Source organism: Salvelinus alpinus, chromosome 2 (assembly GCF_045679555.1).
Source record: "Salvelinus alpinus chromosome 2, SLU_Salpinus.1, whole genome shotgun sequence".
Lineage (NCBI taxonomy): Eukaryota > Metazoa > Chordata > Actinopteri > Salmoniformes > Salmonidae > Salvelinus > Salvelinus alpinus.
Genome location: NC_092087.1, coordinates 608,159 through 680,247, shown reverse-complemented (window position 1 = coordinate 680,247; position 72,089 = coordinate 608,159). Strand labels below are relative to the sequence as shown.

The 72,089-nt window shown below is 45.5% G+C and overlaps 1 protein-coding gene across 2 annotated transcripts; it reads right to left on the bottom strand.

Moving 5' to 3' along the window:
* Positions 1-42,853: 42,853 nt before the first annotated feature.
* On the bottom strand, positions 42,854-71,505 carry LOC139552618 (mimecan-like). 2 transcript variants are annotated; one of them, XM_071364508.1, is made up of 6 exons: positions 70,835-71,500; positions 55,868-55,952; positions 49,513-49,677; positions 48,340-48,542; positions 45,351-45,443; positions 42,854-44,467 (listed from the first exon to the last, which is right to left on the bottom strand). In XM_071364508.1, the coding sequence occupies exons 1-6, from the start codon at positions 70,985-70,987 to the stop codon at positions 44,297-44,299; spliced, it is 870 nt and encodes a 289-aa protein (XP_071220609.1). In that variant the 5' UTR covers positions 70,988-71,500; the 3' UTR covers positions 42,854-44,296. The 2 variants fall into 2 exon arrangements, with proteins under 2 accessions (XP_071220609.1, XP_071220617.1); XM_071364516.1 differs by lacking the exon at positions 45,351-45,443 and having other exon boundaries at positions 70,835-71,505.
* Between the last annotated feature and the right edge of the window lie 584 nt (positions 71,506-72,089).

Here is a 72,089-nt window from a genome sequence, read left to right as displayed (position 1 = left end):
CAAATGGACTATAAACAGTGACCCCCCCCCCCCCCCCCCCCCACACTGCTGCTACTTGCTGATTATTATCTATATGTAGCGTGGTTCGTTCTGCGTTGTGTACTTTTAATTAGGACGCTGCCACAACTGACGGTCTGCTAGTTGAAATCCTTTTTATTTGCCCTGCACACAAAGAGACAACACACATTATGTTAACCCTTGGCAGTCCTAGCTCTCAGGCTCCTTGCTAGCCGAAAGTCAGGCAAAAGAGCGCCAAAAGGAAATAACAGGTGCTGCGTGCACACATTCAATGCACAACAGCACACCATACATTACAAGTAAAATGATACAGAACATAATTCGGACAAAATAAAATACATACCTGCACACGAAGAGACAACACACATTATGTTAACCGCAGTCCTAGCTCTCAGGCACCTGCGCGAGCACATGGACACTCACTCAAACACTGTCCCAAGTACTCACAAGTTACAATAGATACCCTAGTTAGCGAACTTTGTGAAACTTGTTAACATAAATATTTATATTATCCACATTATAACAAACTTATGGTTGCAAAACAGTACATTGTGTAACATTATGACGGTTTTATATTAAACAATTTCGGAGCCAAGGACAACATACCTCGCTAGCCGAAGGTCAGGCAAAAGAGAACAATACGGAAATACAGATAACCCGCGATGGGCCAAACCAAAATATACAAAACTTTTACAATCACATGTATGTACAATATTGGTATGAAAAAGTGTTTGTACACCAAATAAAAACATTAGCTATGCAGCTGTAATTAAATAAAAAAATACACTGAATTATTATTATTATTATCAAATTATTAACATCCCCTCTTGACCTGGCCTATTTGAATTAGTCCTTGTGTGCAATTTGGTGCGTAATCTAGGGGAACAACATCACACTGCTACATATGCATAGTCACTTTACCCCTACCTACTCGACTAACCTGTACCCCCGCACACTGACTCTGTACCGGTACCCCCTGTATATAGCCTCGTTATTGTTATTTTATTGTGCTACTTTTTATTATTATTTACTTTAGTTTATTTGGTAAATATTTTCTTAACTCTTTCTTGAACTGCGGTTGTATTCAGCACGTGACAAATAAAGTTTGATTTGATTTTAAAGGCTGAGACAATAAGAAGACACAGTGGCAGAATGAATTCAACCACAGTTTTGTTTCATTACAAAACCGGAGAGCAACATCTGTCTGGTGAAGTCCACTAAGCATATTACATGTAACAAACAGTTACGGAAACAAGTTAATGTTTTCTGATATTTTCGGGCCACTAATCAACTATTGATTTAGAACCAGAGAATTACCACAAGCTGCAAAGAAAACAGGATCTTCCTCCACTATATGACGTGGATGTCCATGGTTCTGATTTCTGTGTGTGTCTGCGTGCACGTTTGTGCAAGTAGAAAAACATATTGACTCTCTACTGGTAGAAAAACACCTCTGTTGCAATGAAGCACCAGTTCCTCAACGGTCTGTGAAACACGCTGACTGTCTTATTGACCGGGGTAAGGGGTTAGGGGTCGGTGATAGGGGAGCACGCAGAGGACACAGGCTGTGTTCCAAATGGCACACTACTGCCTATATAGTGCTACTACTTTTGACTTAGAGCCCTATGGTAGTGCGCTATAAAGGTGGTGCCGTTTGGGATGCAGACAATCACATTCTGCTGACCAACAACTCTTCGTGTTTTAACGTGTTTTACTGACGGTGGTTCCTGGTAGAGTAAAGTGCAGGCTCAATTCCTTCCTGTGATCAAAATGAAGAATGACATGAGCATGTGTCCCAAAATGGAGTGTAGTGCACTACTTTGGAAAAGGGGCTGATTCCCACTACAAATGCCTCCAGGAAGTATTCAGTCCCCTTGACTTATTCAACAAAAAAAATGTTTTACAGCCTGAATTCAAAATCAATAAAATGTAGTTTTTTTCTCATCCATCTACAGGCAATAGTACCTCATAATGACAAAGTGAAAACTTATTTTATACATTTTTGCAAATTTATCTGAAATGAAATACAGAAATATATCCTTTACATAAGTATTCACACCCCTCAGTCAATACTTTGTAGAAGCTCCTTTGGCAGCAATTACAGCTGTGAGTCATTCTGGGTAAGTCTCTAAGAGCTTTCCACACATGGATTGTGTAACGTTTGCTCATTGTTTATTCAAGCTCTGTCAAATTGGTTGTTGATCAATTGGTAGACAACCATTTTCAGGTGTTGCCATAGATTTTCAAGTAGATTTAAGTCAAAACTGTAACCCAGTCACTAAGGAACATTCACTGTCTTGTTGGTAAGCAACTCCAGTGTAGATTTGGCCTTGTACTTTTAGGTTAATGTCCCGCTGAAAGATGAATTAATCTCCCAGTGTATGTTGGAAAGCAGACTGAACCAGGTTTTCCTCTTGGATTTTGCCTGTGCTTAGCTCCATTCCGTTTATTTTTTATCCTGAAAAACTCCCCAGTCCTTAACGATTACAAGCATACTCATAACATGATGCAGCCACCACTATGCTTGAAAATATGAAGAGTGGTACTCAGTAATGTGTCGTATTGGATTTGCTCCTAACATAAGACTTTGTTTTCAGGACCAAAAGTTAATTGCTTTGCCATGTTTTTAGCAGTATTACTTTAGTGTCTTGTTGCAAACAGGATGCATGGTTTGGAATATTGTTATTCTGCTGTTGATCCATCCATAGTTTCCTCCTATCACATGTATTAAACTCATGGTGAAATCAAAGGAACTTCAATCTGTTGTCTTTTGGCACACAGACACAATCCATGTCTCAACTGTCTCAAGGCTGAACAATCTTTAACCTGTCTCCTCCCCTTCATCTACAGTGATCGAATTGGATTTAACAGGTTACATCAATAAGGGACCATATCTTTCACCTGGATTCACCTGGATTCACCTGGTCAGTCTGTGTCATGGAGAGAGCAGGTGTTCATAATGTTCTGTATACTCAGCGTATACCTTAGTTGATTTGATGAGGTTTAAATGTTTCAGTGTAAATGGTGCAGGAATAGCGGAGGCAGGGCTCCTGTTGTCTTTGTGCTTTGTTGCTGTGGTTCTAAATCACTAGTTGTTTAGTAAACTGTTGGAAATATGAACTTGTTTGACCCTGCTGCAGGTCATGTAACTGTTTGTTACATGTAATATGCTTAGTGGACTTCACCAGACAGATGTTGCTCTCCAGGTTTTCTGATGAAACAAACATATGTGTAGTTGAATTTCTTCCGACACTGTGTGATTGTTGTCAAGGCCTTATTGTACATCACAGTGGCGTATGAACGAATGAGTTACAGAGGAAACACAATTATCACAGCATACAGTAGGTTTTACTGGCTTGGCTTCCCCAGTGAATTTATCCACCGCTACTGGTCTCGGTGTGAGGCCTCCTTCTCCACCTCCCCCTCTTACCTGGTCAGGGAGACCAAGCAGCCCTCCTCTCCCTCTCTTCCACCTCCCATACCCAGACCCATCTCAAAGTATCCATTTCCAGAAGGGACTGGGTCTGCCCATGTGTTTCCCCTCATGGCTGGGAGAGCCTCCTTCCTAGTCCTCCTCTCACAGGGCAGACAGCAGGGAGGTGAAGGCTGGACGGGAGGTGCAGGGGAAGCACGGTGGTCCCAGGCTACTGTTGGTTCACGTCTCTGTCCTCTACACAGCAGCGGCAGGGAAACACATCTTGCCATCTTTATGTAATACATGTCTCACTAGCCACTTTAAACTATGCCACTTTTATGTTTACATACCCTACATTACTCATCTCAGATGTATATACTGTACCCGATACCATCTACTGCATCTTGCCTATGCCGTTCTGTACCATCACTCATTCATATATCTTTATGTACATATTCTTTATCCCTTTACACTTGTGTGTATAAGGTAGTAGTTGTGGAATTGTCAGGTTAGATTACTTGTTAGATATTACTGCATTGTCGGAACTAGAAGCACAAGCATTTCGCTACACTCGCATTAACATCTGCTAACCATGTGTATGTGACGAATACAATTTGATTTTATTGTATTTGACACCTGACCTTTGTTCAACACCATCCAGAGTGATTCACGGTGAAACACACAGAAGCAGGAAGCTGTTAGTGAACACTGAAAAGACTGAGAAGTGTATTTGGAGGAAAAAAAGTAATGCAAATTGATTTATTCATTTGGCTGGTTGGATGTTCATTAAAGACTGCTTAAGTAATAGTGAGTCTGTGGATCCTGTCACCGTGTTGACCTTACTGAACTGACTACATAGACCACTGGGAGGGTTTAGCGCCTCCTGCTGACAAGTCTGGATATATCACTGGCCATATTTTACGTCACTTAAAAGGGAAGGGAATAGTAGGAAGGATGTGTTCAGTTATAAACACACGCTTGAGTGAGTGAGTAATCAAATCACATGTTGTTAGTCACATACACAGTTTACAGAAGGTATAACAGGTTCAGATAAATGCTTGTGTACTAGTTCTCTCAACATTACAGTAAAATAATCAACATTACAGTAAAATAATCAACATTACAGTACAATAATCAAAATTACAGTAGAATAATCAACATTACAGTACAATAATCAACATTACAGTACAATAATCAACATTACAGTAAAATAATCAACATTACAGTACAATAATCAACATAACGGCACAATAATCAATATTAAAAAGTAAACTAAAAACTAAAAAGAAACAGAAGAGGTAGTAGGCCCTGTATGATCCAACCTATAGAACCTGCATGATCCAACCTATAGGCCCTACATGATCCAACCTATAGGCCCTGTATGATCCAACCTATAGGCCCTGCATGATCCAACCTATAGAACCTGCATGATCCAACCTATAGGCCCTGTATGATCCAACCTATAGGCCCTACATGATCCAACCTATAGAACCTGCATGATCCAAACTATAGGCCCTGCATGATCCAACCTATAGAACCTGCATGATCCAACCTATAGAACCTGCATGATCCAACCTATAGGCCCTGCATGATCCAACCTATAGAACCTGCATGATCCAACCTATAGGCCCTGCATGATCCAACCTATAGAACCTGCATGATCCAACCTATAGAACCTGCATGATCCAACCTATAGGCCCTAATGATCCAACCTATAGAACCTGCATGATCCAACCTATAGGCCCTGCATGATCCAACCTATAGAACCTGCATGATCCAACCTATAGGCCCTGCATGATCCAACCTATAGAACCTACATGATCCAACCTATAGGCCCTGTATGATCCAACCTATAGGCCCTACATGATCCAACCTATAGAACCTGCATGATCCAACCTATAGGCCCTGCATGATCCAACCTATAGGCCCTGTATGATCCAACCTATAGAACCTGCATGATCCAACCTATAGGCCCTGTATGATCCAACCTATAGGCCCTGCATGATCCAACCTATAGGCCCTGCATGATCCAACCTATAGGCCCTGTATGATCCAACCTATAGGCCCTGCATGATCCAACCTATAGGCCCTGCATGATCCAACCTATAGGCCCTACATGATCCAACCTATAGGCCCTATATGATCCAACCTATAGGCCCTGCATGATCCAACCTATAGGCCCTACATGATCCAACCTATAGGCCCTGCATGATCCAACCTATAGGCCCTATATGATCCAACCTATAGGCCCTGCATGATCCAACCTATAGGCCCTGTATGATCCAACCTATAGGCCCTATATGATCCAACCTATAGGCCCTGCATGATCCAACCTATAGGCCCTGTATGATCCAACCTATAGGCCCTATATGATCCAACCTATAGGCCCTGCATGATCCAACCTATAGGCCCTGCATGATCCAACCTATAGGCCCTGCATGATCCAACATATAGGCCCTGCATGATCCAACCTATAGGCCCTGCATTATCCAACCTATAGGCCCTATATGATCCAACCTATAGGGCCTCCTATAGGCCCTGCATGATCCAACCTATAGGCCCTGCATGATCCAACCTATAGGCCCTGCATTACCCAACCTATAGGCCCCTGCATGATCCAACCTATAGGCCCTGCATGATCCAAACTATAAGCCCTGTATTATCCAACCTATAGTCCCTATATGATCCAACCTATAGGCCCTCCTATAGGCCCTGCATGATCCAACCTATAGGCCCTGCATGATCCAACCTATAGGCCCTACATGATCCAACCTATAGGCCCTGCATGATCCAACCTATAGGCCCTATATGATCCAACCTATAGGCCCTGCATGATCCAACCTATAGGCCCTGCATGATCCAACCTATAGGCCCTGTATGATCCAACCTATAGGCCCTGCATTACCCAACCTATAGGCCCTCCTATAGGCCCTGCATGATCCAACCTATAGGCCCTGCATTATCCAACCTATAGGCCCTATATGATCCAACCTAAAGGCCCTCCTATAGGCCCTGCATGATCCAACCTATAGGCCCTGCATGATCCAACCTATAGGCCCTACATGATCCAACCTATAGGCTCTGCATGATCCAACCTATAAGCCCTGCATGATCCAACCTATAGGCCCTGCATGATCCAACCTATAGGCCCTACATGATCCAACCTATAGGCCCTATATGATCCAACCTATAGGCCCTGCATGATCCAACCTATAGGCCCTACATGATCCAACCTATAGGCCCTGCATGATCCAACCTATAGGCCCTATATAATCCAACCTATAGGCCCTGCATGATCCAACCTACAGTGAGGGAAAAAAGTATTTGATCCCCTGCTGATTTTGTACGTTTGCCCACTGACAAAGAAATTATCAGTCTATAATTTTAATGGTAGGTTTATTTGAACAGTGAGAGACAGAATAACAACAAAAATATCCAGAAAAATGCATGTCAAAAATGTTATAAATTGATTTGCATTTTAATGAGGGAAATAAGTATTTGACCCCTTCTCAATCAAAAAGATTTCTGGCTCCCAGGTGTCTTTCATACAGGTAACGAACGGAGATTAGGAGCACACTCTTAAAGGGAGTGCGCCTAATCTCAGTTTCTTACCTGTATAAAAGATACCTGTCCACAGAAGCAATCAATCAATCAGATTCCAAACTCTCCACTATGGCCAAGACCAAAGAGCTCTCCAAGGATGTCAAGGACAAGATTGTAGACCTACACAAGGCTGGAATGGGCTACAAGACCATCGCCAAGCAGCTTGGTGAGAAGGTGACAACAGTTTCTGTGATTATTCGCAAATGGAAGAAACACAAAAGAACTGTCAATCTCCCTCAGCCTGGGGCTCCATGCAAGATCTCACCTCGTGGAGTTGCAATGATCATGAGAACGGTGAGGAATCAGCCCAGAACTACACAGGAGGATCTTGTCAATGATCTCAAGGCAGCTGGGACCATAGTCATCAAGAAAACAATTGGTAACACACTATGCCGTGAAGGACTGAAATCCTGCAGCGCCCGCAAGGTCCCCCTGCTCAAGAAAGCACATATACATGCCCGTCTGAAGTTTGCCAATGAACATCTGAATGATTCAGAGGACAACTGGGTGAACGTGTTGTGGTCAGATGAGACCAAAATGGAGTTCTTTGGCATCAACCCAACTTGCCGTGTTTGGAGGAGGAGGAATGCTGCCTATGACCCCAAGAAACCATCCCCACCGTCAAACATGGAGGTGGAAACATTATGCTTTGGGGGTGTTTTTCTGCTAAAGGGACAGGACAACTTCACCGCATCAAAGGGACGATGGACGGGGCCATGTACCATCAAATCTTGGGTGAAAACCTCCTTCCCTCAGCCAGGGTATTGAAAATGGGTCGTGGATGGGTATTCCAGCATGACAATGACCCAAAACACACGGCCAAGGCAACAAAGGAGTGGCTCAAGAAGAAGCACATTAAGGTCCTGGAGTGGCCTAGCCAGTCTCCAGACCTTAATCCCATAGAAAATCTGTGGAGGGAGTTGAAGGTTCGAGTTGCCAAACGTCAGCCTCGAAACCTTAATGACTTGAAGAAGATCTGCAAAGAGGAGTGGGACAAAATCCCTCCTGAGATGTGTGCAAACCTGGTGGCCAACTACAAGAAACGTCTGACCTCTGTGATTGCCAACAAGGGTTTTGCCACCAAGTACTAAGTCATGTTTTGCAGAGGGGTCAAATACTTATTTCCCTCATTAAAATGCAAATCAATTCATAACATTTTTGACATGCGTTTTTCTGGATTTTTTTGTTGATATTCTGTCTCTCACTGTTCAAATAAACCTACCATTAAAATTATAGACTGATCATTTCTTTGTCAGTGGGCAAACGTACAAAATCAGCAGGGGATCAAATACTTTTTTCCCTCACTGTATAGGCCCCTGCATGATCCAACCTATAGGCCCTGTATGATCCAAACTATAGGCCCTGCATGATCCAACCTATAGGCCCCTACATGATCCAACCTATAGGCCCTGCATTACCCAACCTATAGGCCCCTGCATGATCCAACCTATAGGCCCTGTATGATCCAAACTATAGGCCCTGCATGATCCAACCTATAGGCCCCTACATGATCCAACCTATAGGCCCCTACATGATCCATCCTATAGGCCCCTGCATGATACAACCTATAGGCCCTGTATGATCCAACCTATAGGCCCTGCATGATCCAACCTATAGGCCCTGCATGATCCAACCTATAGGCCCTACATGATCCAACCTATAGGCCCTGCATGATCCAACCTACAGGCCCTGCATGATCCAACCTATAGGCCCCTGTATGATCCAACCTATAGGCCCTATATGATCCAACCTATAGGCCCTGCATGATCCAACCTATAGGCCCTACATGATCCATCCTATAGGCCCTATATGATCCAACCTATAGGCCCTGCATGATCCAACCTATAGGCCCTACATGATCCAACCTATAGGCCCTGCATGATCCAACCTATAGGCCCTATATGATCCAACCTATAGGCCCTGCATGATCCAACCTATAGGCCCTGTATGATCCAACCTATAGGCCCTATATGATCCAACCTATAGGCCCGGCATGATCCAACCTATAGGCCCTGTATGATCCAACCTATAGGCCCTATATGATCCAACCTATAGGCCCTGCATGATCCAACCTATAGGCCCTGCATGATCCAACCTATAGGCCCTGCATGATCCAACATATAGGCCCTGCATGATCCAACCTATAGGCCCTGCATTATCCAACCTATAGGCCCTATATGATCCAACCTATAGGCCCTCCTATAGGCCCTGCATGATCCAACCTATAGGCCCTGCATGATCCAACCTATAGGCCCTGCATTACCCAACCTATAGGCCCCTGCATGATCCAACCTATAGGCCCTGCATGATCCAAACTATAAGCCCTGTATTATCCAACCTATAGGCCCTATATGATCCAACCTATAGGCCCTCCTATAGGCCCTGCATGATCCAACCTATAGGCCCTGCATGATCCAACCTATAGGCCCTACATGATCCAACCTATAGGCCCTACATGATCCAACCTATAGGCCCTCCTATAGGCCCTGCATGATCCAACCTATAGGCCCTGCATGATCCAACCTATAGGCCCTGCATTACCCAACCTATAGGCCCCTGCATGATCCAACCTATAGGCCCTGTATGATCCAAACTATAGGCCCTGCATGATCCAACCTATAGGCCCCTACATGATCCAACCTATAGGCCCTGCATTACCCAACCTATAGGCCCCTGCATGATCCAACCTATAGGCCCTGTATGATCCAAACTATAGGCCCTGCATGATCCAACCTATAGGCCCCTACATGATCCAACCTATAGGCCCCTACATGATCCAACCTATAGGCCCCTGCATGATCCAACCTATAGGCCCTGTATGATCCAAACTATAGGCCCTGCATTATCCAACCTATAGGCCTTGCATGATCCAACCTATAGGCCCTGCATGATCCAACCTATAGGCCCTACATGATCCAACCTATAGGCCCTGCATGATCCAACCTACAGGCCCTGCATGATCCAACCTATAGGCCCCTGTATGATCCAACCTATAGGCCCTATATGATCCAACCTATAGGCCCTGCATGATCCAACCTATAGGCCCTACATGATCCAACCTATAGGCCCTGCATGATCCAACCTATAGGCCCTGCATTACCCAACCTATAGGGCCTGCATTACCCAACCTATAGGCCCTGCATTACCCAACCTATAGGCCCTACATGATCCAACCTATAGGCCCTACATGATCCAACCTATAGGCCCTACATGATCCAACCTATAGGCCCTGCATGATCCAACCTATAGGCCCTGCATTACCCAACCTATAGGCCCTGCATGATCCAACCTATAGCCCCTACATGATCCAACCTATAGGCCCTACATGATCCAACCTATAGGCCCTCCTATAGGCCCTGCATGATCCAACCTATAGGCCCTGCATGATCCAACCTATAGGCCCTGCATTACCCAACCTATAGGCCCCTGCATGATCCAAACTATAGGCCCTGCATGATCCAACCTATAGGCCCTGCATGATCCAACCTATAGGCCCTGCATGATCCAACCTATAGGCCCTGCATGATCCAACCTATAGGCCCTACATGATCCAACCTATAGGCTCTGCATGATCCAACCTATAAGCCCTGCATGATCCAACCTATAGGCCCTGCATGATCCAACCTATAGGCCCTACATGATCCAACCTATAGGCCCTATATGATCCAACCTATAGGCCCTGCATGATCCAACCTATAGGCCCTACATGATCCAACCTATAGGCCCTGCATGATCCAACCTATAGGCCCTATATGATCCAACCTATAGGCCCTGCATGATCCAACCTATAGGCCCTACATGATCCAACCTATAGGCCCTGCATGATCCAACCTATAGGCCCTATATGATCCAACCTATAGGCCCTGCATGATCCAACCTATAGGCCCTGCATGATCCAACCTATAGGCCCTGTATGATCCAACCTATAGGCCCTGCATTACCCAACCTATAGGCCCTCCTATAGGCCCTGCATGATCCAACCTATAGGCCCTGCATTATCCAACCTATAGGCCCTATATGATCCAACCTATAGGCCCTCCTATAGGCCCTGCATGATCCAACCTATAGGCCCTGCATGATCCAACCTATAGGCCCTACATGATCCAACCTATAGGCCCTACATGATCCAACCTATAAGCCCTCCTATAGGCCCTGCATGATCCAACCTATAGGCCCTGCATGATCCAACCTATAGGCCCTGCATTACCCAACCTATAGGCCCCTGCATGATCCAACCTATAGGCCCTGCATGATCCAAACTATAGGCCCTGCATGATCCAACCTATAGGCCCTACATGATCCAACCTATAGGCCCTGCATGATCCAACCTATAGGCCCTACATGATCCAACCTATAGGCCCCTGCATGATCCAACCTATAGGCCCTACATGATTCAACCTATAGGCCCTGCATGACCCAACCTATAGGCCCCTACATGATCCAACCTATAGGCCCTGCATTACCCAAACTATAGTCCCTGCCTGATCCAACCTATAGGCCCTGCATGATCCAACCTATAGGCCCTGCATGATCCAAACTATAGGCCCTGCATGATCCAACCTATAGGCCCTACATGATCCAACCTATAGGCCCTGTATGATCCAACCTATAGGCCCTACATGATCCAACCTATAGGCCCCTGCATGATCCAACCTATAGGCCCTACATGATCCAACCTATAGGCCCTGCATGACCCAACCTATAGGCCCTACATGATCCAACCTATAGGCCCCTGCATGATCCAACCTATAGGCCCTACATGATCCAACCTATAGGCCCTGCATGACCCAACCTATAGGCCCCTACATGATCCAACCTATAGGCCCTGCATTACCCAAACTATAGTCCCTGCATGATCCAACCTATAGGCCCTGCATGATCCAACCTATAGGCCCTGCATGATCCAAACTATAGGCCCTGCATGATCCAACCTATAGGCCCTACATGATCCAACCTATAGGCCCTGTATGATCCAACCTATAGGCCCTACATGATCCAACCTATAGGCCCCTGCATGATCCAACCTATAGGCCCTACATGATCCAACCTATAGGCCCTGCATGACCCAACCTATAGGCCCTACATGATCCAACCTATAGGCCCCTGCATGATCCAACCTATAGGCCCTACATGATCCAACCTATAGGCCCTGCATGACCCAACCTATAGGCCCCTACATGATCCAACCTATAGGCCCTGCATTACCCAAACTATAGTCCCTGCATGATCCAACCTATAGGCCCTGCATGATCCAACCTATAGGCCCTGCATGATCCAAACTATAGGCCCTGCATGATCCAACCTATAGGCCCTACATGATCCAACCTATAGGCCCTATATGATCCAACCTATAGGCCCTACATGATCCAACCTATAGGCCCCTGCATGATCCAACCTATAGGCCCTACATGATCCAACCTATAGGCCCTGCATGACCCAACCTATAGGCCCCTACATGATCCAACCTATAGGCCCTGCATTACCCAAACTATAGGCCCTGCATGATCCAACCTATAGGCCCTGCATGATCCAACCTATAGGCCCTACATGATCCAACCTATAGGCCCTGCATGACACAACCTATAGGCCCTGCATTACCCAACCTATAGGCCCTGCATGATCCAACCTATAGGCCCTGTATGATCCAACCTATAGGCCCTATATGATCCAACCTATAGGCCCTGCATTACCCAACCTATAGGCCCTGTATGATCCAACCTATAGGCCCTGCATGACCCAACCTATAGGCCCTGCATGATCCAACCTATAGGCCCTGCATGATCCAAACTATAGGCCCTGCATGATCCAACCTATAGGCCCTGCATGATCCAACCTATAGGCCCTGCATTACCCAAACTATAGGCCCTGCATGATCCAACCTATAGGCCCTGCATGATCCAACCTATAGGCCCTACATGATCCAACCTATAGGCCCTGCATGATCCAACCTATAGGCCCTGCATGACCCAACCTATAGGCCCTGCATGATCCAACCTATAGGCCCTGTATGATCCAACCTATAGGACCTGCATGATCCAACCTATAGGCCCTGCATGATCCAACCTATAGGCCCTACATGACCCAACATATAGGCCCTACATGATCCAACATATAGGCCCTGTATGATCCAACCTATAGGCCCTGCATGATCCAACCTATAGGCCCTGCATGACCCAACCTATAGGCCCTGCATGATCCAACCTATAGGCCCTGCATGACCCAACCTATAGGCCCTGCATGATCCAACCTATAGGCCCCTGTATGATCCAACCTATAGGCCCTGCATTACCCAACCTATAGGCCCTGTATGATCCAACCTATAGGCCCTGCATTACCCAACCTATAGGCCCTGCATGATCCAACCTATAGGCCCTGTATGATCCAACCTATAGGCCCTGCATGATCCAACCTATAGGCCCTGCATGATCCAACCTATAGGCCCTGTATGATCCAACCTATAGGCCCTGTATGATCCAAGCTATAGGCCCTATATGATCCAACCTATAGGCCCTGCATGATCCAACCTATAGGCCCCTGTATGATCCAACCTATAGGCCCTATATGATCCAACCTATAGGCCCTGCATGATCCAACCTATAGGCCCTACATGATCCAACCTATAGGCCCTGCATGATCCAACCTATAGGCCCTGCATTACCCAACCTATAGGGCCTGCATTACCCAACCTATAGGCCCTGCATTACCCAACCTATAGGCCCTACATGATCCAACCTATAGGCCCTACATGATCCAACCTATAGGCCCTACATGATCCAACCTATAGGCCCTGCATGATCCAACCTATAGGCCCTGCATTACCCAACCTATAGGCCCTGCATGATCCAACCTATAGCCCCTACATGATCCAACCTATAGGCCCTACATGATCCAACCTATAGGCCCTCCTATAGGCCCTGCATGATCCAACCTATAGGCCCTGCATGATCCAACCTATAGGCCCTGCATTACCCAACCTATAGGCCCCTGCATGATCCAAACTATAGGCCCTGCATGATCCAACCTATAGGCCCTGCATGATCCAACCTATAGGCCCTGCATGATCCAACCTATAGGCCCTGCATGATCCAACCTATAGGCCCTACATGATCCAACCTATAGGCTCTGCATGATCCAACCTATAAGCCCTGCATGATCCAACCTATAGGCCCTGCATGATCCAACCTATAGGCCCTACATGATCCAACCTATAGGCCCTATATGATCCAACCTATAGGCCCTGCATGATCCAACCTATAGGCCCTACATGATCCAACCTATAGGCCCTGCATGATCCAACCTATAGGCCCTATATGATCCAACCTATAGGCCCTGCATGATCCAACCTATAGGCCCTACATGATCCAACCTATAGGCCCTGCATGATCCAACCTATAGGCCCTATATGATCCAACCTATAGGCCCTGCATGATCCAACCTATAGGCCCTGCATGATCCAACCTATAGGCCCTGTATGATCCAACCTATAGGCCCTGCATTACCCAACCTATAGGCCCTCCTATAGGCCCTGCATGATCCAACCTATAGGCCCTGCATTATCCAACCTATAGGCCCTATATGATCCAACCTATAGGCCCTCCTATAGGCCCTGCATGATCCAACCTATAGGCCCTGCATGATCCAACCTATAGGCCCTACATGATCCAACCTATAGGCCCTACATGATCCAACCTATAAGCCCTCCTATAGGCCCTGCATGATCCAACCTATAGGCCCTGCATGATCCAACCTATAGGCCCTGCATTACCCAACCTATAGGCCCCTGCATGATCCAACCTATAGGCCCTGCATGATCCAAACTATAGGCCCTGCATGATCCAACCTATAGGCCCTACATGATCCAACCTATAGGCCCTGCATGATCCAACCTATAGGCCCTACATGATCCAACCTATAGGCCCCTGCATGATCCAACCTATAGGCCCTACATGATTCAACCTATAGGCCCTGCATGACCCAACCTATAGGCCCCTACATGATCCAACCTATAGGCCCTGCATTACCCAAACTATAGTCCCTGCCTGATCCAACCTATAGGCCCTGCATGATCCAACCTATAGGCCCTGCATGATCCAAACTATAGGCCCTGCATGATCCAACCTATAGGCCCTACATGATCCAACCTATAGGCCCTGTATGATCCAACCTATAGGCCCTACATGATCCAACCTATAGGCCCCTGCATGATCCAACCTATAGGCCCTACATGATCCAACCTATAGGCCCTGCATGACCCAACCTATAGGCCCTACATGATCCAACCTATAGGCCCCTGCATGATCCAACCTATAGGCCCTACATGATCCAACCTATAGGCCCTGCATGACCCAACCTATAGGCCCCTACATGATCCAACCTATAGGCCCTGCATTACCCAAACTATAGTCCCTGCATGATCCAACCTATAGGCCCTGCATGATCCAACCTATAGGCCCTGCATGATCCAAACTATAGGCCCTGCATGATCCAACCTATAGGCCCTACATGATCCAACCTATAGGCCCTGTATGATCCAACCTATAGGCCCTACATGATCCAACCTATAGGCCCCTGCATGATCCAACCTATAGGCCCTACATGATCCAACCTATAGGCCCTGCATGACCCAACCTATAGGCCCTACATGATCCAACCTATAGGCCCCTGCATGATCCAACCTATAGGCCCTACATGATCCAACCTATAGGCCCTGCATGACCCAACCTATAGGCCCCTACATGATCCAACCTATAGGCCCTGCATTACCCAAACTATAGTCCCTGCATGATCCAACCTATAGGCCCTGCATGATCCAACCTATAGGCCCTGCATGATCCAAACTATAGGCCCTGCATGATCCAACCTATAGGCCCTACATGATCCAACCTATAGGCCCTATATGATCCAACCTATAGGCCCTACATGATCCAACCTATAGGCCCCTGCATGATCCAACCTATAGGCCCTACATGATCCAACCTATAGGCCCTGCATGACCCAACCTATAGGCCCCTACATGATCCAACCTATAGGCCCTGCATTACCCAAACTATAGGCCCTGCATGATCCAACCTATAGGCCCTGCATGATCCAACCTATAGGCCCTACATGATCCAACCTATAGGCCCTGCATGACACAACCTATAGGCCCTGCATTACCCAACCTATAGGCCCTGCATGATCCAACCTATAGGCCCTGTATGATCCAACCTATAGGCCCTATATGATCCAACCTATAGGCCCTGCATTACCCAACCTATAGGCCCTGTATGATCCAACCTATAGGCCCTGCATGACCCAACCTATAGGCCCTGCATGATCCAACCTATAGGCCCTGCATGATCCAAACTATAGGCCCTGCATGATCCAACCTATAGGCCCTGCATGATCCAACCTATAGGCCCTGCATTACCCAAACTATAGGCCCTGCATGATCCAACCTATAGGCCCTGCATGATCCAACCTATAGGCCCTACATGATCCAACCTATAGGCCCTGCATGATCCAACCTATAGGCCCTGCATGACCCAACCTATAGGCCCTGCATGATCCAACCTATAGGCCCTGTATGATCCAACCTATAGGACCTGCATGATCCAACCTATAGGCCCTACATGACCCAACATATAGGCCCTACATGATCCAACATATAGGCCCTGTATGATCCAACCTATAGGCCCTGCATGATCCAACCTATAGGCCCTGCATGACCCAACCTATAGGCCCTGCATGATCCAACCTATAGGCCCTGCATGACCCAACCTATAGGCCCTGCATGATCCAACCTATAGGCCCCTGTATGATCCAACCTATAGGCCCTGCATTACCCAACCTATAGGCCCTGTATGATCCAACCTATAGGCCCTGCATTACCCAACCTATAGGCCCTGCATGATCCAACCTATAGGCCCTGTATGATCCAACCTATAGGCCCTGCATGATCCAACCTATAGGCCCTGCATGATCCAACCTATAGGCCCTGTATGATCCAACCTATAGGCCCTGTATGATCCAAGCTATAGGCCCTATATGATCCAACCTATAGGCCCTGCATGATCCAACCTATAGGCCCCTGCATGATCCAACCTATAGGCCCCTGCATGATCCAACCTATAGGCCCCTGCATGATCCAACCTATAGGCCCTACATGATCCAACCTATAGGCCCTGTATGATCCAACCTATAGGCCCTGTATGATCCAACCTATAGGCCCTGTATGATCCAACCTATAGGCCCTGCATGATCCAACCTATAGGCCCCTGCATGATCCAACCTATAGGCCCTATATGATCCAACCTACAGGCCCCTGCATTACCCAACCTATAGGCCCTGCATGATCCAACCTATAGGCCCTGCATGATCCAACCTATAGGCCCTGCATGATCCAACCTATAGGCCCTGCATTACCCAACCTATAGGCCCTGCATGATCCAACCTATAGCCCCTACATGATCCAACCTATAGGCCCTACACGATCCAACCTATAGGCCCTCCTATAGGCCCTGCATGATCCAACCTATAGGCCCTGCATGACCCAACCTATAGGCCCTGCATGATCCAACCTATAGGCCCTGCATGATCCAACATATAGGCCCCTACATGATCCAACCTATAGGCCCTACATGATCCAACCTATAGGCTCTGCATGATCCAACCTATAAGCCCTGCATGATCCAACCTATAGGCCCTGCATGATCCAACCTATAGGCCCTGTATGATCCAACCTATAGGCCCTGCATGGTCCAACCTATAGGCCCTACATGATCCAACCTATAGGCCCTGCATGATCCAACCTATAGGCCCTGCATGATCCAACCTATAGGCCCCTACATGATCCAACCTATAGGCCCTACATGATCCAACCTATAGGCCCCTACATGATCCAACCTATAGGCCCTGCATGATCCAACCTATAGGCCCCTACATGATCCAACCTATAGGCCCTACATGATCCAACCTATAGGCCCTATATGATCCAACCTATAGGCCCTACATGATCCAACCTATAGGCCCTACATGATCCAACCTATAGGCCCTGCATGATCCAATCTATAGGCCCTGTATGATCCAACCTATAGGCCCTGCATGATCCAACCTATAGGCCCTGCATGATCCAACCTATAGGCCCTACATGACCCAACATATAGGCCCTACATGATCCAACCTATAGGCCCTGTATGATCCAACCTATAGGCCCTGCATGATCCAACCTATAGGCCCTACATGATCCAACCTATAGGCCCAACATGATCCAACCTATAGGCCCTGTATGATCCAACCTATAGGCCCTGTATGATCCAACCAATAGGCCCTGTATGATCCAACCTATAGGCCCTCCTATAGGCCCTGCATGATCCAACCTATAGGCCCTACATGACCCAACATATAGGCCCTACATGATCCAACCTATAGGCCCTGTATGATCCAACCTATAGGCCCTGCATGATCCAACCTATAGGCCCTGCATGATCCAACCTATAGGCCCTGCATGATCCAACCTATAGGCCCTGTATGATCCAACCTATAGGCCCTCCTATAGGCCCTGCATGATCCAACCTATAGGCCCTACATGACCCAACATATAGGCCCTACATGATCCAACCTATAGGCCCTGTATGATCCAACCTATAGGCCCTGTATGATCCAACCTATAGGCCCTGCATGATCCAACCTATAGGCCCTGTATGATCCAACCTATAGGCCCTCCTATAGGCCCTGCATGATCCAACCTATAGGCCCTGTATGATCCAACCTATAGGCCCTGTATGATCCAACCTATAGGCCCTGCATGATCCAACCTATAGGCCCTACATGATCCAACCTATAGGCCCTGCATGATCCAACCTATAGGCCCTGCATGATCCAACCTATAGGCCCTGCATGATCCAACCTATAGGCCCTGCATGATCCAACCTATAGGCCCTGCATGATCCAACCTATAGGCCCTGCATTACCCCAATGGATTTAAGAACTATTTAAAATAAATCAAGTGTATTTGTCACATGTGCAAAACAGGTATTCACCTTCACCTTACAGTGAAATGCTTACTTACAGGCTTTCACCAATAGTGCAAAAAATGTATTAGGTGAACAATAGGTAAATAAAGAAATAAAAACAACAGTAAAAAGACTGAAAAATAACAGTAACGAGGCTATATACAGTAGAGAGGCTATATACAGTAGAGAGGCTATATACAGTAGAGAGGCTATATACAGTAACGAGGCTATATACAGTAGAGAGGCTATATACAGTAGAGAGGCTATATACAGTAGAGAGGCTATATACAGTAACGAGGCTATATACAGTAGAGAGGCTATATACAGTAGAGAGGCTATATACAGCAGAGAGGCTATATACAGCAGAGAGGCTATATACAGTAGAGAGGCTATATACAGTAGAGAGGCTATATACAGTAGGGAGGCTATATACAGTAGAGAGGCTATATAGAGTAGAGAGGCTATATACAGTAGAGAGGCTATATACAGTAGAGAGGCTATATACAGTAGAGAAGCTACATACAGTAGAGAGGCTATATACAGTAGAGAGGCTATATACAGTAGTGAGGCTATATACAGTAGAGAGGCTATATACAGTAGAGAGGCTATATACAGTAGAGAGGCTATAACAGTAGCGAGGCTATATACAGTAGAGAGGCTATATACAGTAGAGAGGCTATATACAGTAGAGAGGCTATATACAGCAGAGAGGCTATATACAGTAGAGAGGCTATATACAGTAGAGAGGCTATATACAGTAGAGAGGCTATATACCGTAGAGAGGCTACATACAGTAGAGAGGCTACATACAGTAGAGAGGCTATATACAGTAGTGAGGCCATATACAGTAGAGAGGCTATATACAGTAGAGAGGCTATATACAGTAGAGAGGCTATATACAGTAGCGAGGCTATATACAGTAGAGAGGCTATATACAGTAGAGAGGTTATATACAGTAGTGAGGCTATATACAGTAAAGAGGTTATATACAGTAACGAGGCTATATACAGTAGTGAGGCTATATACAGTAGAGAGGCTATATACAGTAGAGAGGCTATATACAGTAGAGAGGCTATATACAGTAGAGAGGCTATATACAGTAGAGAGGCTATAACAGTAGCGAGGCTATATACAGTAGAGAGGCTATATACAGTAGAGAGGCTATATACAGTAGAGAGGCTATATACAGTAGTGAGGCTATAGACAGTAGAGAGGCTATATACAGTAGAGAGGTTATATACAGTAGTGAGGCTATATACAGTAAAGAGGTTATATACAGTAACGAGGCTATATACAGTAGAGAGGCTATATACAGTAGAGAGGCTATATACAGTAGAGAGGCTATATACAGTAGAGAGGCTATATACAGTAGAGAGGCTATATACAGTAGAGAGGCTATAACAGTAGCGAGGCTATATACAGTAGAGAGGCTATATACAGTAGAGAGGCTATATACAGTAGAGAGGCTATATACAGTAGCGAGGCTATATACAGTAGAGAGGCTATATACAGTAGAGAGGCTATATACAGTAGAGAGGCTATATACAGTAGAGAACCTATAACCGTAGAGAGGCTATATACAGTGGCGTAGCTATAACAGTAGAGAACCTATAACCATAGTGAGGCTACATACAGTAGAGAACCTATGACAGTACCAAGGCTACATACAGTAGAGAACCTGTAACCGTAGTGAGGCTATATACAGTGGCGTAGCTATAATAGTAGCAAGGCTATATACAGGCACCGGTTAGTTGGGCTGATTGAGGTAGTATGTATATGAATGTATAGTTAAAGTGACTATGCATATATGACAAACAGAGAGTAGCAGCAGCGTAAAAGAGGGGTTGGGGAGGGGGGGCCACGACACACCATGTCCGGGTCAGTGGAAATTCTGTTTGATTTTTGGCCAACTGGTTACCTTAGTGTTTTGGCCAACATGCAAGGCCTATTGGTTAGTGTCTAAAGCATTGACAAGATAATTAACAACTAATTTGGTTGCTGTATTAGTGCATTAAAAAGTCAAATCTAGAATTGGCTTCCTATTCCGCAACAAAGCATCCTTTACTCATGCTGCCAAACATACCCTTGTAAAACTGACCATCCTACCAATCCTCGACTTCGGTGATGTCATTTACAAAATAGCCTCCAAAACCCTACTCAATAAATTGGATGCAGTCTATCACAGTGCCATCCGTTTTGTCACCAAAGCCCCATATACTACCCACCACTGCGACCTGTACACTCTCGTTGGCTGGCCCTCGCTTCATACTCGTCGCCAAACCCACTGGTTCCAGGTCATCTACAAGACCCTGCTAGGTAAAGTCCCCCCTTATCTCAGCTCGCTGGTCACCATAGCAGCACCTACCTGTAGCACGCGCTCCAGCAGGTATATCTCTCTAGTCACCCCCAAAACCAATTCTTCCTTTGGACGCCTCTCCTTCCAGTTCTCTGCTGCCAATGACTGGAACGAACTACAAAAATCTCTGAAACTGGAAACACCTATCTCCCTCACTAGCTTTAAGCACCAGCTGTCAGAGCAGCTCATAGATTACTGCACCTGTACATAACCCATCTACAATTTAGCCCAAACAACTACCTCTTTACCTACTGTATTTATTTATTAATTTATTTTGCTCCTTTGCACCCCATTATTTCTGTCTCTACTTTGCACTTTCTTCCACTGCAAACCAACCATTCCATTGTTTTATTTTTATTTATTTTTTATTTATTTTTTTTAATTTATTTTTTAGTTTTTATTTTACTTGCTGTGTTGTACTCACTTCGCCTCCATGGCCTTTTATATTTTTATTTATTTATACATATATTTGTTTGCCTTCACCTCCCTTATCTCACCTCACTTGCTCACATTGTATATAGACTTATTTATTTTTTTCACTGTATTATTGACTATATGTTTGTTTTACTCCATGTGTAACTATGTGTTGTTGTATGTGTCGAACTGCTTTGCTTTATCTTGGCCAGGTCGCAATTGTAAATGAGAACGTGTTCTCAATTTGCCTACCTGGTTAAATAAAGGTTAAATAAAAATAAATAAATAAAATTAAAATTAAAATTAAAAACAAGTCAGGTGGCCATTATCATCGTCTCATTATTTTCTGTTGTCTTCTTCTAAGGTTCAACAACACAGGCCGACTGGCTACTGCTTCATCCTAGACTACAAGGTGAAGTTTGAGCTCACTGATGTTCAGGTGAAAAGACTGTTGTTGTCTGGGTGTAGGGTTGTATAGTATGGATGGCCCCCAACTCACTGTTTCATGACAGGCGGCCATCTTCCCATTTTGGGCGTAGGGATTCAAAGTATATGTCAGGGTGATGCTTTTACCTCTGCAAGGGGAATGGTTGGAGAGATGCTAGGAGGTTGAGAGAACCAGTTATTTTCTCACTGTTATATGCAGTCTTCAACACAAGGGGGCAGTGTATGTTAGACTTTATTTTCTAACTGTTATATGCAGTCTTCAACACAAGGGGGCAGTGTATGTTAGACTTTATTTTCTAACTGTTATATGCAGTCTTCAACACAAGGGGGCAGTGTATGTTAGACTTTATTTTCTAACTGTTATATGCAGTCTTCAACACAAGGGGGCAGTGTATGTTAGACTTTATTTTCTAACTGTTATATTCAGTCTTCAACACAAGGGGGCAGTGTATGTTAGACTTTATTTTCTCACTGTTATATGCAGTCTTCAACACAAGGGGGCAGTGTATGTTAGACTTTATTTTCTAACTGTTATATGCAGTCTTCAACACAAGGGGGCAGTGTATGTTAGACTTTATTTTCTCACTGTTATATGCAGTCTTCAACACAAGGGGGCAGTGTATGTTAGACTTTATTTTCTCACTGTTATATGCAGTCTTCAACACAAGGGGGCAGTGTATAACTCTCTGCAGAGAGAGGATATTTTGTCAGTACAGGATATTACTTCCTACACATCCGTTTAAGGGTTATTCCTGCTGCTTTGCCTGGATAACGAGTAACATCAAGCACTCTGGTATCAGATTTACAACAGAAAACTGTCGTGATTATAGACCACAGTCTGCATTAATAATGCAATGTTGTGATTATAGACCACAGTCTGCATTAATAATGCAATGTTGTGATTATAGACTACAGTCTGCATTAATACAGCAATGTTGTGATTATAGACTACAGTCTGCATTAATACAGCAATGTTGTGATTATAGACTACAGTCTGCATTAATACAGCAATGTTGTGATTATAGACTACAGTCTGCATTAATACAGCAATGTTGTGATTATAGACTACAGTCTGCATTAATACAGCAATGTTGTGATTATAGACTACAGTCTGCATTAATACAGCAATGTTGTGATTATAGACTACAGTCTGCATTAATACAGCAATGTTGTGATTATAGACTACAGTCTGCATTAATACAGCAATGTTGTGATTATAGACTACAGTCTGCATTAATACTGCAATGTTGTGATTATAGACCACAGTCTGCAGTAATACTGCAATGTTGTGATTATAGACCACAGTCTGCATTAATAATGCAATGTTGTGATTATAGACTACAGTCTGCATTAATACTGCAATGTTGTGATTATAGACTACAGTCTGCAGTAATACTGCAATGTTGTGATTATAGACTACAGTCTGCATTAATACTGCAATGTTGTGATTATAGACTACAGTCTGCATTAATACTGCAATGTTGTGATTATAGACTACAGTCTGCAGTAATACTGCAATGTTGTGATTATAGACTACAGTCTGCAGTAATACTGCAATGTTGTGATTATAGACCACAGTCTGCATTAATACTGCAATGTTGTGATTATAGACTACAGTCTGCAGTAATACTGCAATGTTGTGATTATAGACTACAGTCTGCATTAATACTGCAATGTTGTGATTATAGACTACAGTCTGCATTAATATTGCAATGTTGTGATTATAGACTACAGTCTGCATTAATACTGCAATGTTGTGATTATAGACTACAGTCTGCATTAATACTGCAATGTTGTGATTATAGACCACAGTCTGCATTAATACTGCAATGTTGTGATTATAGACTACAGTCTGCAGTAATACTGCAATGTTGTGATTATAGACTACAGTCTGCATTAATACTGCAATGTTGTGATTATAGACTACAGTCTGCATTAATATTGCAATGTTGTGATTATAGACTACAGTCTGCATTAATACTGCAATGTTGTGATTATAGACTACAGTCTGCATTAATACTGCAATGTTGTGATTATAGACTACAGTCTGCAGTAATACTGCAATGTTGTGATTATAGACTACAGTCTGCATTAATACTGCAATGTTGTGATTATAGACTACAGTCTGCAGTAATACTGCAATGTTGTGATTATAGACTACAGTCTGCAGTAATAAGGCCATGTTGTGATTATAGACTACAGTCTGCAGTAATACTGCAATGTTGTGATTATAGACTACAGTCTGCAGTAATACTGCAATGTTGTGATTATAGACTACAGTCTGCAGTAATACTGCAATGTTGTGATTATAGACTACAGTCTGCAGTAATACTGCAATGTTGTGATTATAGACTACAGTCTGCAGTAATACTGCAATGTTGTGATTATAGACTACAGTCTGCAGTAATACTGCAATGTTGTGATTATAGACTACAGTCTGCAGTAATACTGCAATGTTGTGATTATAGACTACAGTCTGCAGTAATACTGCAATGTTGTGATTATAGACTACAGTCTGCAGCAATACTGCAATGTTGTGATTATAGACTACAGTCTGCATTAATACTGCAATGTTTTGATTATAGACTACAGTCTGCAGTAATACAGCAATGTTGTGATTATAGACTACAGTCTGCAGTAATACAGCAATGTTGTGATTATAGACTACAGACTGCAGTAATACTGCAATGTTGTGATTATAGACTACAGTCTGCAGTAATACAGCAATGTTGTGATTATAGAGCACATTTTTAAATTCATTTTATTTTACTTTAATTTAACTAGGCACGTCAGTTAAGAACAAATTCTTATTTACAATGACGACCTACCAAAAGGCCTCCTGCGGGGGCTGGGATTAAAAATAATATATATAGGACAAAAGACACATCACGACAAGAGAGACACCACAACACTACATAAAGAGAGACCTAAGACAACAACATAGCAAGGCAGCAACACATGACAACAACATGTTAGCAACACAACATGGTTGCAACACAACATGGTAGCAGCACAACATGGTAGCAGCACAAAACAGGGTACAAACATTATTGGGCACAGACAACAGCACAAAGGGCAAGAAGGTAAAGACAACAATACATCACGCAAAGCAGCCACAACTGTCAGTAAGTGTCCGTGATTGAGTCTTTGAATGAAGAGATGGAGATAAAACTGTCCAGTTTGAGTGTTTGTTGCAGCTCGTTCCAGTCGCTAGCTGCAGCGAACTGAAAAGAGGAGCGACCCAGGGATGTGTGTGATGAGGAAAAGTTGGAAGGGTAAAGAGGCATGGCTGAGTCAGATAGGAATCCTGACTTAATGAAGTAGTGATTAAAGAGCTCAGCCATGTGCTTCCTGTCAGTAACAACCACATCATCAACATTAAGGGACATGGGCAGCTGTGAGGAGGAGGGTTTATTCTCCAGGTCTTTAACCGTTTTCCAGAACTTCTTGGTGTTAGACCCACAGAGAGAGAACTGCTCCTTAAAGTAACTAACTTTGGCCTTCCGGATAGCCTGAGTGCACTGATTTCTCATTTGCCTGAACGAGAGCCAGTCAGCCTGAGTATGTGTGTGCCGAGCCTTTCGCCAAATGCAATTCTTGAGGTGGAGTAACTCTGCCAGATCACGGTCGAATCAGGGGCTGAACATGTTTTAATTCAAATTTTCTTTATGGGAGTGTGTTTGTTAACAATACCACTGAACATATCAAAACAGAAGGCCAGAGCATCTGTTTTAATACTGTAATGTTGTGATTATAGACCAATGTTGTGATTATAGACCAATGTTGTGATTATAGACCAATGTTGTGATTATAGACCAATGTTATGATTATAGACCAATGTGACTATAGACCAATGTTGTGATTATAGACCAATGTGATTATAGACCAATGTGACTATAGACCAATGTGACTGTAGACCAATGTTGTGATTGTAGACCAATGTGACTAAAGACCAATGTTGTGATTATAGACCAATGTGACTATAGACCAATGTTGTGACTATAGACCAATGTTGTGATTATAGACCAATGTGACTATAGACCAATGTTTTGACTATAGACCAATGTTGTGATTATAGACCAATGTTGTGACTATAGACCAATGTTGTGACTATAGACCAATGTGATTATAGACCAATGTGATTATATACCAATGTGACTATAGACCAATGTTGTGATTATAGACCAATGTTGTGACTATAGACCAATGTTGTGACTATAGACCAATGTGATTATAGACCAATGTGACTATAGACCAATGTGACTATATACCAATGTGACTATAGACCAATGTTGTGATTATAGACCAATGTGATTATAGACCAATGTGACTATAGACCAATGTGATTATAGACCAATGTGACTATAGACCAATGTTGTGATTATAGACCAATGTTGTGATTATAGACCAATGTTGTGATTATAGACCAATGTTGTGATTATATACTGATGTTGTGATTATAGACCAATGTTATGATTATAGACCAATGTGACTATAGACCAATGTTGTGATTATAGACCAATGTGATTATAGACCAATGTGACTATAGACCAATGTGATTATAGACCAATGTGACTGTAGACCAATGTTGTGATTGTAGACCAATGTTATGATTATAGACCAATGTGACTATAGACCAATGTGATTATAGACTAATGTGACTGTAGACCAATGTTGTGATTGTAGACCAATGTGACTATAGACCAATGTTGTGATTATAGACCAATGTGACTATAGACCAATGTTGTGACTATAGACCAATGTTGTGATTATAGACCAATGTGACTATAGACCAATGTTGTGACTATAGACCAATGTTGTGATTATAGACCAATGTTGTGACTATGTACCAATGTTGTGACTATAGACCAATGTGATTATAGACCAATGTGATTATAGACCAATGTGATTATATACCAATGTGACTATAGACCAATGTTGTGATTATAGACCAATGTTGTGACTATAGACCAATGTTGTGACTATAGACCAATGTGATTATAGACCAATGTGACTATAGACCAATGTGACTATATACCAATGTGACTATAGACCAATGTTGTGATTATAGACCAATGTGATTATTGACCAATGTGACTATAGACCAATGTGATTATAGACCAATGTGACTATAGACCAATCTTGTGATTATAGACCAATGTTGGTCCCGTGTGGCTCAGTTGGTAGAGCATGGCGCTTGCAACGCCAGGGTTGTGGGTTCATTCCCCACGGGGGGACCAGGATGAATATGTATGAACTTTCCAATTTGTAAGTCGCTCTGGATAAGAGCGTCTGCTAAATGACTTAAATGTAAATGTAAATGTTGTGATTATAGACCAATGTTGTGACTATAGACCAATGTGATTATAGACCAATGTGACTATAGACCAATGTGATTATAGACCAATGTGACTATACACCAATGTTGTGATTATAGACCAATGTGACTTTAGACCAATGTTGTGACTATAGACCAATGTTGTGATTATAGACCAATGTGACTATAGACCAATGTTGTGACTATAGACCAATGTTGTGACTATAGACCAATGTGATTATAGACCAATGTTGTGATTATAGACCAATGTTGTGATTATAGACCAATGTTGTGACTATAGACCAATGTGATTATAGACCAATGTTGTGATTATAGACCAATGTTGTGACTATAGACCAATGTGATTATAGACCAATGTTGTGACTATAGACCAATGTGACTATAGACCAATGTTGTGATTATAGACCAATGTTGTGACTATAGACCAATGTGATTATAGACCAATGTTGTGACTATAGACCAATGTTGTGATTATAGACCAATGTTGTGATTATAGACCAATGTTGTGACTATAGACCAATGTTGTGATTATAGACCAATGTTGTGATTATAGACCAATGTTGTGACTATAGACCAATGTGATTATATACCAATGTTGTGACTATAGACCAATGTTGTGACTATAGACCATAGCCTGCCTTTGTTGAATAAGTATAATTTCTGTCTATCATATGTCTATCATATGTCTATTTGTTGATATTGTTTGGTTAATCGATACTGTTTATAGCTAACTGACACGTCTTGCCTTTGACCCTGTTGGTTGATGCTACTCTGGTGAAGACTATCTCTGATCTGAACATTGTCATGGACAGCACAGAGTTCCAGGATTTATGGAAATGTGTGTCTGGGTAAGGACTATGTTGAATAATGTGTCCTGGGTTAGGACTATGTTGTATAATGTGTCCTGGGTTAGGACTATGTTGAATAATGTGTCTGGGTTAGGACTATGTTGAATAATGTGTCTGGGTTAGGACTATGTTGTATAATGTGTCCTGGGTTAGGACTATGTTGAATAATGTGTCTGGGTTAGGACTATGTTGAATAATGTGTCTGGGTTAGGACTATGTTGAATAATGTGTCCTGGGTTAGGACTATGTTGAATAATGTGTCCTGGGTTAGGACTATGTTGAATAATGTGTGTCTGCTATTAGGTCCACGTCATAATGATATAGACCTGCTTATAGGTCCACATCATCTGTAAATGTTAAACATGAAACAACCCAGAAATCAGACTGTCGTCGTTGTTGTTGTTCAGTTCATGTGTTGACGTTTATTTAGTTGGATTAGTTCTCTACTAAACACTATTATAGAGAGAAGTACACTGCTTTCAACATTGGAGCAGGATCAGAGGGCGGGTGTGTATAACATTGGTTCTGGTCACTAGGCTCACTGCCCAGGTGTGTATAACATTGGTTCTGGTCACTAGGCTCACTGCCCAGGTGTGTATAACATTGGTTCTGGTCACTAGGCTCACTGCCCAGGTGTGTATAACATTGGTCCTGGTCACTAGGCTCACTGCCCAGGTGTGTATAACATTGGTTCTGGTCACTAGGCTCACTGCCCAGGTGTGTATAACATTGGTTCTGGTCACTAGGCTCACTGCCCAGGTGTGTATAACATTGGTTCTGGTCACTAGGCTCACTGCCCAGGTGTGTATAACATTGGTTCTGGTCACTAGGCTCACTGCCCAGGTGTGTATAACATTGGTTCTGGTCACTAGGCTCACTGCCCAGGTGTGTATAACATTGGTTCTGGTCACTAGGCTCACTGCCCAGGTGTGTATAACATTGGTCCTGGTCACTAGGCTCACTGCAAAGGTGTGTATAACATTGGTTCTGGTCACTAGGCTCACTGCCCAGGTGTGTATAACATTGGTTCTGGCCACTAGGCTCACTGCCCAGGTGTGTATAACATTGGTTCTGGTCACTAGGCTCACTGCCCAGGTGTGTATAACATTGGTTCTGGTCACTAGGCTCACTGCCCAGGTGTGTATAACATTGGTTCTGGTCATTAGGCTCACTGTCCAGGTGTGTATAACATTGGTTCTGGTCACTAGGCTCACTGCCCAGGTGTGTATAACATTGGTTCTGGTCACTAGGCTCACTGCCCAGGTGTGTATAACATTGGTTCTGGTCACTAGGCTCACTGCCCAGGTGTGTATAACATTGGTTCTGGTCACTAGGCTCACTGCCCAGGTGTGTATAACATTGGTTCTGGTCACTAGGCTCACTGCCCAGGTGTGTATGACATTGGTTCTGGTCACTAGGCTCACTGCCCAGGTGTGTATAACATTGGTTCTGGTCACTAGGCTCACTGCCCAGGTGTGTATAACATTGGTTCTGGTCACTAGGCTCACTGCCCAGGTGTGTATAACATTGGTTCTGGTCACTAGGCTCACTGCCCAGGTGTGTATAGCATTGGTCCTGGTCACTAGGCTCACTGCCCAGGTGTGTATAACATTGGTTCTGGTCACTAGGCTCACTGCCCAGGTGTGTATAACATTGGTTCTGGTCACTAGGCTCACTGCCCAGGTGTGTATAACATTGGTTCTGGTCACTAGGCTCACTGCCCAGGTGTGTATAACATTGGTTCTGGTCACTAGGCTCACTGCCCAGGTGTGTATAACATTGGTCCTGGTCACTAGGCTCACTGCCCAGGTGTGTATAACATTGGTTCTGGTCACTAGGCTCACTGCCCAGGTGTGTATAACATTGGTCCTGGCCACTAGGCTCACTGCCCAGGTGTGTATAACATTGGTCCTGGTCACTAGGCTCACTGCCCAGGTGTGTATAACATTGGTTCTGGTCACTAGGCTCACTGCCCAGGTGTGTATAACATTGGTCCTGGTCACTAGGCTCACTGCCCAGGTGTGTATAACATTGGTTCTGGTCACTAGGCTCACTGCCCAGGTGTGTATAACATTGGTTCTGGTCACTAGGCTCACTGCCCAGGTGTGTATAACATTGGTCCTGGCCACTAGGCTCACTGCCCAGGTGTGTATAACATTGGTTCTGGTCACTAGGCTCACTGCCCAGGTGTGTATAACATTGGTCCTGGCCACTAGGCTCACTGCCCAGGTGTGTATAACATTGGTCCTGGCCACTAGGCTCACTGCCCAGGTGTGTATAACATTGGTCCTGGTCACTAGGCTCACTGCCCAGGTGTGTATAACATTGGTCCTGGTCACTAGGCTCACTGCCCAGGTGTGTATAACATTGGTTCTGGTCACTAGGCTCACTGCCCAGGTGTGTATAACATTGGTCCTGGTCACTAGGCTCACTGCCCAGGTGTGTATAACATTGGTTCTGGTCACTAGGCTCACTGCCCAGGTGTGTATAACATTGGTTCTGGTCACTAGGCTCACTGCCCAGGTGTGTATAACATTGGTCCTGGCCACTAGGCTCACTGTCCAGGTGTGTATAACATTGGTTCTGGTCACTAGGCTCACTGCCCAGGTGTGTATAACATTGGTCCTGGTCACTAGGCTCACTGCCCAGGTGTGTATAACATTGGTTCTGGCCACTAGGCTCACTGCCCAGGTGTGTATAACATTGGTCCTGGTCACTAGGCTCACTGCCCAGGTGTGTATAACATTGGTCCTGGTCACTAGGCTCACTGCCCAGGTGTGTATAACATTGGTCCTGGCCACTAGGCTCACTGCCCAGGTGTGTATAACATTGGTCCTGGTCACTAGGCTCACTGCCCAGGTTAGAGTTAAATCCTCAGGCTGTTGTTTGATGAGAACCGATTTGTCATCCCTAGTCTGTGCTGCTGGAAAAATGTTCTCACATGCGTCCCAAATGGCACCCTATTCCCTATGTAGGACACTACTTTTGACCAGGGCTCATAGGGTTTTGGTCAAAAGAAGGGCACTATATAGGGAATAGTGTGCAGGGGCCCTGGTAATAAAAGTAGTGCACTACGTAGGGAATAAGATGCCATTTGGAATGCTGGGCCCTTCAGAATTGGTACACTATGTAGGGAATAGGGAAGCATTTTGGAAGTAACCTTTGTGTTTGGCTTGACCAGAGCCTTGGCATCATCTCTCTAGTTATATTTGCCCAGTTGTGGAAAAGTAGCCATAGATTTAAGCCATTTTATTGCTGAATCCTTGAGTAAGTATTAAAGTTTATAGACAGATGTTTACTTTAGTGAATTTATCAACTTCAGTCTGGAGATTTCAACAGATCTGCTCCTTCCAAACAGAAATGCCATCAAATGTTTTCTCTTCTGCAGAAAACATTTGGTCTGTCCTATTGCTGAGCGATTTGAGCTTTATGAGGTCGGTTCGGACCAACTAACTCTCTATACTTCTCTGTTAAGAGGACCAACTAACTCTCTATACTTCTCTGTTAAGAGGACCATCTGACTCCCTATACTTCTCTGTTAAGAGGACCATCTGACTCCCTATACTTCTCTGTTAAGAGGACCATCTGACTCCCTATACTTCTCTGTTAAGAGGACCATCTGACTCCCTATACTTCTCTGTTAAGAGGACCATCTGACTCCCTATACTTCTCTGTTAAGAGGACCATCTGACTCCCTATACTTCTCTGTTAAGAGGACCATCTGACTCCCTATACTTCTCTGTTAAGAGGACCATCTGACTCCCTATACTTCTCTGTTAAGAGGACCATCTGACTATGTAATGGACTAGACTATATAATGGAAAAGAGTATATTCAATAAGACTTATCCCCCCCCCAAAAAAAATATTGAAAACAGTAATAAATAATAATAAGTGCACTTTTCCTACAAGCACTGAATTTGCTGATAACTTCTTTATTGAGCAGAAATGGGCGTCAGGGCGGCAGGTAGCCTAGTGGTTAGCCAAGCCTACATGCTAGCCTACCTCTTATAAGATAGCCTACCTCTTATAGCCTCTTATAGCCTTGTATAGCCTAGGCTACCTCGTATAGCCTCTTATAGCCTCGTATAGCCTAGCCTACCTCATATAGCCTCTTATAGCCCCGTATAGCCTAGCCTACCTCTTATAGCCTAGCTTACGCCTTATAACATCTTATAACCTGGCCTACCTCTTATAACCTAGCCAACCTCTTATAATCTAAGCTACCCTCTTATAACCTAGCCAACCTCCTATACCCTAGCCTACCTCTATAGCCTAGGCAACCTGTCAAGCTTACAGATGAGCAGTGTGATATCTTTTGCCAGATATTTTTTTGTCACCTTTATTTAACCAGGTAGGCTAGTTGAGAACAAGTTCCCATTTACATCTGCAACCTGGCCAACATAAAGCACATCAGTTCGACACATACAACAACACAGAGTTACACATGGAATAAACAAACATACAGTCAATAATACAGAATAAAAAAAAAATCTATATACAGTGAGTGCAAATGAGGTAAGATTGTCATGTTTTGTCTTTGATCATCATGTCTTGTCCCTGTGCTTCCCTCTGCTGGTCTTATTAGGTTCTTTCCCTCTTTCTATCCCTCTCTCTCCTCCTCCCTCTCTCCCTCTCCCGCTCTCTCTCTCTATCGTTCCGTTCCTGCTCCCAGCTGTTTCTCATTCTCCTAACGACCTCATTTACTCTTTCACACCTGTCCCCTATTTTGCCCTCTGATTAGAGTCCCTATTTCTCCCTCTGTTTTCCGCTTCTGTCCTTGTCGGATTCTTGTTTGATGTTTGCTGTTCTGTGTCCTTGTTCCGCCCTGTCGTGTTTTTGCCTTCTTCAGATGCTGCGTGTGAGCAGGTGTCTATGTCAGCTACGGCCTGTGCCTTCCTGAAGCGACCTGCAGTCTGTGGTCGCGTCTCCAGTCGTTCCTCTCTACTGACGAGAGGATTTCAGTTTCCTGTTTTGGATTTACCTTTGATAATATCCAGGAGAATCATTGTTTGTTTAAGACTGGAATAAAGACTCTGTTTCTATTACGTCGCTTTTGGGTCCTCATTCACCAGCATAACAGAAGAATCCGACCAAGAATGGACCCAGCGACTACGGATTCTCGCAACACTGCCGTCGAGATCCAGGGAGCAATGCTCGGCAGACACGAGCAGGAATTGTCTGCTGCTCGTCATGCCGTTGAGACCCTGGCCGCTCATGTCTCCGATCTCTCAGGACAGTTTCAGAGTCTTCGTCTCGTGCCACCAGCTACTTCCTGGTCTTCCGAGTCTCCGGAACCTAGGGTTAATAACCCACCATGTTACTCTGGGCAGCCCACTGAGTGTCGCTCCTTTCTCACCCAGTGTGATATTGTGTTCTCTCTCCAGCCCAACACATACTCAGGAGAGAGAGCTCGGATCGCTTACGTCATATCACTCCTTACTGGTCGGGCTCGGGAGTGGGGCACAGCTATCTGGGAGGCAAGGGCTGAGTGTTCTAACGTTTATCAGAACTTTAAGGAGGAGATGATACGGGTTTTTGATCGTTCAGTTTTTGGGAAGGAGGCTTCCAGGGCCCTGGCTTCCCTATGTCAAGGTGATCGATCCATAACGGATTACTCTATAGAGTTTCGCACTCTTGCTGCATCCAGTGACTGGAACGAGCCGGCGTTGCTCGCTCGTTTTCTGGAGGGACTCCACGCTGAGGTTAAGGATGAGATTCTCTCCCGGGAGGTTCCTTCCAGCGTGGACTCTTTGATTGCACTCGCCATCCGCATAGAACGACGGGTAGATCTTCGTCACCGAGCTCGTGGAAGAGAGCTCGCGTTAACGGTGTTTCCCCTCTCCGCATTTCAACCATCTCCTCCCATCGGCTCAGAGACTGAGCCCATGCAGCTGGGAGGTATTCGCATCTCGACTAAGGAGAGGGAACGGAGAATCACCAACCGCCTTTGCCTCTATTGCGGTTCTGCTGGGCATTTTGTCATGTCATGTCCAGTAAAAGGCCAGAGCTCATCAGTAAGCGGAGGGCTACTGGTGAGCGCTACTACTCAGGTCTCTCCATCAAGATCCTGTACTACCTTGTCGGTCCATCTACGCTGGACCGGTTCGGCTGCTTCCTGCAGTGCCTTGATAGACTCTGGGGCTGAGGGTTGTTTTATGGACGAAGCATGGGCTCGGAAACATGACATTCCTCTCAGACAGTTAGGGAAGCCCACGCCCATGTTCGCCTTAGATGGTAGTCCTCTCCCCAGTATCAGATGTGAGACACTACCTTTAACCCTCACAGTATCTGGTAACCACAGTGAGACCATTTCCTTTTTGATTTTTCGTTCACCTTTTACACCTGTTGTTTTGGGTCATCCCTGGCTAGTATGTCATAATCCTTCTATTAATTGGTCTAGTAATTCTATCCTATCCTGGAATGTTTCTTGTCATGTGAAGTGTTTAATGTCTGCTATCCCTCCTGTTTCTTCTGTCCCCTCTACTCAGGAGGAACCTGGTGATTTGACAGGAGTGCCGGAGGAATATCATGATCTACGCACGGTCTTCAGTCGGTCCAGAGCCAACTCTCTTCCTCCTCACCGGTCGTATGATTGTTGTATTGATCTCCTTCCGGGGACCACTCCCCCTCGGGGTAGACTATACTCTCTGTCGGCTCCCGAACGTAAGGCTCTCGAGGATTATCTGTCTGTTTCTCTCGACGCCGGTACCGTGGTGCCTTCTTCCTCTCCCGCCGGAGCGGGGTTTTTCTTTGTTAAGAAGAAGGACGGTACTCTGCGCCCCTGCGTGGATTATCGAGGGCTGAATGACATAACGGTTAAGAATCGTTATCCGCTTCCCCTTATGTCGTCAGCCTTCGAGATTCTGCAGGGAGCCAGGTTCTTTACTAAGTTGGACCTTCGTAACGCTTACCATCTCGTACGCATCAGAGAGGGGGACGAGTGGAAAACGGCGTTTAACACTCCGTTAGGGCATTTTGAATACCGGGTTCTGCCGTTCGGTCTCGCTAATGCTCCAGCTGTCTTTCAGGCATTAGTTAATGATGTACTGAGAGACATGCTGAACATCTTTGTTTTCGTTTACCTTGACGATATCCTGATTTTTTCACCGTCACTCGAGATTCATGTTCAGCACGTTCGACGTGTACTCCAGCGCCTTTTAGAGAATTGTCTCTACGTGAAGGCTGAGAGGTGCGCCTTTCATGTCTCCTCTGTCACATTTCTCGGTTCTGTTATTTCCGCTGAAGGCATTCAGATGGATCCCGCTAAGGTCCAGGCTGTCAGCGATTGGCCCGCTCCTAAGTCACGTGTCGAGTTACAGCGCTTTCTCGGTTTCGCTAATTTCTATCGGCGTTTCATTCGTAATTTCGGTCAAGTGGCTGCCCCTCTCACAGCTCTGACTTCTGTCAAGACTTGCTTTAAGTGGTCCGGTTCCGCCCAGGGAGCTTTTGATCTCCTCAAGAAGCGTTTTACATCCGCCCCTATCCTTGTTACTCCTGACGTCACTAAACAATTCATTGTCGAGGTTGACGCTTCAGAGGTGGGCGTGGGAGCCATTCTGTCCCAGCGCTTCCAGTCTGACGATAAGGTCCATCCTTGCGCTTACTTTTCTCATCGCCTGTCGCCATCGGAACGCAACTATGATGTGGGTAACCGCGAACTGCTCGCCATCCGCTTAGCCATAGGCGAATGGCGACAGTGGTTGGAGGGGGCGACCGTCCCTTTTGTCGTTTGGACTGACCATAAGAACCTTGAGTACATCCGTTCTGCCAAACGACTTAATGCACGTCAAGCTCGTTGGGCGTTGTTTTTCGCTCGTTTCGAGTTCGTGATTTCCTATCGCCCGGGAAATAAGAACACCAAGCCTGATGCCTTATCCCGTCTCTTTAGTTCTTCTGTGGCTTCTACCGACCCCGAGGGGATTCTCCCTGAAGGGCGTGTTGTCGGGTTGACTGTCTGGGGAATTGAGAGACAGGTAAAGCAAGCACTCACTCACACTGCGTCGCCGCGCGCTTGTCCTAGTAACCTTCTGTTCGTTCCTGTCTCTACTCGTCTGGCTGTTCTTCAGTGGGCTCATTCTGCCAAGTTAGCTGGCCACCCCGGCGTTCGGGGTACGCTTGCTTCTATTCGCCAGCGGTTTTGGTGGCCTACTCAGGAGCGGGACACGCGCCGTTTCGTGGCTGCTTGTTCGGACTGCGCGCAGACTAAGTCAGGTAACTCTCCTCCTGCCGGTCGTCTCAGACCGCTTCCCATTCCTTCTCGACCATGGTCTCACATCGCCTTAGACTTTATTACCGGTCTGCCTTCGTCTGCGGGGAAGACTGTGATTCTTACGGTTATCGATAGGTTCTCTAAGGCGGCACATTTCATTCCCCTCGCTAAGCTTCCTTCCGCTAAGGAGACGGCACAAATCATCATTGAGAATGTGTTCAGAATTCATGGCCTCCCGTTAGACGCCGTTTCAGACAGAGGTCCGCAATTCACGTCACAGTTTTGGAGGGAGTTCTGTCGTTTGATTGGTGCTTCCGTCAGTCTCTCTTCCGGGTTTCATCCCCAGTCTAACGGTCAAGCAGAAAGGGCCAATCAGTCGATTGGTCGCATATTACGCAGCCTTTCGTTTCGAAACCCTGCGTCTTGGGCAGAACAGCTCCCCTGGGCTGAGTACGCTCACAACTCGCTTCCTTCGTCTGCTACCGGGCTATCTCCGTTTCAGAGTAGTCTTGGTTACCAGCCTCCTCTGTTCTCGTCCCAGCTCGCCGAGTCCAGCGTTCCCTCCGCTCAGGCTTTTGTCCAACGTTGTGAGCGCACCTGGAGGAGGGTCAGGTCTGCACTTTGCCGTTACAGGGCGCAGACTGTGAGAGCCGCCAATAAACGTAGGATTAAGAGTCCTAGGTATTGTCGCGGTCAGAGAGTGTGGCTTTCCACTCGTAACCTTCCCCTTACGACAGCTTCTCGCAAGTTGACTCCGCGGTTCATTGGTCCGTTCCGTGTCTCTCAGGTCGTCAATCCTGTCGCTGTGCGACTGCTTCTTCCGCGACATCTTCGTCGCGTCCACCCTGTCTTCCATGTCTCTTGTGTCAAGCCTTTTCTTCGCGCCCCCGTTCGTCTTCCCTCCCCCCCCCCCGTCCTTGTCGAGGGCGCACCTATTTACAAGGTACGGAGGATCATGGACATGCGTTCTCGGGGACGTGGTCACCAGTACTTAGTGGATTGGGAGGGTTACGGTCCTGAGGAGAGGAGTTGGGTTCCATCTCGGGACGTGCTGGACCGTTCGTTGATTGATGATTTCCTTCGTTGCCGCCAGGGTTCCTCCTCGAGTGCGCCAGGAGGCGCTCGGTGAGTGGGGGGGTACTGTCATGTTTTGTCTTTGATCATCATGTCTTGTCCCTGTGCTTCCCTCTGCTGGTCTTATTAGGTTCTTTCCCTCTTTCTATCCCTCTCTCTCCTCCTCCCTCTCTCCCTCTCCCGCTCTCTCTCTCTATCGTTCCGTTCCTGCTCCCAGCTGTTTCTCATTCTCCTAACGACCTCATTTACTCTTTCACACCTGTCCCCTATTTTGCCCTCTGATTAGAGTCCCTATTTCTCCCTCTGTTTTCCGCTTCTGTCCTTGTCGGATTCTTGTTTGATGTTTGCTGTTCTGTGTCCTTGTTCCGCCCTGTCGTGTTTTTGCCTTCTTCAGATGCTGCGTGTGAGCAGGTGTCTATGTCAGCTACGGCCTGTGCCTTCCTGAAGCGACCTGCAGTCTGTGGTCGCGTCTCCAGTCGTTCCTCTCTACTGACGAGAGGATTTCAGTTTCCTGTTTTGGATTTACCTTTGATAATATCCAGGAGAATCATTGTTTGTTTAAGACTGGAATAAAGACTCTGTTTCTATTACGTCGCTTTTGGGTCCTCATTCACCAGCATAACAAAGATAAGGGAGGTAAGGGAATAAATAGGCCAGGGTGGCGAAGTAATTACAATATAGCAATTAGACACTGGAATGGTAGATGTGCAGAAGATGAATGTGCAAGTAGAGATACTGGGGTGCAAAGGAGCAAGATAAATAAATAAATACAGTATGGGGATGAGGTAGTTGGATGGGCTGTTTACAGATGGGATATCTACAGGTGCAGTGATCTGTGAGCTGCTCTGACAGCTGCAGCTTAAAGTTAGTGAGGGAGATATGGGTCTCCAGCTTCAGTGATTTTTGCAATTCGTGCCAGTCAATGGCAGCAGAGAACTGGAAGGAAAGGCGGCCAAAGGAGGAATTGGCTTTGGGGTTGACCAGTGAGATATACCTAATGGAGCGCGTGCCACAGGTGGGTGCTGCTATGGTGACCAGTGAGCTGAGATAAGGCGGGGCTTTACCTAGCAAAGACTTGTAGATGACCTGGAGCCAGTGGGTTTGGCGACGAGTATAAAGGCGATGGCCAGCCAACGAGAGTGTACAGGTCGCAGTGGTGGGTAATATATGGGGCTTTGGTGACAAAACAGATGGCACTGTGATAGACTGCATCCAATTTGTTGAGTAGAGTGTTTGGAGGATATTTTATAGATGACATCGCCAAAGTCGAGGATCGGTAGGATGGTCAGTTTTACGAGGGTATGTTTGGCAGCATGAGTGAAAGATGCTTTGCTGCAAAATAGGAAGCCGATTCTAGATTTAATTTTGGATTGGAGATGCTTAATATGAGTCTGGAAGGGAAGTTTACAGTCTAGCCAGACACCTAGGTATTTGTAGTTGTCCACATATTCTAAGTCAGAACCGTCCAGAGTAGTGATGCTGGATGGGCGGGCAGGTGCGGGCAGCGATCGGGTGAAGAGCATGCATTTAGTTTTACTTGCATTTAAGAGCAGTTGGAGGCCACGGAAGGAGAGTTGTATGGCATTGAAGCTCGTCTGGAGGTTAGTTAACACAGTGTCCAAAGAAGGGCCAGAAGTATACAGAATGGTGTCGTCTGCATAGAGGTGGATCAGAGAATCACCAGCAGCAAGAGCAACATCATTGATGTATACAGAGAAGAGAGTCGGCCCGAGAATTGAACCATGTGGCAGCCACAGAGACTGCCGGAGGCCCGGGAAACAGGCCCTCCGATTTGACACACTGAACTCTGTCTGAGAAGTAGTTGGTGAACCAGGCGAGGCAATCATTTGAGAAACCAAGGCTGTTGAGTCTGCCGATAAGAATGTGGTGATTGACAGAGTCGAAAAGCCTCGGCCAGGTCGATGAAGACGGCTGCACAGTACTGTCTTTTATCGATGGCGGTTATGATGTCATTTAGGACCTTGAGCGTGGCTGAGGTGCACCCATGACCAGAGCTCTGAAACCAGATTGCATAGCGGAGAAGGCACGGTGGGATTCAAAATGTTCAGTGATCTGTTTGTTAACTTGGCTTTCGAAGACCTTAGAAAGGCAGGGTCGGATAGATATAGCTCTGTAGCAATTTGGGTCAAGAGTGCCCCCACCCCCTTTGAAGAGGTGGATGACCTCGGCAGCTTTCCAATCTTTGGGAATCTCAGACGATACGAAAGAGAGGTTGAACAGGCTGGTAATAGGGGTTGCAACAATTTCGGCAGATCATTTAAATTTTAGAAAGAGAGGGTCCAGATTGTCTAGCCCAACTGATTTGTAAGGGTTCCGATTTTGCAGCTCTTTCAGAACATCAGCTATCTGGATTTGGGTGAAGGAGAAATGGGGGAGGCTTAGGCGAGCTGCTGGGGGGGGGGGGGGGGGGTGCAGGGCTGTTGACCGGGGTAGGGGTAGCAAGGTGGAAAGCATGGCCAGTCGAAGAAAAATGCTTATTGAAATTCTCAACTATAGTGGATTTATCGGTGGTGACAGTGTTTCCTAGCCTCAGTGCAGTGGGCAGCTGGGAGGAGGTGCTCTTTTTCTCCATGGACTTTAGTGTCCCAGAACTTTTTAAAGTTTGTGGTACAGGATGCAAATTTCTGCTTGAAAAAGCTAGCCTTAACTTTCCTAACTGCCTGTGTATTTTTGTTCCTAACTTCCCTGAAAAGTTGCATATCACTGGGGCTATTCGATGCTAATGCAGAACGCCACAGGATGTTTTTGTGCTGGAGTGAAGTCTGGAGTGAACCAAGGACTATATCTATTCCTAGTTCTACATTTTTTGAACGGGGCATGCTTATTTAAGATGGTGAGGAAGGCACTTTTAAGGAATGACCAGGCATCCTCTACTGACAGGATGAGGTCAATATCTTTCCAGGATACCTGGGTCAGGTCGATTAGAAAGGACTGCTCGCTGAAGTGTTTTAGGGAGCGTTTGACAGTGATGAGCGGAGGTCGTTTGACCGCAGACCCGTTACGGATGCAGGCAATGAGGCAGTGATCGCTGAGATCCTGGTTGAAGACAGCAGATCACATTATTGTTGGAGAATCAGGCTTAATAACTGGAAAAACGTACTCCTACTATTAAACCCTGCTAGAGAAGCATATATCTGATGGTGTGCTGTTGTAATGTATATCAGTGGAAATAGTTTGCCTTCGTCGGATACAGAAGTTTGTATTGAGCTTCTGATTGTTAGAGGGGGGGGGGGGGCTGTTGTGAGTTGTGTGTGTGTATTAGAGGGGGGGGGGGCTGTTGTGAGTTGTGTGTGTATTAGAGGGGGGGGGATGTTGTGAGTTGTGTGTGTGTATTAGAGGGGGGTGGCTGTTGTGAGTTGTGTGTGTGTATTAGAGGGGGGGGGGATGTTGTGAGTTGTGTGTGTATTAGAGGGGGGGGGCTGTTGTGAGTTGTGTGTGTGTGTATTAGAGGGGGGGGGCTGTTGTGAGTTGTGTGTGTGTATTAGAGGGGGGGGGGGGGCTGTTGTGAGTTGTGTGTGTGTATTAGAGGGGGGAGGGGCTGTTGTGAGTTGTGTGTGTGTATTAGAGGGGGGGGCTGTTGTGAGTTGTGTGTGTATATTAGAGGGGGGGGGGGTGGCTGTTGTGAGTTGTGTGTGTGTGTATTAGAGGGGGGGGGCTGTTGTGAGTTGTGTGTGTGTGTATTAGAGGGGGGGGGCTGTTGTGAGTTGTGTGTGTGTATTAGAGGGGGGGGGGGGGCTGTTGTGAGTTGTGTGTGTGTATTAGAGGGGGGGGGGGGCTGTTGTGAGTTGTGTGTGTGTATTAGAGGGGGGGGGGATGTTGTGAGTTGTGTGTGTGTATTAGAGGGGGGGGGGCTGTTGTGAGTTGTGTGTGTGTGTATTAGAGGGGGGGGGCTGTTGTGAGTTGTGTGTGTGTATTAGAGGGGGGGGGGCTGTTGTGAGTTGTGTGTGTGTATTAGAGGGGGGAGGGGCTGTTGTGAGTTGTGTGTGTGTATTAGAGGGGGGGGCTGTTGTGAGTTGTGTGTGTATATTAGAGGGGGGGGGGGGTGGCTGTTGTGAGTTGTGTGTGTGTATTAGAGGGGGGGTTGGCTGTTGTGAGTTGTGTGTGTATTAGAGGGGGGGGGGGGGCTGTTGTGAGTTGTGTGTGTGTGTATTAGAGGGGGGGGGGGGGCTGTTGTGAGTTGTGTGTGTGTATTAGAGGGGGGGTTGGCTGTTGTGAGTTGTGTGTGTATTAGAGGGGGGGGGGGGGGCTGTTGTGAGTTGTGTGTGTATTAGAGGGGGGGGGGGGGGCTGTTGTGAGTTGTGTGTGTGTGTATTAGAGGGGGGGGGGGGCTGTTGTGAGTTGTGTGTGTATTAGAGGGGGGGGGTGGCTGTTGTGAGTTGTGTGTGTGTGTATTAGAGGGGGGGGGGGGCTGTTGTGAGTTGTGTGTGTGTATTAGAGGGGGGGGGGATGTTGTGAGTTGTGTGTGTATTAGAGGGGGGGGTGGCTGTTGTGAGTTGTGTGTGTGTGTATTAGAGGGGGGGGGGGCTGTTGTGTGTGTGTATTAGAGGGGGGGGGTGGGGCTGTTGTGAGTTGTGTGTGTGTATTAGAGGGGGGGGGATGTTGTGAGTTGTGTGTGTGTATTAGAGGGGGGGGCTGTTGTGAGTTGTGTGTGTGCGTATTAGAGGGGGGGGGCTGTTGTGAGTTGTGTGTGTGTATTAGAGGGGGAGGTCTGAAAGCATGTTTTATATCAAGATGGGAAAGGAAATCAAACTGCAGGAGCAATATGGATTGTTAACCATTCTCCTATTTACTTGGAGTGTGTAGTGGTGGTGTCTGCCAAATTGGCTGGCTTAAAGGAACATTATTTACCCAGGTCTCCACTATTTAAATGTGTGCTAAACTACTAAACCGTAGATATTTGCTTTCCTTGCAGTTCATAGTTTGTTATTGTGGAGAACGTTATCCCCTGCTCTTAACTTCTCTATACCGTGTCAATGTTAATGGTTGTTGTTGTTTACAAATTACACTCGGGAAAACAAGATGGGTTTTGTTTGGTTGACGTTCATGCAGGGTTTATTTTTTTTTTTTAAAGTATTTTAATTGTATTAAAATATATAAAAACACAGCCACGGTCAAATACAATTTTGTGGTTTTTACTGTACAGGTCAGAATCAAAGGTAATAATCACAGGTAATAATCACAGGTAGTAACCACAGGTAATAACCACAGGTAATAACCACAGGTAGTAATCACAGGTAGTAACCACAGGTGATAACCACAGGTAGTAACCACAGGTAGTAACCACAGGTAGTAACCACAGGTAGTAACCACAGGTGAGAATCACAGGTGATAATCACAGGTAGTAATCACAGGTAATAATCACAGGTAGTAACCACAGGTGATAACCACAGGTAATAATAACAGGCAATAATCATAGGTAGTAACCACAGGTGATAACCACAGGTGATAATCACAGGTAATAATCACAGGTAATAATCACAGGTAGTAACCACAGGTGATAACCACAGGTGATAATCACAGGTAATAATCACAGGTAATAATCACAGGTAGTAATCACATGTAGTAACCACAGGTGATAACCTCAGGTAATAATCACAGGAAATAATCACATGTAGTAATCACAGGTTATAATCACATGTAATAATCACAGGTAATAACCACAGGTGATAATCGCTGATAATCACTGATAATCACATGTAGTAATCACAGGTAATAATCACAGGTAATAATTCCTAATTCCTAAAAGGACTTTAGAAAAGGATCATACCACCTCTGATTCCACCACTTCAATATCAAAGCTTACAATTTTGAGACACAGACGCATTAGGTTCACATTACTACAGGCTGCGTATTTCAAAGATACATTTATTGTCAACTTCTACTTAAGAACCAGTTTACATGAAGGTAATTCACAGAATTCAGAAAGCCAAAAGCTTGACTCGACATGTTGAAGAAGTCATAATTCATACATTAGGCAGAAGCAGACGTTGAATAAAAGATGTATTTACAAAGGCTTCAGACCCTTTAGCTCATCAAGTTTATGTTCAAGACGTGTCTAAAAGGTAAAGGAAATTAAATCAGAAACAACACAGAGAGGAAGCCTGACGTAGCATGCTAAAGTGAACACGCTAACGTTTTCAGTCCCAATCCACTAGCCTTCTGAAAGACACTGAGAAAGACCTGGGTACAATTTTTACAGAAGAAACGTTCAGACAGAAATGGAATGCATGGTGTAGACGACCAGTCATATCAGATGGTCTTGTCTTTGTCAAGTAGAATAGGGAATTGAATCTATTCAGAACGTGTCTGTGTGGCTGAAAGTCCTGTAGAAGCTGTCTGTTTTACTACTGTAACGTTATATAACCAGGAAGTCCATTAACGCCGGAAAACTCTTCCCTAAATCCCCTAGTTATACAGAAATCCTGTTTGGAGTATTCCTGATTCCCTGCTTATTCCAGGACACCTCCAAGTAGGATTTATGGAAAACCTGGGAATTTTGGAAAAGTTACAGACATTTTGCAACCTTACAGAAGACCTTTCTCCCCAGGGAGTCTTGTGTTTAGCGGTACTTTCCGACGGGAAGAGAGTTGAGGCAGGTGAAGCTGTCGGGCGACTTGGACAGCAGCACTGGGTTCCCCTCCAACCTCACCTCCATCAGGTTGGGTCTGACGTAGTACGTGTTGTTGCCGTTACAGAACGTGTCGGAGGTGACATCGGTGATGTTGTTGTTCTGTATGATAGAGAAAAGAGAGAGGAATAGCAGGATCGTTATTACTCTAGGACAGGGATGACACGCGGGTCTGCATACGCACATCCATACCCGCACATGCAGTCAAGTGATTTGTGCAGTTAAAGTACTTAAAGGTGCAATATTTCCGGGTTGCAAAAAAAATAGAGAATTATTGTACCATCTAAACCACTGTGAAATATATTTTACATAACCAAAAATATTGTATTTTTTAGCTGTTTGAAGCTGGTGGACAAAAAACCGAAAGTAAAAGACGCAAAAACTAAACTTGAGAACGGGAAGCATAGAAATAATGCACATAGAACAGATCTACCACTTCTTAGACTTGCTTTCAATGAGAATGACAGATCTATAAAACACATATGTGTGAATTTGGTCGAGTCGCCCAAAAAGTGACACATTGCAGCTTTAACTCTCTTAACTAAATGCATTTTACCAGTAGCCAGGGCCCTGGCCTTTTACGCTAACTCTCAACAGTAAATTCCGAGTTCTGCGCCATCAGTTGCCCATCTCTGGGTAAGGGTAATTCCTACTCTAGGAGTTTTTCTTGATCATGTATGAGCAGGAGAAACTCAGGGCCCAGACATTAGAGCTATCCTAGTCAGGAGAAACTCAGGCCCCAGACATTAGAGCTATCCTAGTCAGGAGGAACCCCAGACAGCACTCAGAGAGCAGTGCTATTTGACCATTTCAATACTTTTTCCTGGTCAGGTCAAGCAGTCAGGTTAAGCACTCAGATTTCTGGGAAACTTTGTAAAAGTTTCTGGAACTTCGCTACCCCTGTCAGGATAAACTCAGACTCCGAGGCATGCCGTTTTGAACTCATTCTGTAGTGTCTAGTCTGAGTCTAGTGTGTGGTACTGACCTGTAGATGAATAATGCGGACGCTCTCAGGGATCACTGGCACGGCTTCCAGCTCATTGTCTCCGAGGAACAGGTTAACCAGCTGCCTCAGTTTCTGCATGACAATACAGAGCAAAAATCACCAACCTTATTTTATTTGTTATTTTTATTTAACTAGGCAAGTCAGTTAAGAACAAATTCTTATGTTCAATGACGGCCTATGTAACCGATGTGAAATGGCTATCTACAGTGGGGAGAACAAGTATTTGATACACTGACGATTTTGCAGGTTTTCCTACTTACAAAGCATGTAGAGGTCTGTAATTTTTATCATAGGTACACTTCAACTATGAGAGACGGAATCTAAAACAAAAATCCAGAAAATCACATTGTATGATTTTTAAGTAATTAATTTGCATTTTATTGCATGACATAAGTATTTGATACATCAGAAAAGCAGAACTTAATATTTGGTACAGAAACCTTTGTTTGCAATTACAGAGATCATACGTTTCCTGTAGTTCTTGACTAGGTTTGCACACACTGCAGCAGGGATTTTGGCCCACTCCTCCCTACAGATCTTCTCCAGATCCTTCAGGTTTCGGGGCTGTCGCTGGGCAATACGGACTTTCAGCTCCCTTCAAAGATTTTCTATTGGGTTCAGGTCTGGAGACTGGCTAGGCCACTCCAGGACCTTGAGATGCTTCTTACGGAGCCACTCCTTAGTTGCCATGGCTGTGTGCTTCGTGTCGTTGTCATGCTGGAAGACCCAGCCACGACCCATCTTCAATGCTCTTACTGAGGGAAGGAGGTTGTTGGCCAAGATCTCGCGATACATGGCCCCATCCATCCTCCCCTCAATACGGTGCAGTCGTCCTGTCCCCTTTGCAGAAAAGCATCCCCAAAGAATGATGTTTCCACCTCCATGCTTCACGGTTGGGATGGTGTTCTTGGGGTTGTACTCATACTTCTTCTTCCTCCAAACACGGCGAGTGGAGTTAGACCAAAAAGCTCTATTTTTGTCTCATCAGACCACATGACCTTCTCCCATTCCTCCTCTGGATCATCCAGATGGTCATTGGCAAACTTCAGACGGGCCTGGACATGCACTGGCTTAAGCAGGGGGACCTTGCGTGCGCTGCAGGATTTTAATCCATGACGGCGTAGTGTGTTACTAATGGTTTTCTTTGAGACTGTGGTCCCAGCTCTCTTCAGGTCATTGACCAGGTCCTGCCGTGTAGTTCTGGGCTGATCCCTCACCTTCCTCATGATCATTGATGCCCCACGAGGTGAAATCTTGCATGGAGCCCCAGACCGAGGGTGATTGACCGTCATCTTGAACTTCTTCCATTTTCTAATAATTGCGCCAACAGTTGTTTCCTTCTCACCAAGCTGCTTGCCTATTGTCCTGTAGCCCATCCCAGCCTTGTGCAGGTCTACAATTTTATCCCTGATGTCCTTACACAGCTCTCTGGTCTTGGCTATTGTGGAGAGGTTGGAATCTGTTTGATTGAGTGTGTGGACAGGTGTCTTTTATACAGGTAACGAGTTCAAACAGGTGCAGTTAATACAGGTAATGAGTGGAGAACAGGAGGGCTTCTTAAAGAAAAACTAACAGGTCTGTGAGAGCCGGAATTCTTACTGGTTGGTAGGTGATCAAATACTTATGTCATGCAATAAAATGCAAATTAATTATTTAAAAATCATACAATGTGATTTTCTGGATTTTTGTTTTAGATTCCGTCTCTCACAGTTGAAGTGTACCTATGATAAAAATGACAGACCTCTACATGCTTTGTAAGTAGGAAAACCTGCAAAATTGGCAGTGTATCAAATACTTGTTCTCCCCACTGTAGTTAGTGGCGGTGCGCGCTAATAGCCTTTCAATCGGTGACGTCACTCGCTTTGAGACCTCGAAGTAGTGGTTCCCCTTGCTCTGCAAGGGCCGCGGCTTTTGTGGAGCGATGGGTAACGATGCTTCGTGGGTGACGGTTGTTGATGTGTGCAGAGGGTCCCTGGTTCGCGCCCGGGTCGGGGCGAGGGGACGGACTAAAAGTAAACTGTTACACCTACCAGGGAACAATGTGTTAACTTCCTTGTTCAGGGGCAGAACGACAGATTTGCACCTTGTCAGCTCGGGGATTCGATCTTGCAATCTTTCGGTTACTAGTCCAACGCTCTAACCACTAGGCTTCGCTGCCGTCTCTACACTCTAACCACTAGGCTACGCTGCCGTCTCTACACTCTAACCACTAGGCTACGCTGCCACCTCTACACTCTAACCACTAGGCTACGCTGCCACCTCTACACTCTAACCACTAGGCTACGCTGCCACCTCTACACTCTAACCACTAGGCTACGCTGCCACCTCTACACTCTAACCACTACGCTACGCTGCCACCTCTACACTCTAACCACTAGGCCACGCTGCAGCCCCTCATTATTATTATATAAGGATTATTTCTCATTGCTTTTTACAACTCCATCCTTCCAACATGCTATAACATGTATGTTATTAAGAGGAGGGTAGGCCTGGAAATGCTCCAATCAGACACCTGACGAGCCACAGTCAAGCACCCAAGGTGGCTTACATTGTAGCTAGCTACACAATCACGCAATGTAAGACAGTTCAGGATATTTGTCAGGTAAGACAGTTCAGGATATTTGTCAGGTAAGACCGTTCAGGATCTTTGTCAGGTAAGACCGTTCAGGATCTTTGTCAGGTAAGACCGTTCAGGATCTTTGTCAGGTAAGACCGTTCAGGATCTTTGTCAGGTAAGACCGTTCAGGATCTTTGTCAGGTAAGACCGTTCAGGATCTTTGTCAGGTAAGACCGTTCAGGATCTTTGTCAGGTAAGACAGTCTTACCATCTTACCTGACAAAGATCCTGAATGGTCTTACCTGACAAAGATCCTGAACGGTCTTACCTGACACAGATCCCAGCGGGATGGAAACATTGTTGTTGAGTATCTTAGTACACCACTTGGGAGTATAATGGACTGAAACATACCTTGAAGGCGTTGGCCTTGACCCCTTTGGTTTTGAGCCGGTTGTGGTTGGCGTTGAAGGTGGTAAGCTTGCCGGGCAGCATGGGTAGCTTGACCAGATGATTCTCAGCCAAATTGAGTTCCTCCAACAGGGTAAGCTTGGAGAACGCTCCGTCCTGGATCTCCGAGATCAGGTTCCCCGTCAGGTCGATTCTCTTCAGAGTCACTGGAGATAAGATGGAATAGAACGTAGGACAAAGAACATACTCTAATTCTAGAATCAGAATCGAACATAGGTTCAGAGATCAGGTTCCCCGTCAGGTCGATCCCCTTCAGAGTCTCTGGCATAGAATAGATTGGAGTAGAATAGATTAGAACTTAATTGTCGATCCAAGGTTGTAAAATTGCGAAATTGCTGTTTTATCTAACACATAGCACTGCTTAGCTGTAGCCCTCATGCTCTGATAGGAATGTTTATCAATAAATAAAGTAAGTTATGCAATATTTAGACTATTTTCCACATGTACACACAGCAATATGGATGATTCAGAACTATCCTTCTGGGAGTTTAAACTTCTACAGTGTAAATCTAAAACTGGGATAGAGACCCGAGAGAGTTTGCCAGACATTCTGTCTCGCCAGCTTTAAATCCAGATGTGCCTCTACTTATGTCAGGAAAGGTCCAAGGCCAGGCCTCGAGGGGCCCACATAACATCCACAAACACAAACATATGCCCAACTAAAAGAGGCATGTCGATATCCACCATATGTCTACAGACCCTCCACAAGGCCAAGAAAATGTCCATCTGTTATATTTCTTTCTTCCCTGACTGAATGTTCCTCTGCATATGTTGGGCATGTTCCAGTAGTATTATATATGTAGGACGTGTTCCAGTAGTATTATATATGTAGGACATGTTCCAGTAGTATTATATATGTAGGACGTGTTCCAGTAGTATTATATATGTAGGACATGTTCCAGTAGTATGGTATATGTTGGACGTGTTCCAGTAGTATTAAATATGTAGGGCATGTTCCAGTAGTATTATTTCCCAGGTTTCTAGAAATCCTGAATTTCCCAGATATCTGGCTTCAGGTGAAAATAAGCAAGGAGAGAATCCTCTAACCAGGACGTTTGGAGAAATCAGTTAACTTCCTAACTATAAACTTTCCTGTATGTTTCAACCCCTACTCACCGATTTCTGCGAAGTCTTTATTGGTGATCTTGTTGATCTTGTTATAACGGGCGTAGAGGTAGGCGGTCTCCTTGGGCAGGGTGGGCACAGCAGTCATCTCTGGAACGACCTCCTCACAGTACACAGAGCCGGTCAGACACACACACAGCAGGCATGTGGGCAGCTCTGGAGACACAGAACACACATGATGAATGGATGGATGGAGGGATGAATGGAGGGAGGGAGGGAGGGAGGGAGGGAGGGAGGGATGAATGAATGAATGAATGAATGAATGAATGAATGAATGAATGAATGAATGATGAATGAATGAATGAATGAATGAATGAATGGATGGATGGATGAATGAATGGATGAATGGATGAATGGATGAATGAATGAATGAATGAATGGATGGATGAATGAATGGATGGATGAATGGATGAATGGATGATGAATGAATGAATGAATGAATGAATGAATGAATGAATGAATGAATGGATGAATGGATGGATGAATGAATGAATGAATGAATGAATGAATGGATGGATGAATGAATGGATGGATGAATGGATGAATGGATGAATGGATGGATGATGAATGAATGAATGAATGAATGAATGAATGAATGAATGGATGAATGAATGAATGAATGAATGGATGAATGGATGAATGAATGAATGAATGGATGGATGAATGAATGAATGAATGAATGAATGAATGAATGAATGGATGGATGAATGAATGAATGAATGAATGAATGAATGGATGGATGGATGGATGAATGGATGAATGGATGAATGGATGATGAATGAATGAATGAATGAATGGATGAATGAATGAATGAATGGATGAATGGATGGATGAATGAATGAATGAATGAATGAATGGATGAATGAATGAATGAATGGATGGATGGATGGATGGATGGATGGATGGATGGATTGACTGACAGATTTTTGTGTAATTAAAAAGGTCTTAAATCTTTCAGATGCCCAACCTACAGTTGAAGTCGGGAGTTTACATACACCTTAGCCAAATACATTTCAGTTTTTCACAATTCCCGACATTTAATCCTAGTAAATATTCCCTGTCTTAGATCAGTTAGGATTCCAACTTTATTGTAGAAAGTGAAATGTCAGAATCATAATAGTAGAGAATGATTTATTTCAGCTTTCATTTCTTAGATCACATTCCCAGTAGGTCAGAAGTTTACATACACTCAATTAGTATTTGGTAACATTGCCTTTAAATTGTTTAACTTGGGTCAAACGTTTTGAGTAGCCTTCCACAAGCTTCCCACAATAAGTTGAGTGAATTTTGTCCCATTCCTCCTGACAGAGCTGGTGTAACTGAATCAGGTTTGTAGGCCTCCTTGATCACACACACTTTTTCAGTTCTGCCCACAAATGTTCTATAGGATTGAGGTCAGGGCTTTGTGATGGCCACTCCAATACCTTGACGTTGTTGTCCTTAAGTCAGTTGGGACTGGTGAAGTGCACCAGTCCCAACTGCAGCAAAGCACCCCCACAACATGATGCTGCCACCCCCGTGCTTCACGGTTGGGATGGTGTTCTTCGGCTTGCAAGCCTCCCCCTTTTTCCTCCTAACATAATGATATTCATTATGGCCAAACAGTTCTATTTTTGTTTCATCAGACCAGAGGACATTTCTCCAAAAAGTACGATCTTTGTCCCCATGTGCAGTTGCAAACAGTAGTCTGGCTTTTTTATGGCGGTTTTGGAGCAGTGACTTCTTCCTTGCTGAGCGGCCTTTCAGGTTATGTCGATATAGGACTCGTTTTACTGTGGATATAGATAATTTTGTACCTGTTTCCTCCAGCATCTTCACAAGGTCTTTTGCTGTTGTTCTGGGATTGATTTTCACTTTTCACACCAAAAGTGCGTTCATCTCTAGGAGACAGAACGCATCTCCTTCCTGAGCGGTATGAAGGCTGCGTGGTCCCATGGTGTTTTCCCTGGGTACTATTGTTTGTACAGATGAACGTGGTACCTTCTGGCGTTTGGAAATTGCTCCCAAGGATGAACCAGACTTGTGGAGGTCTACAATTTATTTCTGAGGTCTTGGCTGAATTCTTTTGATTTTCCCATGATATCAAGCAAAGAGGCACTGAGTTTGAAGGTAGGCCTTGAAATACATCTACAGGTACACCTCCAAATGACTCAAATGATGTCAATTAGCCTATCAGAAGCTTCTAAAGCCATGACATAATATTCTGGAATGTTCCAAGCTGTTTAAAGGCACAGTCAACTTAGTGCATGTAAACTTCTGACCCACTGGATTTGTGATACAGTCAATTATAAGAGAAATAATCTGTCTGTAAACAATTGTTGGAAAAATGACTTGTGTCATGCACAAAGTAGATGTCCTAACTGACTTGCCAAAACTATAGTTTGTTAACAAAAAAATGTGTGTAGTGGTTGAAAAATGAGTTTTAATGACTCCAACCTAAGTGCATGTAAACTTCCGACTTCAACTGTATCTGGGTTTATAACTTATATTATTATTAACAGACTGCATCATCCTCTTTCATGGACACTTCTGAGATTTATTTTGGGATTAATTTACAATAGCACTTTTTAGCTATTTCAGTTGCAAAAGTATATTTCGTTGGTTTAACTATTTGTTTAGTTTTCCTCTAGGTTTAGTCCTGGTAGCCCACATATAATGTCTATAGGGGCCTCTGTCACTATAATGGAGGCTATAGCCAAGTCGGGAGGTTTCTCTCCTCTAAGTAATGTTTTTAATGAGCTCAGATGCTGCCTGCTGTACAGAGTTAACAACATGACCAGAGTTTTCTTCAGCCTGCCAGATGTGTGTGTGTGGGGGGTGGGGGGGCACTATGGAACTTATATTGGTTGTATCACACCATCAATCAAGTACAGCTAAAGGATTAAAATGATTTTAAATAGTACTTGAAGCCAGGTCTGGTCCTCTCCCAGGCCGACAGGAAACCCACACAAACACAGCAGACAGACAGACAGACAGACAGACAGACCGGCAGGCAGGCAGGCAGGCAGGCAGACAGACAGACAGGCAGACAGGCAGACAGGCAGACAGGCAGACAGGCAGACAGACAGGCAGACAGACAGACAGACAGACAGGCAGGCAGGCAGGCAGGCAGGCAGGCACAGGCAGACAGACAGGCACAGGCAGACAGACAGACAGACAGGCAGACAGACAGACAGACAGACAGACAGACAGACAGACAGACAGACAGACAGACAGACAGACAGACGTGGTGCATGACAGCTTCCAATTAGTGCTGTTGTGTTTCCCCCCTGATCCCTTTGCTACCCCACACAGCTAGGCAGTACATCAGGAAAGAGAGTCTGGGAGAGGAAGAGGCAGGGAACGGCATGGGGAGACAGGGAGACAAAGACTGAGGCAGGTAGAGAGGGAGATGGAGAGTGAGTGAGTGAGTGAGTGAGTGAGTGAGTGAGTGAGTGAGTGAGTGAGTGAGTGAGTGAGTGAGTGAGTGAGTGAGTGAGTGAGTGAGTGAGTGAGTGAGTGAGTGAGTGAGTGAGTGAGTGAGTGAGTGAGTGAGTGAGACCAGTATGGACAGAGAGAAGGGGAGGGAGGAAGAGGCAGAGAGAGACCAGTATGGACAGAGAGAGAAGGGGAGGGAGGAAGAGGCAGAGAGAGACCAGTATGGATGGAGAGAGAAGGGGAGGGAGGAAGAGGCAGAGAGAGACCAGTATGGACAGAGAGAGAAGGGGAGGGAGGAAGAGGCAGAGAGAGACCAGTATGGACAGAGAGAAGGGGAGGGAGGAAGAGGCAGAGAGAGACCAGTATGGCAGGGGGAGAAGGGGAGGGAGGAAGAGGCAGAGAGACCAGTATGGACCGAGGGAGAAGGGGAGGGAGGAAGAGGCAGAGAGAGACCAGTATGGACAGAGAGAAGGGGAGGGAGGAAGAGGCAGAGAGAGACCAGTATGGACAGAGAGAAGGGGAGGGAGGAAGAGGCAGAGAGAGACCAGTATGGACAGAGAGAGAAGGGGAGGGAGGAAGAGGCAGAGAGAGACCAGTATGGACAGAGAGAGAAGGGGAGGGAGGAAGAGGCAGAGAGAGACCAGTATGGGCAGAGAGAGAAGGGGAGGGAGGAAGAGGCAGAGAGAGACTAGTATGGACAGAGAGAGAAGGGGAGGGAGGAAGAAGCAGAGAGAGACCGGTATGGACAGAGGGAGAAGGGCAGGGAGGAAGAGGCAGAGAGAGACCAGTATGGACAGAGAGAAGGGGAGGGAGGAAGAGGCAGAGAGAGACCAGTATGGACAGAGAGAGAAGGGGAGGGAGGAAGAGGCAGAGAGAGACCAGTATGGACAGAGAGAGAAGGGGAGGGAGGAAGAGGCAGAGAGAGACCAGTATGGACAGAGAGAGAAGGGGAGGGAGGAAGAGGCAGAGAGAGACCAGTATGGACAGAGAGAGAAGAGGACTGAGGAAGAGGCAGAGAGAGACCAGTATGGACAGAGAGAGAAGGGGAGGGAGGAAGAGGCAGAGAGAGACCAGTATGGACAAAGGGAGAAGGGGAGGGAGGAAGAAGCAGAGAGAGACCAGTATGGACAGAGGGAGAAGGGGAGGGAGGAAGAGGCAGAGAGACCAGTATGGACAGAGAGAGAAGGGGAGGGAGGAAGAGGCAGAGAGAGAACCAGTATGGACAGAGAGAGAAGGGGAGGGAGGAAGAGGCAGAGAGAGACCAGTATGGACAGAGAGAGAAGGGGAGGGAGGAAGAGGCAGAGAGAGACCAGTATGGACAGAGAGAGAAGGGGAGGGAGGAAGAGGCAGAGAGAGACCAGTATGGACAGAGGGAGAAGGGGAGGGAGGAAGAGGCAGAGAGAGACCAGTATGGACAGAGAGAAGGGGAGGGAGGAAGAGGCAGAGAGAGACCAGTATGGACAGAGAGAGAAGGGCAGGGAGGAAGAGGCAGAGAGAGACCAGTATGGACAGAGGGAGAAGGGCAGGGAGGAAGAGGCAGAGAGAGACCAGTATGGACAGAGAGAAGGGGAGGGAGGAAGAGGCAGAGAGAGACCAGTATGGACAGAGAGAGAAGGGCAGGGAAGAAGAGGCAGAGAGAGACCAGTATGGACAGAGGGAGAAGGGGAGGGAGGAAGAGGCAGAGAGAGACCAGTATGGACAGAGGGAGAAGGGCAGGGAGGAAGAGGCAGAGAGAGACCATTATGGACAGAGGGAGAAGGGGAGGGAGGAAGAGGCAGAGAGAGACCAGTATGGACAGAGAGAGAAGGGGAGGGAGGAAGAGGCAGAGAGAGACCAGTATGGACAGAGAGAGAAGGGGAGGGAGGAAGAGGCAGAGAGAGACCAGTATGGACAGAGAGAGAAGGAGAGGGAGGAAGAGGCAGAGAGAGACCAGTATGGACAGAGAGAGAAGGGGAGGGAGGAAGATGCAGAGAGAGACCAGTATGAACAGAGAGAAGGACAGGGAGGAAGAGGCAGAGAGAGACCAGTATGGACAGAGATAGAAGGGGAGGGAGGAAGAGGCAGAGAGAGACCAGTATGGACAGAGGGAGAAGGGGAGGGAGGAAGAGGCAGAGAGAGACCAGTATGGACAGAGAGAGAAGGGGAGGGAGGAAGAGGCAGAGAGAGACCAGTATGGACAGAGGGAGAAGGGGAGGGAGGAAGAGGCAGAGAGAGACCAGTATGGACAGAGAGAGAAGGGGAGGGAGGAAGAGGCAGAGAGAGACCAGTATGGACAGAGGGAGAAGGGGAGGGAGGAAGAGGCAGAGAGAGACCAGTATGGACATAGGGAGAAGGGGAGGGAGGAAGAAGCAGAGAGAGACCAGTATGGACAGAGGGAGAAGGGCAGGGAGGAAGAGGCAGAGAGAGACCAGTATGGACAGAGAGAAGGGGAGGGAGGAAGAGGCAGAGAGAGACCAGTATGGACAGAGGGAGAAGGGCAGGGAGGAAGAGGCAGAGAGAGACCAGTTTGGACAGAGAGAAGGGGAGGGAGGAAGAGGCAGAGAGAGAACAGTATGGGCAGAGAGAGAAGGGGAGGAGGAAGAGGCAGAGAGAGACCAGTATGGACAGAGAGAAGGGGAGGGAGGCAGAGGCAGAGAGAGACCAGTATGGACAGAGGGAGAAGGGGAGGGAGGAAGAAGCAGAGAGAGACCAGTATGGACAGAGAGAGAAGGGGAGGGAGTAAGAAGCAGAGAGAGACCAGTATGGACAGAGAGAGAAGGGGAGGGAGGAAGAGGCAGAGAGAGACCAGTATGGACAGAGAGACGGGGAGGGAGAGAAGGGCAGGGAGGGAGTAAGAGGCAGAGAGAGACCAGTATGGACAGAGAGAAGGGGAGGGAGGAAAAGGCAGGGAGGGAGGGAGAAGCAGAGAAAGCTAAAGTAGCTGTTTTACCTGGGGCATCATCTGGTTCATCAGCAGGCAGGAAGACCATGCTGGAGTCGTAGTCCTCTCCCAGCCACAACGCTGCTGCCTCTCTCTAGTGGAGGATAGAGTCACACTGTTATGATTAACACTGTAGAATAACACTGTTAGGATTAACACTGTAGAGTCACACTGTTAGGATTAACACTGTAGACTGACACTGTTAGGATTAACACTGTAGAGTGACATTTAGGATTAACACTGTAGAGTAACACTGTTAGGATTAACACTGTAGAGTAACACTGTTAGGATTAATACTGTAGAGTAACACTGTTAGGATTAATACTGTAGACTGACACTGTTAGGATTAACACTGTAGAGTAACACTGTTAGGATTAATACTGTAGAGTAACACTGTTAGGATTAGTACTGTAGAGTAACACAATTAGGATTAACACTGTTAGGATTAACACTGTAGAGTAACACTGTTAGGATTAATACTGTAGACTGACACTGTTAGGATTAACACTGTAGAGTAACACTGTTAGGATTAACACTGTTAGGATTAACACTGTAGAGTAACACTGTTAGGATTAACACTGTAGAGTAACACTGTTAGGATTAACACTGTAGAGTAACACTGTTAGGATTAACACTGTAGAGTGACACTGTTAGGATTAACACTGTAGAGTAACACTGTTAGGATTAACACTGTAGAGTAACACTGTTAGGATTAACACTGTAGAGTAACACTGTTAGGATTAATACTGTAGACTGACACTGTTAGGATTAACACTGTAGAGTAACACTGTTAGGATTAACACTGTTAGGATTAACACTGTAGAGTAACACTGTTAGGATTAACACTGTAGAGTAACACTGTTAGGATTAACACTGTAGAGTAACACTGTTAGGATTAACACTGTTAGGATTAACACTCAACTCTGGACCTCAAAGACAGTTCCACTGCTTTTTTAAAAATTGTTCCCCTCTAATCAGGGACTGATTTAGACCTGTGACACCAGGTGTGTGAAAATAACACAACAGAACAGACCTGTTACCTCTCTCTGGATGGGAACAGACCTGCTACCTCTCTCTGGATGGGAACAGACCTGCTACCTCTCTCTGGATGGGAACAGACCTGCTACCTCTCTCTGGATGGGAACAGACCTGTTACCTCTCTCTGGATGGGAACAGACCTGCTACCTCTCTCTGGATGGGAACAGACCTGCTACCTCTCTCTGGATGGGAACAGACCTGTTACCTCTCTCTGGATGGGAACAGACCTGCTACCTCTCTCTGGATGGGAACAGACCTGCTCAGCACTTAACCAACGAAGGAGATTTATGAAGAAATCAAATAAATAATTATGGAGCAACAATAAAATAACAATGTGGAGGCTATATACAGGGTGTTACGGTACAGAGTCAATGTGGAGGCTATATACAGGGTGTTACGGTACAGAGTCAATGTGGAGGGGTACAGGTTCGTCGAGGTAATATGTAAATGTAGGTAGGGGTAAAGTGACAATGGGTAATAAACAGAGAGTAGCAGCAGCGTAAAAATGGGGAGGGGGGGACAGTACAAATAGTCCGGGTAGCCATTTGATAAACTGTTCAACAGTCTCATGGCTTGGGGGTAGAAGCTGTTAAGGAGCCTTTTGGTCCTAGACTTGGCACTCTGGTACCACTTGCCGTTTGGTAGCAGAGAGAACAGTCTATGACTAGGGGTTAGAGTCCTTGGAAATGTTTTGGGCTTTCCTCTGACACCGCCTGGTATAGAGGTCCTGGATGGCAGAAGGTTTGGCCCCAGTGATGTACTGAGCCGTACGCACTACCCTCCTTTGTGCCTTGCGGTCGGAGGCCGATACAGTTGCCACACCAGGCAGGGATGCAACCAGTCAGGATGCTCTTGATGGTGCAGCTGTAGAACCTTTTGAGGATCTGGGGACCCATGCCAAATCTTTTCAGTCTCCTGAGGGGGAATAGGCATTGCCATGCCCTCTTCACGACTGTCTTGGTGTGTTTTGACCATGTTAGTTTGTTGGTGATGTGAACACCAAGGAACTTGAAACTCTCAACCTGCTCCACTACAGCCCCGTCAATGAGAATGGGGGCGTGCTCGGCCCTCCTTTTTCTGAAGTCAACAACCCCGGGTATCCTAATCCCTCCTGATTTCGGACATCATTCAACCAGGATTTCTGTAAAACCTGGGAATTTTCGGGATGTTACTGTAATTTTGACATACGGTGCACACAACCTCTCAGTTCCTACAGTCAGTTGGTCATACGGTCAGTTGGTCATACGGTCAGTTGGTCAGTTGGTCATACAGTCAGTTGGTCAGGTGGTCATACGGTCAGTTGGTCATACGGTCAGTTGGTCAGTTGGTCATACGGTCAGTTGGTCATACAGTCAGTTGGTCAGTTGGTCATACGGTCAGTTGGTCATACGGTCAGTTGGTCAGTTGGTCAGTTGGTCATATGGTCAGTTGATCATACAGTCAGCTGGTCATAAGGTCAGTTGGTCATCGGGTCAGGTGGTCAGTTGGTCATACAGTCAGTTGGTCATACAGTCAGTTGGTCAGTTGGTCATATGGTCAGTTGGTCATACAGTCAGTTGGTCATACGGTCAGTTGGTCATACGGTCAGGTGGTCATACGGTCAGGTGGTCATACGGTCAGTTGGTCAGTTGGTCATACAGTCAGTTGGTCAGTTGGTCAGTTGGTCAGTTGGTCAGACGGTCAGTTGGTCAGACGGTCAGTTGGTCATACGGTCAGTTGGTCAGTTGGTCATACGGTCAGGTGGTCATACGGTCAGGTGGTCATATGGTCAGTTGGTCAGACGGTAAGTTGGTCAGTTGGTAAGTTGGTCAGTTGGTCAGTTGGTCAGACGGTCAGTTGGTCAGACGGTCAGTTGGTCAGACGGTCAGTTGGGCATATGGTCAGTTGGTCATAAGGTCAGTTGGTCAGTTGGTCAGTTGGTCAGTTGGTCAGTTGGTCAGTTGGTCATATGGTCAGTTGGTCAGTTGGTCAGTTGGTCATACGGTCAGTTGGTCAGTTGGTCAGTTGGTCATACGGTCATATGGTCAGTTGGTCATACGGTCAGTTGGTCATATGGTCAGTTGGTCATATGGTCAGTTGGTCAGTTGGTCATATGGTCAGTTGGTCAGTTGGTCAGTTGGTCATATGGTCAGTTGGTCATATGGTCAGTTGGTCAGTTGGTCAGTTGGTCAGACGGTCAGTTGGTCAGTTGGTCATATGGTCAGTTGGTCAGTTGGTCAGTTGGTCATATGGTCAGTTGGTCATATGGTCAGTTGGTCATATGGTCAGTTGGTCAGTTGGTCATACGGTCAGTTGGTCATATGGTCAGTTGGTCATACGGTCAGTTGGTCATACGGTCATATGGTCAGTTGGTCATATGGTCAGTTGGTCAGTTGGTCAGTTGGTCATATGGTCAGTTGGTCAGTTGGTCAGTTGGTCATATGGTCAGTTGGTCATACGGTCAGTTGGTCATATGGTCAGTTGGTCATATGGTCAGTTGGTCATATGGTCAGTTGGTCAGTTGGTCATATGGTCAGTTGGTCATACGGTCAGTTGGTCAGTTGGTCATACGGTCAGTTGGTCATATGGTCAGTTGGTCAGTTGGTCAGTTGGTCAGTTGGTCAGTTGGTCATATGGTCAGTTGGTCAGTTGGTCAGTTGGTCATATGGTCATACGGTCAGTTGGTCATACGGTCAGTTGGTCATACGGTCAGTTGGTCATACGGTCAGTTGGTCATACGGTCAGTTGGTCATATGGTCAGTTGGTCATATGGTCAGTTGGTCAGTTGGTCATATGGTCAGTTGGTCATACGGTCAGTTGGTCAGTTGGTCATACGGTCAGTTGGTCATATGGTCAGTTGGTCAGTTGGTCATATGGTCAGTTGGTCAGTTGGTCAGTTGGTCAGTTGGTCAGTTGGTCATATGGTCATACGGTCAGTTGGTCATACGGTCAGTTGGTCATACGGTCAGTTGGTCATACGGTCAGTTGGTCATACGGTCAGTTGGTCAAACGGTCAGTTGGTCATACGGTCAGTTGGTCAAACGGTCAGTTGGTCATACGGTCAGTTGGTCAAACGGTCAGTTGGTCAAACTGCAACAAAACTGCAACTGCAACTGTAACACCAAGGACTTTATATTGGCATCCCTGAAGATCTGACTGTTTCTGTCATCGTTTGTTGTTGTATTTTGGAGAGCACAGATGTACTGTGATCTTCCAGCTTCTCCACCATCTGGCAGAAACATCAACTTTCAGCTTTTGTTTGACTTCGGTGTCTTTCAGGAGTGTACACTCTTCACTTCTTTTAGTTAAACTAACTAAAAGCTGTTTATATTCTTATTCCAGAAGTCTCTATTATTCCATTGCTGGGCATTTCAGTTGCAGCATTACAGCAGTCCAGACTCTCTTATCCATACAGTGGCTTGAGAAAGTATTCTCCCCCTTGGCATTTTTCCTATTTTGATACCTTACAAACTGGAATTAAAATCATTTTTTGGGGGGGGGATTTGTATCATTTGATTTACACAACATGCCTACGACTTTGAAGATGCAAAATACTTTTTAATTGTGAAACAAACAAGAAATAAGACAAAAGAAAACAGAAAACTTCAGCGTGTTTAACAACTCAACCCCCCAAAGTCAATACTTTGTAGAGCAACCTTTTTGAAGAAAATTACAGCTGCAAGTCTCTTGGGGTGTCTCTATAAGCTTGGCACATCCCACTTTGCTTATTTTTTTCATTGAGCAATGGCTTTTTTCTGGCAACTCTTCCATAAAGCCCAGCTCTGTGTAGTGTACGGCTTAAAGTGGTCCTATGTGGAGCTTTGCAGCTCCTTCAGGGTTATCTTTGGTCTCTTTGTTGCCTCTCTGATTAATGCCCTCCTTGCCTGGTCCGTGAGTTTTGGTGGGCGGCCCTCTCTTGGCAGGTTTGTTGTGGTGTCATATTCTTTCCATTTTCTAATAATGGGTTTAATGGTGCTCCGTGGAATGTTCAAAGTTTCTGATATTTTTTTATAACCCAACCCTGATCTGTCCTTCTCCACAACTTTGTCCCTGACCTGTTTGGAGAGCTCCTTGGTCTTCATAGTGCTGCTTGCTTGGTGGTGTTGCAGACTCTGGAGCCTTTCAGAACAGGTGTATATATACTGAGATCATGTGACAGATCATGTGACACTTAAATAAAATCCACCTGTGTACAATCTAAATAATTATGTGACTTCTGAAGGTAATTGGTTGCACCAGATCTTATTTAGGTGATTCATAGCAAAGAGTGTTTATACATATGCACGCACCACTTTTCCATTTTTAATTGTAATATTTTTTTTAAGTTCTTTTTTTCATTTCACTTAACCAATTTGGACTATTTTGTGTATGTCCATTACTTGAAATCTAAATAAAAATCAATTTAAATTACAGGTTGTAATGCATCAAAATAGGAAAAATGCCAAGGGGGATGAATACTTTTGCAAGGCACTGTAGCTGTTCACCTTGAACTATTTAGCCACTGATTGTGAACTGGTGTGGAGCCTAACCCAGCAGAGCACAGCAGTCACGACTTGTTTCTGTCTAGGTGTTCACTTGCCTGGTCTGGTAAAATAACATCTGGACCAGGGGAGCTGTTTGGATGGGAGTTTTCCAGACAGGAACCTGAGCCATGACCTCCTGGCATCTGGACCAGGGGATCTGTTTGGATGGGAGTTTTCCAGACAGGAACCTGAGCCATGACCTCCTGGCATCTGGACCAGGGGTGCTGTTTGGAGTTCTCCAGACAGAAACCTCAGTTATGCTCCATTTTAATGTTACCTAAACATTGTAGGAATGTTAACTGTGTTCTGGGTGAGCCCTGAGCTTTGGCCCCTTCTTTGGCTTCAGAACCAGGTATGAGCCTTGGAATTTAAGCCTACCTAACGTCCATGGAACATTCAAGCCCTGAGCTTTTTTTGGCCACTTGGCAGGAGGAGGGCCCCTTGGCAACTGTTTGGACGGGAGTTCTCCAGACTGGAATCTCAGTTCTGCTCCATTGGGACTCCATTAGAGTGTTGCCTAATGTTGTAAGAAAGTTGCCTAACGTTGTAGAAACGTTCACTGTTTTCTTGCAGTCAGACCAGGGCTGCTGTGAGTTCCTAGACTGCTTCTGCTCCATTGGGACTCCATTGGTTACCTACAGTACCTTACCCCAACATAACCTAACATTATAGGAACGTTAACTGTTTGCTGGGTGAGTATTGAGCGCTGGCCTCTTAGCAAGGGGAGAAGCAGGGCCCCTTGGCTTCAGAGACAGGACTGCTGTTTGGATAAGGGGTTCACTGCTTCATACCTCAACTCAGTTGGAGACTCCCGCAGCAACCAAACTAAATTTGGACTCCATTGGAATGTTACCCCAAAGTTATAGGAATGTTACCTGTTTGCTGAGTGAGCCCTGAATCCTGGCCCCTTGGCAGCTAAAACAGGCCTGTTGCTTGGAAAGGCCTGTTGTTTGGAAAGGCCTGTTGTTTAGAAAGGCCTGTTGTTTGGAAAGGCCTGTTGTTTGGAAAGGCCTGTTGTTTAGAAAGGCCTGTTGTTTGGAAAGGCCTGTTTGGAAAGGCCTGTTGTTTGGAAAGGCCTGTTGTTTTGGAAAGCCCTGTTGTTGGGAAAGCCCTGTTGTTTGGAAAGCCCTGTTGTTTGGAAAGGAGCAGACTGGAACCAACCTGATTGCCATGAGCCCTAGAGGCAGAACTCAGCGCTTTCTGCTCGATGGGACAGCTGCTAAGTAAAATTGGCTATATTGTAAACATTCATGAAAACTAAAATGTGCTTTTTTTGGTCTTAATTAATTTAAAGGAACGATTCACCCATTTTGAGTATAGTTTTTTGTGCATTTCTGAATGATGTTATATCGATTCCCGGGTTCATTTCATGTTTATCTGAGATATTTTCCGTTCAAGCAGCCAGTATAATGCGTATGTTTATTATTGTTTTGGGCTTTCCTCTGACACCGCCTGGTATAGAGGTCCTGGATGGCAGAAGGTTTGGCCCCAGTGATGTACTGAGCCGTACGCACTACCCTCCTTTGTGCCTTGCGGTCGGAGGCCGATACAGTTGCCACACCAGGCAGGGATGCAACCAGTCAGGATGCTCTTGATGGTGCAGCTGTAGAACCTTTTGAGGATCTGGGGACCCATGCCAAATCTTTTCAGTCTCCTGAGGGGGAATAGGCATTGCCATGCCCTCTTCACGACTGTCTTGGTGTGTTTTGACCATGTTAGTTTGTTGGTGATGTGAACACCAAGGAACTTGAAACTCTCAACCTGCTCCACTACAGCCCCGTCAATGAGAATGGGGGCGTGCTCGGCCCTCCTTTTTCTGAAGTCAACAACCCCGGGTATCCTAATCCCTCCTGATTTCGGACATCATTCAACCAGGATTTCTGTAAAACCTGGGAATTTTCGGGATGTTACTGTAATTTTGACATACGGTGCACACAACCTCTCAGTTCCTACAGTCAGTTGGTCATACGGTCAGTTGGTCATACGGTCAGTTGGTCAGTTGGTCATACAGTCAGTTGGTCAGGTGGTCATACGGTCAGTTGGTCATACGGTCAGTTGGTCAGTTGGTCATACGGTCAGTTGGTCATACAGTCAGTTGGTCAGTTGGTCATACGGTCAGTTGGTCATACGGTCAGTTGGTCAGTTGGTCAGTTGGTCATATGGTCAGTTGATCATACAGTCAGCTGGTCATAAGGTCAGTTGGTCATCGGGTCAGGTGGTCAGTTGGTCATACAGTCAGTTGGTCATACAGTCAGTTGGTCAGTTGGTCATATGGTCAGTTGGTCATACAGTCAGTTGGTCATACGGTCAGTTGGTCATACGGTCAGGTGGTCATACGGTCAGGTGGTCATACGGTCAGTTGGTCAGTTGGTCATACAGTCAGTTGGTCAGTTGGTCAGTTGGTCAGTTGGTCAGACGGTCAGTTGGTCAGACGGTCAGTTGGTCATACGGTCAGTTGGTCAGTTGGTCATACGGTCAGGTGGTCATACGGTCAGGTGGTCATATGGTCAGTTGGTCAGACGGTAAGTTGGTCAGTTGGTCAGTTGGTCAGTTGGTCAGTTGGTCAGTTGGTCATATGGTCAGTTGGTCAGTTGGTCAGTTGGTCATACGGTCAGTTGGTCAGTTGGTCAGTTGGTCATACGGTCATATGGTCAGTTGGTCATACGGTCAGTTGGTCATATGGTCAGTTGGTCATATGGTCAGTTGGTCAGTTGGTCATATGGTCAGTTGGTCAGTTGGTCAGTTGGTCATATGGTCAGTTGGTCATATGGTCAGTTGGTCAGTTGGTCAGTTGGTCAGACGGTCAGTTGGTCAGTTGGTCATATGGTCAGTTGGTCAGTTGGTCAGTTGGTCATATGGTCAGTTGGTCATATGGTCAGTTGGTCAGTTGGTCATACGGTCAGTTGGTCATATGGTCAGTTGGTCATACGGTCAGTTGGTCATACGGTCATATGGTCAGTTGGTCATATGGTCAGTTGGTCAGTTGGTCAGTTGGTCATATGGTCAGTTGGTCAGTTGGTCAGTTGGTCATATGGTCAGTTGGTCATACGGTCAGTTGGTCATATGGTCAGTTGGTCATATGGTCAGTTGGTCATATGGTCAGTTGGTCAGTTGGTCATATGGTCAGTTGGTCATACGGTCAGTTGGTCAGTTGGTCATACGGTCAGTTGGTCATATGGTCAGTTGGTCAGTTGGTCATATGGTCAGTTGGTCAGTTGGTCAGTTGGTCATATGGTCAGTTGGTCAGTTGGTCAGTTGGTCATATGGTCATACGGTCAGTTGGTCATACGGTCAGTTGGTCATACGGTCAGTTGGTCATACGGTCAGTTGGTCATACGGTCAGTTGGTCATATGGTCAGTTGGTCATATGGTCAGTTGGTCAGTTGGTCATATGGTCAGTTGGTCATACGGTCAGTTGGTCAGTTGGTCATACGGTCAGTTGGTCATATGGTCAGTTGGTCAGTTGGTCATATGGTCAGTTGGTCAGTTGGTCAGTTGGTCAGTTGGTCAGTTGGTCATATGGTCATACGGTCAGTTGGTCATATGGTCAGTTGGTCATACGGTCAGTTGGTCATACGGTCAGTTGGTCATACGGTCAGTTGGTCAAACGGTCAGTTGGTCATACGGTCAGTTGGTCAAACGGTCAGTTGGTCATACGGTCAGTTGGTCAAACGGTCAGTTGGTCAAACTGCAACAAAACTGCAACTGCAACTGTAACACCAAGGACTTTATATTGGCATCCCTGAAGATCTGACTGTTTCTGTCATCGTTTGTTGTTGTATTTTGGAGAGCACAGATGTACTGTGATCTTCCAGCTTCTCCACCATCTGGCAGAAACATCAACTTTCAGCTTTTGTTTGACTTCGGTGTCTTTCAGGAGTGTACACTCTTCACTTCTTTTAGTTAAACTAACTAAAAGCTGTTTATATTCTTATTCCAGAAGTCTCTATTATTCCATTGCTGGGCATTTCAGTTGCAGCATTACAGCAGTCCAGACTCTCTTATCCATACAGTGGCTTGAGAAAGTATTCTCCCCCTTGGCATTTTTCCTATTTTGATACCTTACAAACTGGAATTAAAATCATTTTTTGGGGGGGGGATTTGTATCATTTGATTTACACAACATGCCTACGACTTTGAAGATGCAAAATACTTTTTAATTGTGAAACAAACAAGAAATAAGACAAAAGAAAACAGAAAACTTCAGCGTGTTTAACAACTCAACCCCCCAAAGTCAATACTTTGTAGAGCAACCTTTTTGAAGAAAATTACAGCTGCAAGTCTCTTGGGGTGTCTCTATAAGCTTGGCACATCCCACTTTGCTTATTTTTTTCATTGAGCAATGGCTTTTTTCTGGCAACTCTTCCATAAAGCCCAGCTCTGTGTAGTGTACGGCTTAAAGTGGTCCTATGTGGAGCTTTGCAGCTCCTTCAGGGTTATCTTTGGTCTCTTTGTTGCCTCTCTGATTAATGCCCTCCTTGCCTGGTCCGTGAGTTTTGGTGGGCGGCCCTCTCTTGGCAGGTTTGTTGTGGTGTCATATTCTTTCCATTTTCTAATAATGGGTTTAATGGTGCTCCGTGGAATGTTCAAAGTTTCTGATATTTTTTTATAACCCAACCCTGATCTGTCCTTCTCCACAACTTTGTCCCTGACCTGTTTGGAGAGCTCCTTGGTCTTCATAGTGCTGCTTGCTTGGTGGTGTTGCAGACTCTGGAGCCTTTCAGAACAGGTGTATATATACTGAGATCATGTGACAGATCATGTGACACTTAAATAAAATCCACCTGTGTACAATCTAAATAATTATGTGACTTCTGAAGGTAATTGGTTGCACCAGATCTTATTTAGGTGATTCATAGCAAAGAGTGTTTATACATATGCACGCACCACTTTTCCATTTTTAATTGTAATATTTTTTTTAAGTTCTTTTTTTCATTTCACTTAACCAATTTGGACTATTTTGTGTATGTCCATTACTTGAAATCTAAATAAAAATCAATTTAAATTACAGGTTGTAATGCATCAAAATAGGAAAAATGCCAAGGGGGATGAATACTTTTGCAAGGCACTGTAGCTGTTCACCTTGAACTATTTAGCCACTGATTGTGAACTGGTGTGGAGCCTAACCCAGCAGAGCACAGCAGTCACGACTTGTTTCTGTCTAGGTGTTCACTTGCCTGGTCTGGTAAAATAACATCTGGACCAGGGGAGCTGTTTGGATGGGAGTTTTCCAGACAGGAACCTGAGCCATGACCTCCTGGCATCTGGACCAGGGGATCTGTTTGGATGGGAGTTTTCCAGACAGGAACCTGAGCCATGACCTCCTGGCATCTGGACCAGGGGTGCTGTTTGGAGTTCTCCAGACAGAAACCTCAGTTATGCTCCATTTTAATGTTACCTAAACATTGTAGGAATGTTAACTGTGTTCTGGGTGAGCCCTGAGCTTTGGCCCCTTCTTTGGCTTCAGAACCAGGTATGAGCCTTGGAATTTAAGCCTACCTAACGTCCATGGAACATTCAAGCCCTGAGCTTTTTTTGGCCACTTGGCAGGAGGAGGGCCCCTTGGCAACTGTTTGGACGGGAGTTCTCCAGACTGGAATCTCAGTTCTGCTCCATTGGGACTCCATTAGAGTGTTGCCTAATGTTGTAAGAAAGTTGCCTAACGTTGTAGAAACGTTCACTGTTTTCTTGCAGTCAGACCAGGGCTGCTGTGAGTTCCTAGACTGCTTCTGCTCCATTGGGACTCCATTGGTTACCTACAGTACCTTACCCCAACATAACCTAACATTATAGGAACGTTAACTGTTTGCTGGGTGAGTATTGAGCGCTGGCCTCTTAGCAAGGGGAGAAGCAGGGCCCCTTGGCTTCAGAGACAGGACTGCTGTTTGGATAAGGGGTTCACTGCTTCATACCTCAACTCAGTTGGAGACTCCCGCAGCAACCAAACTAAATTTGGACTCCATTGGAATGTTACCCCAAAGTTATAGGAATGTTACCTGTTTGCTGAGTGAGCCCTGAATCCTGGCCCCTTGGCAGCTAAAACAGGCCTGTTGCTTGGAAAGGCCTGTTGTTTGGAAAGGCCTGTTGTTTAGAAAGGCCTGTTGTTTGGAAAGGCCTGTTGTTTGGAAAGGCCTGTTGTTTAGAAAGGCCTGTTGTTTGGAAAGGCCTGTTTGGAAAGGCCTGTTGTTTGGAAAGGCCTGTTGTTTTGGAAAGCCCTGTTGTTGGGAAAGCCCTGTTGTTTGGAAAGCCCTGTTGTTTGGAAAGGAGCAGACTGGAACCAACCTGATTGCCATGAGCCCTAGAGGCAGAACTCAGCGCTTTCTGCTCGATGGGACAGCTGCTAAGTAAAATTGGCTATATTGTAAACATTCATGAAAACTAAAATGTGCTTTTTTTGGTCTTAATTAATTTAAAGGAACGATTCACCCATTTTGAGTATAGTTTTTTGTGCATTTCTGAATGATGTTATATCGATTCCCGGGTTCATTTCATGTTTATCTGAGATATTTTCCGTTCAAGCAGCCAGTATAATGCGTATGATATGATGAGTTTGCATCATATGGATGAATCTTTGCTTTAAGGTTAGGGTTAGGTATTTGGGCTTGCAGTGTTAGGGTTAGGTATTTGGGCTTGCAGTGTTAGGGTTAGGCATTAGGGCTTGCAGTGTTAGGGTTAGGCATTAGGGCTTGCAGTGTTAGGGTTAGGCATTAGGGCTTGCAGTGTTAGGGTTAGGTATTAGGGCTTGCAGTGTTAGGGTTAGGTATTAGGGCTTGCAGTGTTAGGGTTAGGCATTAGGGCTTGCAGTGTTAGGGTTAGGTATTAGGGCTTGCAGTGTTAGGGTTAGGCATTAGGGCTTGCAGTGTTAGGGTTAGGCATTAGGGCTTGCAGTGTTAGGGTTAGGCATTCGGGCTTGCAGTGTTAGGGTTAGGTATTAGGGCTTGCAGTGTTAGGGCTAGGCATTAGGGCTTGCAGTGTTAGGGTTAGGTATTAGGGCTTGCAGTGTTAGGGTTAGGTATTAGGGCTTGCAGTGTTAGGGTTAGGCATTCGGGCTTGCAGTGTTAGGGTTAGGCATTAGGGCTTGCAGTGTTAGGGTTAGGCATTAGGGCTTGCAGTGTTAGGGTTAGGCATTCGGGCTTGCAGTGTTAGGGTTAGGCATTAGGGCTTGCAGTGTTAGGGTTAGGCAATAGGGCTTGCAGTGTTAGGGTTAGGCATTAGGGCTTGCAGTGTTAGGGTTAGGTATTAGGGCTTGCAGTGTTAGGGCTAGGCATTAGGGCTTGCAGTGTTAGGGTTAGGTATTAGGGCTTGCAGTGTTAGGGTTAGGTATTAGGGCTTGCAGTGTTAGGGTTAGGCATTAGGGCTTGCAGTGTTAGGGTTAGGCATTAGGGCTTGCAGTGTTAGGGTTAGGCATTAGGGCTTGCAGTGTTAGGGTTAGGCATTCGGGCTTGCAGTGTTAGGGTTAGGTATTAGGGCTTGCAGTGTTAGGGTTAGGCATTAGGGCTTGCAGTGTTAGGGTTAGGCATTAGGGCTTGCAGTGTTAGGGTTAGGCATTAGGGCTTGCAGTGTTAGGGTTAGGCATTCGGGCTTGCAGTGTTAGGGTTAGGCATTAGGGCTTGCAGTGTTAGGGTTAGGCAATAGGGCTTGCAGTGTTAGGGTTAGGTATTAAGGCTTGCAGTGTTAGGGTTAGGCAATAGGGCTTGCAGTGTTAGGGTTAGGCATTAGGGCTTGCAGTGTTAGGGTTAGGCATTAGGGCTTGCAGTGTTAGGGTTAGGCATTCGGGCTTGCAGTGTTAGGGTTAGGCATTAGGGCTTGCAGTGTTAGGGTTAGGCATTAGGGCCTGCAGTGTTAGGGTTAGGTATTAGGGCTTGCAGTGTTAGGGTTAGGTTTAAAATCAGATTTTATGTCTTCATGAATCATATCAATAAATGCCAACCTGCGTTCTGTTCAGCTGGAGCTTTGGAATGTTACCTAATATTCAAGGAACATGAACTGTTTGCTGGGTGAGCCCTGACCTCTGGCCCCTTAGCAGAAGGAGTTGGGCCCCTTGGCAACTGAAGCAGGGCTGCAGTTTTGGAGTTTTCCAACCTGGAACCTCCGTTCTACTAGAGCAGTGGAACCTCCATTCTAGTAGAGCAGTGGAACCTCCATTCTAGTAGAGCAGTGGAACCTCCATTCTACTTGAGCAGTGGAACCTCCATTCTACTAGAGCAGTGGAACCTCCATTCTAGTAGAGCAGTGGAACCTCCATTCTAGTAGAGCAGTGAAACCTCCATTCTACCAGAGCAGTGGAATCTCCATTCTACTAGAGCAGTGGAACCTCCATTCTACTAGAGCAGTGGAACCTCCATTCTAGTAGAGCAGTGGAACCTCCATTCTAGTAGAGCAGTGGAACCTCCATTCTAGTAGAGCAGTGGAACCTCCATTCTACTTGAGCAGTGGAACCTCCATTCTACTAGAGCAGTGGAACCTCCATTCTACTAGAGCAGTGGAACCTCCATTCTAGTAGAGCAGTGGAACCTCCATTCTAGTAGAGCAGTGGAACCTCCATTCTACTAGAGCAGTGGAACCTCCATTCTAGTAGAGCAGTGGAACCTCCATTCGACTAGAGCAGTGGAACCTCCATTCTACTAGAGCAGTGGAACCTCCATTCTACTAGAGCAATGGAACCTCTCTTGTTCTAGAGCAGTGGATCTCCTGTAGCCAGCAGCCCTGCCCCTGCTGTGCTGACTAATCACAATCACTATGAGTCTGGACTGAGTCTGGACTGAAACTGGAGCTCTGGACAGACAGCCCAGCCAACCGCTTTCAATCAGTCCCTGATGGCACAGATTTCCCCAGTAGGAATTAGACTAGGGGAGAGAGAAATTAGACTGGGCCATATGCTGCGTCCATCCAAGTCGGACTGTTTACAGTGAAGTGGGACTGAGGCCAATGGCTCTGGTTTGATTTGCTACTGACGTAATAATATGGACCAGTTGTTATTGATGAGGCATTGTTTACTAATGCATGAATAAAACAACGTTTGCATACAACAACATAAAATTGAATGTTCAAAAGGAAAGTAGATTATTAGTTTTCAGAGTATAAAACAAGCAGCTGGTTATGTAATTATTTGCATCTAATTACATAGTATAAATATATACATATATATATATATATACACAGTACCAGTCAAAAGTTTGGACACACCTACTCATTCTAGGGTTTTTCTTTATTTTTACTATTTTATACATTGTAGAATAATAGTGAAGACATTAAAACTATGAAATAACACATATGGAATCATGTCGGATCCAAAAAAAGTGTTTAAACAGATCAAAATATGTTTTATGTTTAAGATTCTTCAAAGTAGCCCCCCTTTGCCTTGATGACAGCTTTGCAAACTCTTGTCATTATTTTCAATACTGGAACAGAAAACTGATATAAAAACACATCTTACCTTAGACCTCCTTGCTTCCAGATAAGCTTCTCTATCGAACAATACATCCTGTTGTTCCAGTCGGAGCGTTGCATCCTGGTTAAAGTGTTTCCCAGTCAAGGAGAGACACGGTGACAGTATAACGGAGAAGAATAACACTCTCACAGTTCCCATCGTGTCTGTGTGTCTGTGCTGTGGTGTGTTGTGGTGTGTTCCCTAGCTGGTAGCTGTGGTAAAGTGTGTCTGTGCTGTGGTGTGTCTGTGCTGTGTTCCCTAGCTGGTAGCTGTGGTAAAGTGTGTCTGTGTTGTGGTGTGTTTCCTAGCTGGTAGCTGTGGTAAAGTGTGTCTGTGCTGTGGTGTGTCTGTGCTGTGTTCCCTAGCTGGTAGCTGTGGTAAAGTGTGTCTGTGTGTCTGTGTTGTGCTGTGTTCCCTAGCTGGTAGCTGTGGTAAAGTGTGTCTGTGTGTCTGTGCTGTGCTGTGGTCCCTAGCTGGTAGCTGTGGTAAAGTGTGTCTGTGCTGTGGTGTGTCTGTGCTGTGTTCCCTAGCTGGTAGCTGTGGTAAAGTGTGAGGAGGCAGTGCAAGCTATGGGCTAGTAGTAGTAGTAGTGGGCTATTTTCTCAGTGGCAGGCTGTGTGTAAAATGTGATCTGTCAAATCAGTATTTAAAGCCTGCACAAGAAGCTTCCAGGGGATTCTTGAAGCACGGGAGAGTTTATGGAACAGACTTTAACCCCTTGGTTGCCAGTTTAGACAGAGGGAAACACCTCCTCTCCACTCTGCTGCTAGTCATTATGGTGATTGTGAGTAACCTAATTTATGTTCCTTTAACTCCGTCTTCCTGTGAGTTTATACAAACTGTTATCTCCTACCATACTGATAGATTGGAGACGGTCAGAGAATGTGGTTGTAACGTTAATCATTTGGTTGTTATTCTATTGGTTGTTATTCCATTGGTTGTTATTCCATTTGGTTGTTATTCCATTGGTTGTTATTCCATTGGTTGTTATTCCATTTGGTTGTTATTCCATTGGTTGTTATTCCATTGGTTGTTATTCCATTGGTTGTTATTCCATTGGTTGTTATTCCATTTGGTTGTTATTCCATTGGTTGTTATTCCATTGGTTGTTATTCCATTTGGTTGTTATTCCATTGGTTGTTATTCTATTGGTTGTTATTCCATTGGTTGTTATTCTATTGGTTGTTATTCCATTTGGTTGTTATTCCATTGGTTGTTATTCTATTGGTTGTTATTCCATTGGTTGTTATTCCATTGGTTG

Bases quoted from the DNA above. Each gene is read 5' to 3' on its own strand.
- LOC139552618 (XM_071364508.1), bottom strand. From the start codon at position 70,987: ATGGGAACTGTGAGAGTGTTATTCTTCTCCGTTATACTGTCACCGTGT. The intron at 49,678-55,867 runs GTAAAACAGCTA...CTGTGTCTCCAG, and splicing joins TGAACCAGATGATGCCCCAG to AGCTGCCCACATGCCTGCTG. The intron at 45,444-48,339 runs GTATGTTTCAGT...ATTGTCATGCAG, and splicing joins TCAAGGCCAACGCCTTCAAG to AAACTGAGGCAGCTGGTTAA.